This window comes from Gracilinanus agilis, chromosome 3 (genome assembly GCF_016433145.1).
Source record: "Gracilinanus agilis isolate LMUSP501 chromosome 3, AgileGrace, whole genome shotgun sequence".
Taxonomy (NCBI): domain Eukaryota; kingdom Metazoa; phylum Chordata; class Mammalia; order Didelphimorphia; family Didelphidae; genus Gracilinanus; species Gracilinanus agilis.
This window is the reverse complement of record NC_058132.1, coordinates 203,618,307-203,682,083: the sequence shown is the minus strand read 5'-3', so window position 1 is coordinate 203,682,083 and position 63,777 is coordinate 203,618,307. Positions and strand designations below refer to the sequence as shown.

The window sequence follows — 63,777 nt, the reverse complement described above, 5'->3', positions numbered from 1 at the left end:
GGGGGCGCTGGGGCGGAGCGCGGCGCCGAGGCCCAAGGGGACGTGGTTGAGGGGGCCCTGGCGGCCCTGGGGTTGGACTAAGCCGGGCCGAGCCGGGCCGGGGAGGGCAGGGCCGGGGGGCGGGCGGGCGGAGGGTTTCGGGGAGGAAGGAGCCGCCGCCATCTTGGGAGCTACGAGTCAACAATAAAGGAGCCGGGGAGCCGGGCGGCGGCGGCGGCGGCGGCGGCGGCGGCGGCCTTGGCGCCGCGACACAGGCCCTAGCCGCGGCCAGTGGGGTGAGGCGCCGGGCTTGGCCGCTGGCGAGGCGCCGGGGCTGCGGGAAGCGGACTGGGCCCATGGAGTGGGGGGGCGCTCTAGGGCGGAGGCTTGAGGCCTGATTCAGGCCTTGGGGTAGCCCAGGAGGCGGTGGGCTATGTGAGGGGCAGAATCCGGGGGCGAGGACGGAGAGGGTCCTGGGACTGAAGGCCGAGAGAGGGCGAGCAGCGGCCCCGCGCCGGTGACAGCTTTCTAGGGACTGGGAGATGTGGGGGCCGCAGGGCTGAGGGACGTGGCGCCCCCACACACATACTGGGGGCAGGGGGGGCAGATTGCGGCTCACCGTGGACATCCCCCCTCCCCCCTAACACTTCCTCCGTGCGTGGACTGTCGGGGGTGCTGGAGTGCCCCCAGTAGGTTGAGGGGGGAAGGGGCTTGCTCGGGTCGGGGGTGACTCTTTGGGGCCCCGAGGGGGAGGGGGAATCCCCATTGTTTCCCGCTGGCTGAGCTGGCGGGGCCGCGGCTGCTCTCTGCCAGTGTTGCGCAGATCCCATTGCAGGGCCCCAGCCTCTTTTGTTTTTAAGGCCAAAGGAAGCGGCTTTGGGATGGAAAATAACCAAGAAATTACTGGCACACAGATTGAGGCGGGGAGAGGGGGTCCTCCAACTCATTGTGCTCTTTTTCTTTTGATTTGTCCCACACTTATTTCTCTTGTCCGTCCTTCCAGAGCCACCTCCCTCAGAATTAAAGCCCCCACCCCAACTCTCTTCCCGAGCTTTTGGGAAACTGGGCTGCACTTGCAAACAAAAGCTCGTGGTGGTGAGGAGTTTTGGGGTGTGAAACTGTCATTTGCGAGCTCTAATCTAGGAAACGCTGTAATTAACTCAACAAGAGGAGCTTCCTTACTTGTCTGCGTTTCAATCTTATTTTTGAAAATGTAGGCATACAACTTTCAGACAGAAATTGGGTTGCTGAGGAAAAGGGTGGGAGGAATATCATTTCCTCCTGTGAAACTGCCGTATATGTTCTTTTCTCTGTTAAAAAAAAGTGGGGTCGTTGTTCCAAGGTCCCAAATGGGTAGCACAATTTGATTGTAGGAAGAATGTGGTGCAAGTGTGAGCTTAGAGTGTCACATTATTAAAAGCAGCAGCAATACTATTGAGCCATATAGGTTGCCCTTTTCATCCTCTAAGTACTTTGCTAACAATTAATCCTCACAATCTCCTTGTGTGAAGGGTGGTGGTAATGTTGATCATCATAGTTTAAACCTATCAAGACCAAAAGCCATTTATTGCAAAAATGGTTATGAAAATTGGGTAGCTCTTAACCAAAGTCTACTTAGGTAACCAGAGCCAGAATGAGGTTTAAAATTTTCTTTTCAATTGATTTTTACAAAATTCTAACTTTGTTAATGAGGAAACCAGTGTTCAATTAAAACTACACAACAATTCCTTTTAGAAGATGAGTTTGAGTTAGGAAGCAATTTGTGATTTAATTGTATTTCCAGAATTTGAGAAACTGCCTTGAACATTTAAATCATCTTTGTTTTTTTTGTTACACATTCCTTTTGTTTGCAAGAAATGTAGTAGCAGAGTAAAAGCAGTGAGCCTTTGTATTTTTCTTGGTGGACCAAGTGTCATTCACTGTATTTTTCAAAAGTGTAAATTAATCTTTTTGATAGTGGACATTAGTTTTAGGAATGTAGTAGAATTGGATTAATAATTTGATTTTTCTGACATTTTAAAAGTTTACTTGTTGAGTTGTTCATTGAACAACAATTTGATTGTTTTTGTAAAAGGGGAATAGTTTTGTTTCTTAGGTGTTTTATAATGTAGATATGGTACTTTATGTTTTTTTTTAACTTGTAATTTAAATTATTTAGATAGCTAAAAGTTTTCTGGTCAGTTTCTAAGTAACAGTCTTCATTTTGATTTTGAATTCTTAGAGATAGTACAGACATTTAAGTTAACGTTTGGTTTCCTCTTTTACTACTTGAAAGGACAACCCCCCTCAACCCAGTAAATATGAACATGAAAATGTCTTTTTTGCCATATAGTTTCAAATTGAAACCTGATGCTTGTTTAACTCTTCAAGACCCAGTTTAGCTTGTTATCTGAAATAGAACACAAAACAAATGAATTGTCCAGCCATATTGGTAGATGACCTTCCATCATGTAACTCTTGTTAGAGTATATTTTGTTTTGAAGTTTTTAAAGTTTTTAGGTAAAATAACTGATTTAATTACTAGTTTCCTAATAATCACTAATAATAGCTAGCACTTATGTAGTGCTTCAGGGTTCACAAAGTACTTTACAGATATTCTCACTTTATCTTAGAACAACTCTGGGAAGTAGGTGTTTTTATTATCCCCATTTTACAGATGAAGAAACCTAGACAAACAGAGGTTAAGTGATTTACCCAAGGTTACACAACCATTAAGATTTGAACTTCTGTCTTCCTGACTTCAGGTTCAGTACTCTTGTCACTGTAAATTTAGTTTTACTTAAGAAATGTGAGATTGACATCTGCTTATTTTACCTGGATGTTACTTTGATTTAGGGGCTGTATTCACAACTATTTTCTTTGCCCTAGAAGGTTTGATGTATATATAAATTTATGCTGTCTTGTTAAATGGTAAAGACTATAGAAATCTTGGTATGGGGGTCCCTTAAGAGGACTTGATTTAAAAAAGGAAAAGCATGCTATTATTCCAAATATTGATTATTTTTTTTTCTTCATTTCAGATTGAAGTGATTAAATTCAGATATAACTAAACTTTGTTAGAGGGCTTTTTTTAAAAAAGTTGTTTCAGTGCATCAGAGCAAGTTACTACTGCTTTACCGTTCAGAGACTTACAGGTGCTTGCCTGCATTGCAATAAAGGACTCATATATTGAGCAAGACTTATATTTATCTCTTCGTTTTGGAGAGTCTAATAAACTGTTATTACAGTTTCTCTACTGACTTTCAAAAGTTTTGAAGTCTAAAAGAGACACCTTTACAAATAACAAAGCATGAGCACGGCCAGAACAGAGAACCCTGTTATAATGGGTCTATCCAGTCAAAATGGGCAGCTGAGGGGCCCTGTGAAGCCCAGTGGTGGCCCTGGAGGAGGGGGCACACAAACACAGCAACAGATGAACCAGCTGAAAAATACCAACACAATCAATAATGGCACTCAACAGCAAGCACAGAGTATGACCACCACTATTAAGTAAGTATTACTATTAAAGCTTTAAATATCATAGAGGCTCTTTTTTATTGTTATTTTGATGTTGACTTGTTTTGTATATATATTGGTTTTTCTTTTTTATAATTAAATAATTCTGGCTACAAATGGAGGATAAAAGAAAGATAAATCCATCCACAAATTACCTCTTCTCCTCCCCACAATAAATGTGTATATTTTTGCTGTCGTTTGTAAACTAATCAAGCAGTCATAGATGCCAGAATTGTTTGTTATAATATCTTTATATTTGAAACAACCAAAACATCTGACTTTTATAATTAGAACAAATTGGAATAGAAGGTTAGAAATAGGACACTGAGTTCCTTTACTAAATATTAAAAGTACTATGTTCTAGTATTGGTTTTGCCAATATAACTTTTTGTTTAGTTCTGTTAATCTTTATTTCAGTTTATGCATTAAAACTAATCATAATTTTAACTTTTTTTTAATTTAGAGGTCACAAATATTTGTAGTTATCTGTGACCTGTAGACATGATGACCCATAGAACTATAAAATTTTACTATATAATTTCAGTATGTGGAACTTTTGGTTTCATCTTTCAACATCCCTTTTTTAAAAAATTAATTTGTATTGATATATTTTTATATTGCCTAAATTTTTCTCTATCATCACCCCCCCTCGGATATCTCTTATAAGATTTTTTTTAAAGAAAAGGAAAAGAAATCAGCAATATCAATTTTCTGATAAAATAAGCAATGTTCTACATCCAAGGGATTCCCCTTTTCCCCATCTCTGTTCCCCTCTCTTCCCTTTTTCCCCATCTCTGCAAAAAACAAAAAAACGAAAAAAACCAGAGGGAGTTGTTTTCTCATATCTCTTCTTTGGGACCAAGATTGTTCTTTGTAATTTTGAAACGATAGTTTTTGATTGTTTTGCCACAATTGTTCTTTTCGTTATAGTAATCATTGTGTGCATTGTTTTCTTTGCTCTGCTTCATGTTATACCAGATCTTGTAAGCATTTCCATGCTTCTCTTTAATATTCCTTCTTGCACATAAAAATAAGGATTAAAAAAACAACTATGAGTAATTTAGGATTTAGAACTTTTAGAGGAAAGGAATGGATTTTAAACATTCCCAATTCTCTTTGTTTGCAAGTTAGAAAGACCTAAGTTTCAATGCAGCCTCAGATACTAACTTTATGGCCCTGGGCAAACCAATAACTTCTGTCTGCCTTAGTTTACTCATCTGCCAAATGGGTATAATGACCCCTACCTGCTAGGATTGTGAAGAATGGGCTGTGCAACTCTTTAAGTGCTATGTAAATGCTCTCTTCTCATTTCTAGAAAACCACCTTATAGAGACTTTTTAAAAAAGACTTTTCCTTAAAGGCATATTAAGTGATGTTTGTCATTTAAAGAGCATATTTTAATGAAAGTAATATTTCAATTCATTTAGTTTTACTCTGATGTATCTTCATCTAAGTGACCCTTCTTTTTTGGAGAAATGGTGGGGCTTACATGCTAGACTTGGTGTCAAAAGCCCGAGTTTAAATCCTTGCCTTGACACTTATTAGCTTTATACCACAGACAAGTCTTGACACTTCTCTGAACCTCAGTTTCTTCTTCTGCAAAGTGGAAATAGTATCTATAGTAGCTACCTTATGGGATTATGAGGATCAAATGAGCTAATGTATTTCAAGTACTTTAGTGTTAGTTTTTATCATTTTTGTTTGAAGACTAAGGCAACAGAATTTGAACTACTGCTCATCCTACCAAGTTTGATAGGTGTCCGAGTATAGACCAAGAATTGACTGTAAATACGGGGTGGCCTATAACTCTGAGCTTGACCACTGAGTGATTGCAGTCTACATGGGTGTAGGGAAGACCACACTAGTGAAAGCACATGTTAAAAATATTGAAATAGTAACTTAGTCCAGTGGAACACTATGACAATACTGACAATAAAGATCAATGGTCTTTAACCTAACATTTGTTTTTTTTTTTCAAATGTTGGAATTGGATTCATCTGACAGATTTTTTTCAGATAAGACTTTGGTTTTGTGCTTGATATATGTTTTTTAAAAAAGTTTTTTTTTCTATTGCTTTTGAAGCACTTTCAGAGGTATATGGTAACTTTTTAGAAAGTTAACGTTAGGGGGCAGCTGGGTTGCTCAGTGGATATAGAGAGCCAGGCCTAGAGACCGGAGGTTCTAGATTCAAATATGGTCTCAGACACCTCCTAGCTGTGTGACCCTGGGCAAGTCACTTAATCCCCCCATTGCCTAGCCCTTACTGATCTTCTATCTTGGAACCAATACACAGCATTGATTGATTCTAAGATGGAAGGTAAGAGCTTAAATAAATAAGTAAACAAATAAAAGAGAAAGTTAACATTACTGGGCCTCATACCTATAAAAATTAAAAGTTTCTTCCAAAGTCAGTCACTTATGAAGAATAATCTGGTCAAATTTTAGGTGAATTTCCCAGAATTAGCAATATAAATTTATTTTGCTTCCAGTATGCTTCTTGGGGGAGGATAGATTATTAAAAGCAGAGGCTAATAAGTTTCCAGTGATTCTTTGCAAAACTGTATGAGAAATATCTTTATGTAGATATACATAGGCACATACATTTTAGGTGTGTATGGTCTTTGAAGATATGTAACTAACAATAACTCACATTACTGTTGCACCTTTAAATTGTAATAATACCCCTTACACATGAGGAAATTTCTTCTCCCACTTAGAGCTTGCCATTTACTATCTATAATTAGGCTAGTGAGACCTAGAATTCAAGTCTGCTGATTCCAAGTTCACTATTCTTTCCATTCTGCTTTCTTACTAAATTGACCAAGTGCTCTGAAAATTCTTAAAGTAATTAATTATTAGATTTGAATATTATAGCTTCTATAATTTTGCTCCTTCAAGAATAAGTAGCGGCTGTCTAAATTGTTTTAATTACTTCAAATTCCATTCTAATATAAAGTCTTCTCAGATGATTCTAGCTCATGTTTGCCCCTTTTCAAATTCTTTCTTTTATCTACCTTTTGACTTGACCATATGCGATCTTATTTGAATGGTTTATGTGTTTCACTTTTTCAGTCATATTGTAAATTCCTTGTGAAGGTGAATCACAATGCCTTATATGATGCCATGTGTATAATGATTGAGGATTTATTTAATTAGATCATAAGGTCTTAGTGTCTGCCTTACTATTTAATTTGGGATCTTTTTACAAAACCTTTGGGGATCCTGGGTGAGGTGAACATTTGTGGACCACTTGATTAGCATGAAAAAAATATAGAGAGATTGGGATATATGTTAACAGTAGTTTTGGTCATTCAATATTAAACTTTGGGTACTTTATTTTTTTCCATAGAGAATAGCACAAATAGAATGTTATAAGAAAAGTCAACTGCAGTGAATTGAAACAAAGCAACATCCTCATAAATAAGACTCGAAAGAGAATATTATTGGTTATATCTATATTATATCTATCTACAAATGTTACTTTTTTTCTTCACATTGTATTTTCCCTCTCTGATTTTTCTTTTTCTATAGGTATAAGCAACTTTAGGGAATTAAAAGGGTTGCCTTCTTCCTCTTTCAACACATGACTGATGGGTTGCATTATTTCTCATTAGGGGAGCACTTTTTTCAGTTTACTTAGCACTTTGGTATTACTGAACAACTGAGTAGAAATCTGTTCCTAACAACCAATCTTAGAGGGAATGGCATAGGACAGTTATTGTAGTTGTTTAAAGTTTATTCATAAAAATAAATTATTGTTCTGCAATATGCTGATGAATAGTATTGTTCATCAAAAAAATTTCTTTTACTTTTCTTTTTTAGACCTGGTGATGACTGGAAAAAGACTTTAAAACTCCCTCCAAAGGATTTGAGAATCAAAACTTCGGTGAGTTTCTTTTAAATAGAAAAATGGAAATAAACTGTAATAGTTGAGGTATTACAGCTGTTTAATTTGGGAAGAACTTTTGAGATTTGAAGTGGGGTCGGAAAGACTTGTAATCAAAATTGATCAGCAGGCTCAGAGATGTATAGCTGGAAGAGGTGTTAGAGATATTTTAGTCTAGCTCCTCTCGTTTTACAAATGATTTAATCATTGAAACCCAGAAAGATTGTGATTTGCAGATAGTCACATCCTTTGATCACAAGAATGCTTTAATTTCACTGGGTGGGCTTTAACTTCTTTCAGAATGCTATACTTGTTTATTACTTAATAATACTATTACTATGTGAGTCATATATTTTTGGTACTGATTACAATGCCACCAGGTGATATGTTTTGGAAAGGCTTATATAAACTTCAAAGATAGTTGGATTGATAATTGGTGCAGAGGTAGTCTGTTTGAATTTATGTTTGAAATACAGAGGACTAAGAGCTCTCAGTCTAGATTTACATTAAAAAATAGTTATGATTCTCTGGTAGCTTGCATAAACTTGGCTTATTCTTGGCTAGGATGTGACCTCCACAAAAGGAAATGAGTTTGAAGATTACTGTTTGAAACGGGAGTTACTGATGGGAATTTTTGAAATGGGCTGGGAAAAACCATCTCCTATTCAGGTATGTTTGAAAACATGAATATCTTGCCTTTTTCTTACCTCCTCTTCCTGTATATGTTTGTAGATATGTTTGTTAGGAGAACATGTAATAGGTTTTTTTGTTTGTTTTAATTGTGGTGATAGAAGTTAGAGAAGAGGGAGTTAGTTTCCTTCTATACTAGTCAGCCAAATGACCTGTGCTTCCAAGTTTGAGCAGGCATTGATTACCCAGTAATTTTTTTCTTTTCTTTTCTTTTATCTTTTTAAACCTTTACCTTCCATCTTGGAGTCAACACTGTGTATTGGCTCTAAGGCAGAAGAGTGTTAAGGGCTAGGCTGTGGTGGTGACTTGCCCAGGATCACATAGCCTAGGAAGTGTCTGAGGCCAGATTGAACCTAGGACCTCTGGTCTCTAGGCCTGGCTCTCAAGCCACTGAGCTAGGTATCCTAACCTTAGAAATTGTAAGAGACTATGATGTGGTCACGGAATTAGATGTAGAAGGGTGTCCAGAGGTCACCTATTCCATCCCACATCTAACTAATAATCTTATCTCCAATATCCCAGCAATTGGTTGTTCAACCTCTGCTAAAAGATCTTCAGTGAGGGGAAACTGCTGCCACCTGAGGTACATGTTGCACTTTGGCACGACCCTGATTGTTGGGAGGTTTTTCCTTACACTAAACTTAAATCTTAGTTTTATCTGTAAATTTCCCCCTTTGCTTTTAGTTCTGCCTTCTAGAGATAAGCCAAATAAGTCTAAACCCTCTTCCATGTAACAGTACTTCAAATACTCAATGACAATAATCCTGCCCCACTAATTCTTTTATTCTTCAGGTAAATTACCCAAGTTCTTTCTGTTGATTGTCATGTGGCATAAACAGTTTTCTCTGGACACAATCTATTTTGTCCTAATGTTGTGTCTAGAACTGAACATTTTACTCCAAATGTAATCTTAGCAGGACTATTCTTGTCCTTGATACTATGTCTCTCAATGTAGCCCAATATCCCATTAGCTTTTTTGGCTACCAAATCAGTGTGTTAAGTACTTTTGAGCTTATAGTACATAAAGCCCCAGATTTTTTTTTAGCCAAGCCTCCCCATATTTGTATCTGTGAAATTAACTTCTTGAACCCAAATAAAAGACTTTGTACTTATCCTTATTGAATTTCATCTTAATAGATTTTGACCAATATTCTAGCTTGTTGAGATCTTTCTAGATTCTGCTTCTTTCAGCCTTATTTTCATGTCCCCCTTAGCTTTGTGTCACCTTCAAATTGGTTAAGTATGCCATCTATGCCTTTATCCAAGTCATTGGGGGGAAACTTTAATAACACAGGGCTAAGAACAGTTTCTTGGGGCCATTCCATTAGAGATTCCCTTCCAAGTTGACATCTAACCATTAATGATGACTCTTTGAATCTATTCATTCAGCCAGTTCTGAGTCCATTTAACTTCATTCTTAGCCCATATCCCTCCATCTTGTCCAGTAGAGATAACTCAAGAGACTTAGTCAAATATTTTGCTTAGATCTAACTGAACTAGGTTTACAACATTCCTCTGAGCTATCAAAATAATACTGTCCAAAAAAGAGGTTAGTCTAGCATGACCTGTTCTGGATGAACCTATGTTTTATATTCACTTTTTCCTTTTCTACATGCACTAACCATCCCTTTAATAATGTGCTAATGTTCTAAACATTGCCAAGAACCTAAATTAAACTCAGTGTTTTGTTTTGTTTTTAGCCTACATTTCCTACCATTTTTAGAAAATTAGATATAGTTTGCCCTTCTCCAGGACTGTAGCATTTTTTCCTATTCTGGACAGTATTCCAGAGATTAGTAACAGTGGTTTAGTAATTATATTTGCCAATCTTTTTATGCCATGCCTTGGAATGTTCTAGGCCTGAAACTGCATTCCTATCTTGGGTTTCAAGTTATTATCTACTTTTGTCTTTTCCAGACATTCTTTTCCTTGATAGAGAAAACAAGCAAAAGTAAGAGGAATTTTCCCTCCCCTCTGTTGTTTATTGTCATCCTATCTCCTGAGCTTCCTTTTCCCAAAATGGTGGTTCCTTATATTTTTTTTTTCTTTGTGGCTTATTTTCCTAGCATAACTTTTTTTGAAGAAAAATTGTTTTTTCTTGGAACTCCTAGCCAAACATTATCTCATTTTGATTTTATCTACTCCTGACACTAGTCTTATGAGATTGTTTACTTCTTTATTCATCTTTTATTACCTACCTTTTTTAAACTTGGGTGTGATGGTACATTCCATTACATTTGCTGGGGAGGGTGAATTTGGTTAATTGTTTGAGTTTGGGAGTTCTGGACTACACATAAAATCCAGTCCCAATATGGTAAGCCCCCAATGTTAGAAGGCCCAGGCCTCTAAAGAAGAGTGAACCATCCCAGGTCAGAAAATTGGAGTAGATCAAAGCTTTTCTGCTAGATGAAATCAGTATGGAACCAGGACCATGAGTAGCTTAGGTAAGATAGGAAAACCCTCTTGTCTTTTCTAGACATCTAGCTCTAGAATAGAAATGTGCATATGTCTGCATAATATGAAGCCTAGTCTCATCTTTATATATCTATCTAGTTTACACACACACACACACACACACACACACACACACACACACACACGGGTGGGGGGGCAGAATTTGAGAGAGTGTGAGAGTGAGTGTCAATCTAGCTATATTGATAAGAATGAGTCTCAGAGATAGTTCTAGTTAGAGGTCTTATATGTATTGATATGATTAGGTCTCATAGGTATAGTAGGGCCCATATCTGCAGGGTATACATTCCAAGACTGAGAATGGTTATAACTGCAGATATAAGCAAATACTACTGACACCAAATATATGTGTTCTCCTTCATCTTGTGAGTTAGAAACAGAAGAGACTGCCACTGGGGCAGACTACTATTGCAAGGCAGACTTCCAGAACTTTGTGGGCAGTCTTCAAGCACTTTGGGTTGACCGAAGATAACGGAAACTGCAGAAAGAGAAACCAAGGATACGGGAACCTTATTGTATATATGTGCATTTTGTTGTTCATTTATTCAGTTACTCTGACCTTTGACTTTTATAGATGAGGAAACTGAGGCAAAAAAGATTAAGTGACTTGTCTAGGAAACAGCTAGTTAAGTGTCTGAGGCCTTATTTGAACTCAGGAAGATGAGTTTTCTTGCCTTCAGGCACAGCATTCTATCTACTATACCACTTACCTATCCCATATATATATATGTATTTTTTTTTTAGCATCATAGCATTTAAAAATAGAAGGGACTTTGTTGTTCTGTCATTTTCAGTTGTGTGATCCCTTTTGAGGTTTTCTTGGCAAAGATACTTTCTGCTCACTTTACAGATGAGGAAACTGAGGTAAAAAGGGTTATGTGACTTGCCTAGGGTCACACAGCTACTAAGTGTCTGAGGTTAGATTTGACCTCAGGAAAATGAGCTTTCCTGACAGCCTGGTGCTCTACCTGCCCACTGCCCCACCTAGGGATTTGCTTGGAGGAGAGGGAACAAACCCCTCTTTCAGCTCCCTTACATTAGAATATAAATTTCTTAAGGGCAAGGACTTCCTTTTGTTTATATTCTTATTTCCTGTGTTTATCAATATCAATTTGATTCTTCAAATTTTCACTTCTCCTAGGCTAACTTCCTTTGTAAAACATTAGTCCAGTGGTTCTTAACTGCTTTCTCTGACTCCTTTGAAATAGGACTTTCCAGAGTCTAGGATGTATATCAGCTAACCTTTGCTTGCTTTCCTCTATTATACATTGAGTGATGGTATACTCACTTCTTCCCAAAGTTTTCATCATTCCTCCTTTCAGCAGCCAATTTCTCTTTGTTCTCTCAGTTTCCTATAGTAATGTGGAAATAACATATATATGATACAATTAGAAAATTATAGAAAGTAATATATAATCAGATGTTAAAACTTATAATAGAGATAGGAAATGGAAATTCAAAAAGGAGAGAAGTCCTTGGGGGTTTAAGTTGATAGGAAAGACTTCTAGAGGAGGTTTGGTGGTGAGACGAGTTGAACCTTGAAAGCTAGGTAGTTCAGGAGATTGGCAGAGCATTTTCAGTAGAGTGAATAGGAGGAACAAAGGGGGCAAGTGTGGGATTTTTTAAAATAGTAGAGATGACCTGGCTAGAGTAGAATAGAGGCCGTTATTGGGAATTAATGGAAGTCTGATCATGTCATAAACACTCAACACCCAGTGGCTGTTGCTTCAGGAGCAAATACAAAATGTTTGGCATTGAAAGCATTTCACAACTTAACCCCCGCCTCCTACCTTTCCAGTCTTCTTATACCTTACTCTCTCCAATACATACTCTTAAATCCAGTGATGCTGGCTTCTTGGCTGTTTCTTCAAACAACACATTCTTATCTCTTGGTTCTAGGCATTTTCTTTGTCCCCTATGCCTGGATGTCCCCCATTTCTAGAATGCTCTCTCTCCTTCCTCTGCTCTGACTACTGGCCTCTTTGGCTTCCCTTGTCTATCAGTTAAAATCTCATCTTATATAGGAAGCTTTCCCTAACTCCTTAATTTCAGTGCCTTCCCACTATTAATGACTTCCTATTTATCCTGTATATATCTTGCCTTGTATATTTTTGACCACATGTTGTCCTTCCCCTTAGATTATAAGCTCCTTGAGGGCAAGGTCTATCTTGCTTTTTTTCATATTCCAAGTGCTTGGCACAGGGCCTATCTGTTAGATAGCTATCTGTTGGACCTTTTAAACTGAATATACTTCAGGCATATGAAACTCAACAGATCCAAAACTGAACTCTTCCCAAATCTACCCCTCTTCTGAACTTGCCAATCCCAATGGGGCATCACCATCCTTCCAACACCGAGGTTTATAACCTCAGTGTCATCTTTGATTCCTATTCTTATTCTTCATCCCACATATTGACTCAGTTGTCAAATCTCATCATTTATTTTTCTACATTTTTTCTTAATTCTGACCCTTGCTACCTTTCACCTGAACTAGCCTCCTGTTTGATCTCTCTGCTTCAAGTCTTTACCCATTTTAAATCTTCCTCTACCCAGTTGCCAAAATAATTTTCCTGAAGCGCATGATAGATCCTTTAGGATTCAATATGAACTCCTCTGTTTGATTTTTAAAAGTTCTTCACATCACTATCCTCCACGTACTCCATGGTCCTGCTGTTGCTATCACTCTCTATCTTTAATGTTTGAAGTGTGTACTCATTTCAATTTCTTGGCATCCTTTGCTTTTTTCAAGACTCTTCTTCAATACCACCAGCTACTAGAACCTTTCCCCCTAAAGACTTGAATAACTGCTTTCTATTCTTGTCATCTATTGGTTATACATAATGGTTTGCTAACTTTTTTATTTTTAAAAACCTTGCCTTCTGCCTAAGAATCAGAATATCAGTTCCAAGGCAGATGAGGAGTAAGTGCTAAACAATAGGAGTTAAGTGACTTGCCCAGGGTTATACAGCTAAGAAGTGTCTGAGGCCAGAGGACCTCTCCTCTTCTGGGTCTGACTTTCTGCCCACTGAGCTTCCTCTAGTTCAATGGTAGGCAACCTTTTTGGCCGTAAGAGCCATAAACGCCTGCGGAAGGAGGAGGATGGAGAAGGAAGGCGCTGGAATATGGGGCTCTTCCTGGACTGGCCGGTCAGGAGGTGGAACCAGATATGGCTCGAGAGCCATTCGTTGCCGACCCCTGCTCCAGTTTGTTAACTTTCTTTGCTAGATACAAAGGGAAAGGTAATGATAAGTAAGACTTAATCCCTGACTGCCTGGCCTTTATCGTTTATCTTTGTGGTTGTGAAAATGCTTAAGAGAAGTGTTCTGCCTATAGTGTTTAGCAAATGATTATAAGCCTTTAGAAGTACAAATAAAGGACTAAGCAGGTCTACGGAAGGAAAAATAATTTTTGATCTTGAAGGGAAAGGGTCAGAAATCACTTAAGAACTGGTCTCTGGGAATCTTTTTACCTACACCAGTCCTCCAGTTCCTGTTTTGTAGCAGATATTAGACATCTCCCTTCAGTAAGACACCGACACCCTACCTTCATTCCTACAGTTGCCTTGTATATAAAATAGTAATAATAATAATACTTCTATTATCTCTTTCAAAGGGCTGTTGTAGGAAAAGTGTTATTTTTTGTTTGTTTGTTTGTTTGTTTTTTATATTTTTTAAACCCTTAACTTCTGTGTATACTTGGTGGAAGAGTGGTAAGGGTAGGCAATGGGGGTCAAGTGACTTGCCCAGGGTCACACAGCTGGGAAGTGTCTGAGGCCAGACTCAAACCTAGGACCTCCCGTCTCAAAAGTGTTATGTTTTAATAGAACCATAGAAATTATTTGGCATTATTATAATAATAAAGTTCGTGTAAACTTTATTATCCCTTTTTACAGATGGGAAAACAGGCTCAGGAAGTTTAAATGAGTTGATACAATTAGTCACACAACGAATAAATAGCACATTGAGGCAGATAAATTTCATGATCTAAACTATAGAGAATATTGAGTACATGCACTCTTACGTAGTCTTCTGCCTCATTTTAAGGATGAGAAAACTGAGGGAAAAAAAGGAAATTGGATAACTTGCTGAGAATCAATAAATTTGAGTTTTTTAGGTATCTAGCATTAAGCAAGAGGGAAGATGATCTATGTTCACGACATTTAAGAATAGAACCATAAGCTGGCATCAAGGAAAAAAAAATCTTTAAATCCTGTCTCTTCTCTCTTAGGATTTTGTCTTCTAATGAATCTATTCTGCTAAAACTGCTATAGACTTAGTAGTTCTCAATGCCATCTATTCCATCTTGCCCTGCAGTTTGGATATTTTAACAGAATATCATGCAAGAACCCACTGAAAACAGCTGTCTTAGTAGACCGCAAATACATGTTCACTCACACCTATTCTACCCCATGTCTCCCCACTAATTACCCAAAACAAAACTAGGACTTAGAATAGATAGCTCTCAAGACAGACAACCTAATAGAAAGAGTGGGATTTTATTTGTATTTTGTCACTGTCAGAAAGATAATTGTGGCTTTATACTTTAGGGAAGAGCAGGGAAAAAAAATTCTCAGATTTTGAGTTGGCTTAGTAGAGAAAGACCCTTTTAAAGCCAAGGGCTCTAATTCATAATCTGGAGACCTTTTCTGTTGTCATATGTATTGAATATGAAAATCAACTTTAAGCTGACATGTCTTTTTCCCCACTTATTGGAAGAGCACTTGGCATATTTAAACAATGAACTGAATCATGCATGTAATGTGCTATGCTTCATAAATGGATATAGTACTGATCCATCATCACTATTAAGACAAATGTTTGAGGTTATTTTCTGGAGGATGCTAGAAAAAAAATTACAGACATTTTCCATTTTTTTGCCAGGAATGGAAATTTTGCTAAAATATGAAATATATGTAATTTAAAGTTCTTAGGCATCCTTTACAAATCTAAATCACTTTTTTATAAAACTCTTACCTTCTGTCTTAGAAAATCAATACTAGTATTGGTTCTAAGGCAGAAGAGAACAGTATGGGCTAGGCAGTAGGGGTCAAATGAATTGCCTGGGGTCAAGCAGCTAAGATGTATCTGATGTTAGATTTGACTGTAAGATGTTCCATCTCTAGGTCTGGCTCTATCCACTGAGATAACTAGCTTCCCCCAATCACAATGTATTTTAATATTTTGGTTTGCTCATAGACAAGTAAGGAAGGCATACACTCAGCTCTTATGAATACAAATTTCTGCTTTCTTTTTCATGAGTCTTTTTAGTAATTAAGAGTGTGCTGGTTAAAGTTCTTATTTCTTGTCCTTGCATAATAAATTAATGCCACTTTCAATGTCTATAATATAACTAGACCTATGAGGCCCAACATAGGAAGGGAGTAATATATTCACCAAAATTAAGATTGAAAATTCTCAACCAGACACCCACAACCTAGAAAAAAAAGCACCAATTCTATATTTTCATGCGAAAATAATAGTGCCCCCTGGAGGCATAATCGGATCTTTCTTTATCATTGAAAAGTTCTACTGCTATTGCCTGTGGTTGAATAGATTTCTATAATCTACAGATCGAGAAACTATCAACAGCTTTACATAAAGAAATTCCCATTACATATATGATTTGGTGTTTTGGCTTTAAAAGATTGCTCTATACCAGTGATAGGCAAACTAGGGCCTGTGGGCCAGATGCAGCCCCCTGCAATGTTCTATCCAGCTACATGACATTATTCCTAATCTGACGAATACAATGAGTAGGTTACAATACACTGACACTTCGAAAGAGTTGCCTTAGAAACAGACTGACAGATGAGCATTTCCTTTCCTTTGACCTCTTTAAAAAATTTGCCCATCACTGCTCTATAGTAAAAATGAATTATATGGAAATGGGACAGGGGAAGAAATTCTCATTACATATTTTAAATAAATAATTTTGAGGGAATAGAGAGACAGGATAACAGTATATGAATAACTGTTATTCATCATTCTTTTTTTAATAATAATTTAAAAATTGAAAAAATTTAAGTTTTAAGAGCTTGCACCCTACCTCCCTATCCCCATACCTAAATTTGAGGTTCCGTGCCTCCTTCCCTTTTTATTTATTTATTTTTTGTGAGAGGTTGCACTAAATTTTCCTTGGTGGTCTGCCCTTTCTGTCCAAGGCATAAATACATAAAATGTCAGTTTAGATTCACATATATTTGAATATAAAAGAGCTATTCTCCATACAAAAGCTTAAAAACCCATGCATTGACCATATTGGAGCCTAGAGCTTTATTCATCCCATTCTCTAATGAACTGAACCAAATAATTTTTTTAAATTTTATTGTTATAAACCCTTTTCCTTCTGACTTAGTATTAATCCTGATTCAGAATAGCAGCAAGGGTTAGGCAGTGGGATTAAGTGACTTCCAGGTCACATAACTAGAAAGTATCTGAGACTAGATTTGAACCCAGGTTCTCCTGACTCCAAGCCTGCCACTCTGGCTAGTGAGCCACTTAACTCACCCCCAAACTAATCAGTTTTACTCTGTAAAAGTATGAAAGTTATTGTTCTCCATCTAAATAATGTGACTTAAAGGTGTGCCTCAGCAACTGTGGAGCAGCTGCATGGGATAACTAAATAAAAGTTTTGAATAAGTAAAGAAGCAGATTGTCTGAGGCTGAATGTAGGGAGGCAGTGTATAATTCTTGTGCTCCAGAACACTGGCCTAGGAATCTGAGAATTGGAAACAGATCTTACAATCTAATCTGTATGTATAGTAATATCCTCCACAGCATCCTTCAGTTGTCTAGGCTTTACTCGAAGCCCTACAATGAAGAGAAGACTGTTCCCTCTAAATCAGCTTCCCGTGGCTTACACTCATTTGCTTTTTGGAGCCACGTAGAATCAAAAGGCCCATCCTCTAGATCTGTCTTTGCTGCTTATTTGCCAAGTTGTTGGATCTCTTTGGATCTTGAGTTTCCTCCCCTGCCAAATGAAAGAGTTGAACAGCATGATCTCTATGCTCTCTTACAAATCAAATATTGGAAGTCTACTTTAATTGACATTCAACTAAGGTATCAGATATTGCCCCAATTTCTACACAAAGGAACTTTATTGGCGTAAGTCAGGTTGCTTCATAGGCTTTTTCTTTTTTAGCTTTGTGTTGTGAAAAACTATTTTATGGCCAAATTTGGAATGCTTACCTAAATAGTCATTTTAGCTCCTCATTCCTTGGTTGGGAGGGATGAGAGAATTTTGAGAATTTTTGAAGTTTCACTGGGTTGGACCTTTGTCTAATGCTTTTCAAGATGTTTGTTTTGTTTGTTTTCCAGGATATTAAATACTTTGTCAGGCTTTGGGCTAATAACTGTCATGATGGTGACTTAGTTCAACATCAGGGTACCCATCCCATGAGAATTTCCCAACAGGAGATAGAACTGCTATTATTATAGAGTTTGTCCAGCTTTCTGAGTTGTATGAATATCCTCTCTCTTTCCTTTGTACTTTAACTTCCTTTAATTGCTTAATCTAATTCTAAATAATCTGTTATGACTCTGTGATTTTCTGAGGGAATTATTCCCATCATCTATGTTCTTCTGAAAAGTTCTTGTGAATAGTAGAATGCCAGTTAACTGAAATCTGGAATTGAGAGCTAATGTTAATAGTGTCTGTGTTAATCAGATTGTAGCAGACTCAGATCTATTATAGAAATAGCGGACAATTGAGTATGTTCTAGCTAAGTATATTGCTTGAGTTGGATTTGATTAGCTATTGGTTGTAGGGATATTGTAAGGATTCCCTTATCTTGGTACTGAAGGGACTTATTAGATACACTCTTTTTGGGCAGTAGGGAGGCGGTTGTTTTTTAAACCCATGCCTTCTGTCTTAGAATCTATATGAAATAATTGGTTCTGAGGCAGAAGAGCAGTAGGAGCTAGGCAGTTGAGGTTAAGTGACTTGCTGTGGGTCACACAGCTAGGAGATACCTGAAGTCAGATTTGAACCCAGGACCTCACACTTCTAAGCTTGATGCTATCCACTGAGCAACCTACCTGCCCCCAGTTACTCTTTTTTTATTATTGTTTTTTTAAAACCCTTAACTTCTGTGTATTGTCTCCTAGGTGGAAGAGTGGTAAGGGTGGGCGATGGGCATCAAGTGACTTGCCCAGGGTCACACAGCTGGGAAGTGTCTGAGGCCAGATTTTAACCTAGGACTTCCCATCTCTAGGCCTGGCTCTCAATCCACTGAGCTACCCAGCTGCGCCCCCACCCCCACCCCCACCCCAGTTACTCTTAAAGACTGTCAGTGAAATAAAATTTGGAAAGCTTTTGAATATGACCTGGTGATAGATTGATCTGTCACCCATGACTAGCCTAATTCATTTTGCTTAGATTTATTCACTAGATCATCCTCCAGAATCTGATGATAAATTTGCACCTTATGAAACCTTTTGCCATGGAGTGGAAGTAGTTGTAAAGGGTATACACACAGAAGAAAGTATAGATTATTGAAGTATTGAAGACCATGGTTGCAAAATCTGAGTACTTCTGGTACCAGTGAACATGCATACATTTCCCACTCTTTACACCTTTCATATATAATACCCTTATCTAGTCCGTCTTAGAACTGTTCTATACATTTTACTTCCCATCTCTTTTGGGCCTGTTAACAGGCAGTGCTCTCCTTCCTCAACTCTTGTTGTACTAGCTATTAATTAACTTTAGCATTCATTTGGTATTTAGCACATGCTGCCTTGTATTTATTTTATCTTTTATTATGGAGAACCTGCAGTACAAAGATCCAGGATACTTCTGAAGGACTTAGGACAAAGAATGCTATCTGCCTCCAGAGAAAGAAGTATTGGAGTCAGAATGCAGATGAAAGCATATGATTTTTCAATTGTTTATTTGGGTTTATTTTTGGAGATTTTGGTTTTATAAGATTACTTACAAAAATGAACAATATAGGAAAAATAATAAAATTTTAAATATATATATAGAGAACCTATTTCTTCAATTAGATTTTAAGTTTCATAAATATAGAAAACCAAAGTTTTATCATTTTGTATCCTCAGCACATAATACATTACATGTAATATACACACACTAAATTCCTATTTCTTGCACTGGATTTTAAGCTACTACATTGTCATATAATTTTATGACAATAAGGACATATTAGTCAGTGATGATAATTTAAATGTGTACTGATACATTTGAATGTGCAGTGTCAGACACTTGAAAGTGAACTTACATTTATGACAAAAATGAATCATACGTCTTCAGTAGACTAGTGTGAAATATGCTCTAATGTTACTTTAACATGATTTTGCATTGTTTTGACTGTTTTTTTTTATAGGAGGAGAGCATTCCCATTGCTTTATCTGGTAGGGATATCTTAGCTAGGGCTAAAAATGGAACTGGCAAGAGCGGTGCCTACCTCATTCCCTTACTTGAACGGCTAGACCTGAAGAAGGACAATATACAAGGTCAGTTGGAGAGGGATTTTCATATGGTAACACCAGAGAGGCTTTCTTTAAAAAATTATAGTGTTTTTTTTTTATCAAACTGTTTAGGTAAAGTGAAAAGCAATTGTAATTTGTATTGAGTTTGGCTAATTTTTTAAGAATTAACATCTTTTTCAAGTAAGGTACCTTGGCAAATAAAACAAAGTTATCTTGATAGGCTGAGATAATAAGGCATTTTTAAAAATCAACCTTAAATTTGTCATTCTAATTTACTTTCATAGAATGACTTAAATATATTTGTAAGTAAACATTTATTCATAATAAGGCTATTCTTAGTGTTTGTAAAATGCAAGAATTTGGTTATTTAAGTATTTTTTTGTTTTGTTTTGTTTTGTTTTGTTTTTAAACCCTTAACTTCTGTGTATTAGCTCATAGGTGGAAGAGTGGTAAGGGTGGGCAATGGGGGTCAAGTGACTTGCCCAGGGTCACACAGCTGGGAAGTATCTGAGGCCGGATTTGAACCTAGGACCTCCCGTCTCTAGGCCTGGCTCTCAATCCACTGAGCTACCCAGCTGCCCCCTATTTAAGTATTTTTAAGATGGTAATAATGTTAGTACCTTAATAGTCAAGGGAACCACTAGTCTAGAGCAGAGGAGGAAGAGAGTTATCAGATCCTACTTCACCATGGAAAACTAAATAAAGAGAAATTAAGAGGAAATTTATGGAGAAACCTTAAAAAAAACACACAACTTTCCTAAATATTCTTAATCTACAATTAGCAAGTAATTAGCAAATAATCTACAATTATTATTAAAAGAAATAAAATTTTTTCCTTCTTTATCTCTGTTCTCTCAATTTCCCCATGGTATAGTTTAGAGCCTCACAGTCTCAAGCTTGAGCAAGGTTAGATGTCATTAAGAGAACAGATGATATAACTGAAAAAAAATATTGGACTAATACTCAGAAGACTTAAGTTCTAGTTCTGATTCAGCCACTCCTTAGTTTTATTACCTTAAGTAAGTCATTTAATCTCTATGTCCATATCTATAAATTCAGGATAATAATACTTGCCCCTGTCTACCTTAAGGAATTGATATGAAAAGCAAATAAGATAATAAAGCACTTGAACTGTAAAGTATTCTATGTTGTGTGGTTATAGTGATGATGATGTCAGCTCAGTTGAGAAGGACATGAAGATATTCCTGAGTTTAGCTGTAATAGTAATTATGTGATATGGTAGTACTTAGTTTCTGAAAAACCCCAGTCCTGAATGCTTGAACTTTTCAGGGGATTAGGGAAGGGTATATGTGTGTGTAAGTTTTGAGAAACCGCACATTTATATCATAAAGACTTTTTTTGCTAAAAGGCTATATTTCCATTAGCATATAGAAGATACTTGTTGTTTCTGATACTTCCACATGGAACTTTCTAAACATTTATTGAACATACAAAGATTTAGTTCAGACTTTTGTGAGGTCTAAGAATCCAAGCTCTAAAGACATTTTTCTCATAGATCCTTTAATACTTTTGAGGTAGTAATTTACCATAAAAGCTAATGTGCTCTTTTTTATCTATTCTTTCTCTTTCCTGGTCAGCAATGGTGATTGTTCCTACTAGAGAACTAGCCCTACAGGTCAGTCAAATCTGCATCCAGGTCAGCAAACACATGGGAGGAGCCAAAGTGATGGCAACCACAGGAGGAACCAACTTACGTGATGATATAATGAGGCTTGATGACACAGGTAAGAAATTAGAATAAGGTGGTGAATTTTCAGTGTCTGTGAAAGTCTCCCAGGTATTCTTCTGCTTTCTCTCTTTAAAAAGGACAGTGTATGGAGTAAATGGAAGATATTGATCATGCCTTATATGTGACGTTGTCTAACATCACTGTGATAATAGGTACCTCAATGAACAAATTCCCTGGAAATAAAGTTTCTATTAGCAAAGTTTGCATGGGCTTAGAGAGGATTGGGGCAAATCTCAGAAATTCCTCAGTGCTGATTTGGAAGCAGTGAGGATGCTTGCTCAGGTGTAAGCATTTTGAGGATAGGCCAAGGCCTGATTAACAGCAGGGTTCCAGTAACTTGGTCATTTGAGATTAGGGAAAACATTGCATGGCCTACAGCCAAATGTAACCTCTGGCCATACAGATAATTATCTGAAGGCATCCTCCATCTTCATTTATCCTCCCTCTGAAGAGAAATAGAAGTATATTCTTTGAGAAAGTTAGGGATAGAGAAACTGCTCTAATAAATAAATTGAGAATCTACTCCTAGAAGGTATCCTCTTCTTTAATAGACTTATTCAATATGTATTATTTACCCAAGACAAAGTTCACATAAGTGATATGTATTTTTAAAATCTTGTGCAGTACATGTGGTGATTGCTACCCCTGGAAGAATTCTGGATCTCATCAAGAAAGGAGTAGCGAAGGTCGATCATGTCCAGATGATAGTATTGGATGAGGTAATTTCTCTTATTTGGGAAAAGTACTATTCCAGGAATAATAGTAGCTGGCATTTATGTATTTCTTTAAAGCTTATAAAAATATTCTGATTTGATCCATTTAACTGTTAATGCATTGAATAATAGTTAATGCATATTTCTCAGAGCTGTCACACTACTCACCTGTTCAGACCAACCTGATTTCCTTGTAAAACTTATTTACTCTTAGAAAGCAGTGGTTGATAAAAGTTTGGCTATGTTTATTTTTCAGCAAAAATGCCAATAGTTTAGTGTTGTTATTTTCCTACCAATCAATAAGGTCGAAGAGGAATCTTTGTCTTAGAAAGTAACTTCTTCATTAATAAAGTGGTTACTACACTAACACCAAACAATTGATTACTTTTACCACCTTTTCCAATGAAATATTTATGAAGAAACTCAACACACACAATTATCTTTCTCATAAGGGTGACACTGAAGTTCAAGAATTTATCCTATTTGATACCATTGGATTTTAGGATTAGTAACATAAAGAGCTTATGTCTAGAACTAGGAGAACTTTAAAAAGGGTGTTGCTTCATATTAACACAAACTGGAAATGGCTTTGGGTTTTGTTTTTACTTTTTTGTCCATTTCTATTACAGGCAGATAAGTTGCTGTCACAGGATTTTGTGCAGATAATGGAGGACATTATTCTCACGCTACCTAAAAACAGGCAGATTTTACTATATTCAGCCACTTTCCCTCTTAGTGTTCAGAAGTTCATGGTGAGTATAAATTGGTTTATTTGGTAGCATTGCTGTAATGACTTACCTATGGAGAATTTTTTTTCTCACTACCCATGAGACATCTTTTTCCCTTAAATACTCTTTATATCTTATTAGTACATTATATTTTTTTCCACTTCTAAGACTTGTCTATTTGGCTAATTTAGTATATTCAGCAAATAAGATTGCTTGGTTCAACATTATGCTGCTAAAAGACAGCCAAAGAATTGACAAAAATTTTTGAGTTATTGGAAAGGCCTATCATGAACTGATATGGAATGAAATAAGTAGAACAAGGAGAATATTATACACAGTAATTGAAACATTGTGGGATGATCAAATGTAATAGACTGCTACTAAAAGCATTGCAGTGATCCAGGACAACTCTGAGAGACTTATTAGAAAGAATGCTATCCACATTCAGAGAAGGAACTATGGGAGTAGAAATCCAGATGAAAACATGATTTATCATTTGTTTATATGAGTATATGATTTGTGGTTTTGGTTTTAAAAGATTATTGCAAAAATGAATAATATGGAAATAGGATTTGAGTGATAATATATGTATAACTCAGTGAAATTGCTTGTCAGCTCTGGGAGGAGGGAGAGAAGAGGGAGACCACAAGAATCATGTAACCATGGAAAAATTTTTTTAAATTAGAAAAATTTTCATTTTGTCCTTTGGCATCTTATAGTTATAGCTTTAAGTGTTAGATTTGATTGTACAATAAGTAACACAAGACATGTTGATTTGCACAATAATTCCTATATTAAAGTTAACGGAAAACAAGATTAAGAATAGTTAATATTTTTGTGTCTACATCTTTAAAATATTCATTCCCTTTTAGCATGTATTCTTAGGCTAATGAATTATCTTCCTCTTTGAATTTCTTCTAGGGGTTTATTAATCCTTCAGTTATAATTTGTTATTACTTAGTCATTTCAGTTTTGTCCAACTCTTCATGATTCCATTTTGGGTTTTCTTGGCAAAGATATTGGAGTGATTTGCCTTTTCTTTCTCTAGTTCATTTTACAGAGGAGGAAACTGAAGGAAACAAGGATAAATGACTTGATCAGGGTTATACAGCTAGCAAGTGTCTGAGGCTAGATTTGAACTCATGTCTTCTAATTCCAGGCCTAGAACTCTTTCCACTGCACTACATAGCTGCCTTTCATTAGGGATACACTAGAATCTTTATCACAAAGATAATTGTTAAAGGACTTTAAGGAATTTATCATGTATCTTTATTATAAAGAACATGTTGTATTATCCCCAATGAGTTGTTTTTTTAAATCTAGTAATAGATAATATGGTTTTGTGTTCATTGATTATGCTCTGCTTTTATTCATTTCACTGTGGAAGTCTTCCTCTATTTTCTTCTCAGAATTCCCATTTGCAAAAACCCTATGAGATTAACCTGATGGAGGAACTAACTCTGAAGGGAGTAACCCAGTACTACGCATATGTAACTGAGCGCCAGAAAGTACACTGCCTCAACACACTTTTCTCAAGGGTAAGAAATAACCTTCAACTGTTAAACATCATATTTCAGTAAATTCCAACAACAAAATGTAGATGACTTGTATCAACAAGCAGCCATTTTCACACATTTCCACTGTATCAAGTTCCTAGCTTTTCTAGATTCTGTTGTAAAGGTACAGTCTCAGTTACCAATCTTAACTTGATGTGATACAATGTTGTTTAATGAGTCTAATCCCTTCTTAGCTTGATTCTAAAACGAAATTGGCTTCTTATTTCATCTCAAACCTAGTAGTTTCATTTATGGCAGTTGTGAAAGATAATCTGATATTAAGATAAAATTCTGAAAGGAAATATGAATTTTTTCTTTGATTTAAATTCTTTTCTGCCCACTAGAAGGTAAAGAAAAAAACACCCACACTCCTGGTTAGAATTATTGCACTCTTGTGCATTTTGTGGAGGCAAGTTTCAGATAATGTACAATGGAAAGATTTTCTGTTTGCCAGTCCAGAACTCAAAACCTCTAGCAAATTAAATGAAGATTTTGCCCTTATTGCCAATATCTCTTTCCTGTGTTTAGCTCCAGATAAACCAGTCAATAATTTTCTGCAACTCCTCTCAACGTGTTGAACTATTAGCTAAGAAGATTTCCCAACTGGGCTATTCTTGCTTCTATATCCATGCTAAGATGAGGCAGGTGAGTATGAAACTATATGATACTAAAGTTCACAGTATTTATTTTACTTTTAGAAGTATGTTGTTTCCTAAATAGGTAGTTTTATTACAACTTTAATTGTTATATTAATTTGGGGCATTTTTATTTTCCCCTTTAATGGATTCACTAGGCTTTTTTTTTTTTTTCTCCCCACTGTAATCCTTCTCAGGTCAGTTGGTAATGTATTTTCTCATTTTTTCCTTCTTGAACCCATTAGAAAAAAGGATCCAATCTGGACTTACCTGAGTTCTTCCCTGTAACAGAGCAACTGAATCTTAAAACTTTAAATTATAATTCTTTTGTTTATGACAACATTCTGAAAGTTCACATGATGAAATGTTATCCCAAACAACTGTTCATTTGTTTAGTTCTTATGTACAAACTAGGATCAAGTACTCAAAAAGAGACCTAAACTTTCTTTGGAATTTAGAAGTGTGTCCAGATCATCAGTCACATATGCCATGAACCAAGCATTAAAATCTCTCACTGGAAACACATGTTTTAATTTTGAAGCAGATATTTCAGAATGGGAAGAAAAATGGTCTAGAAACAGTCCATTAGGGTAACATTGCTTCTGAACATCACTTTGTCCTATAAGCACCAGAAATGTCACTAAAATATACTTCCTCTTATGAAAAATAACTGTTTTGGAATGCTCTCCATAAGGTCTTAGATTTCAAGCAAGTAGAGAACAAAAAGGCAGACTATTCTGTCCCTCATAGCAATGAGGAGACTAATACCCAAAGAGAGTAAGTAATTTGCCCAAGACCACCCATTTAGTGAATGGCATAGCTCAAATTTGAACCCAGGTCATCTGAATCTAGCACTCCTTCCACTGCACCACATTTTCTCAAGTTTATAAACTTATTTTAATTCACTGAATGTAACCGAGAACTTAAATATTTGAAACTGAAAATGCAGAATATGAGATTTTAATGTTAGCTTGATTCTTTCACATACTCTATTCATACCAATAAAAGTACCCAGCAAAGATAGTATAGTAGATGTTTAATAATTTACTTGAAAGCAGTTGGAGTGGTGGATCGAAAACTGGCTTTGGAGCCAGGAAGATCTGAGTTCAAGTCCTGCCTCTGTCATGTACTGGCTCTGTGACCTGGACAAGTCACTTTACTATTTTCACTGCTGTGGGCTTCTCTTTAGATTAGAGAGAAGGTTAATATTAGTAGGGAGAGTTGCCTCATCTTGGAGTTACCCATATCAATAAAATAACAGATCCAATCCCTTTCCTCTCCCTGTTGGTTTCAGTGGGTTATAAAAGCTACATTTAGAACTAGAACTTTAGCCTTTAGATAAAAGAGAAACCATACTAATTTAGAAAGCATATATTTGGCCACTAAAAAAATTTGAGCAGATTTTTAAAAGAACCTAAAAATATAATTTTGTATGAAAACCAAATGAAGTTTTTAAAGTTGAGAACAAAATCTCAAGTTTGCTTTAGTATTTATAAATTTGCTTATGATTCTCTTGTGTGCTTTAAGATTTATGGGGGAGAATTCTGTTCCTTATGTGATTTCATTTAACTTTTTAAACAAGTTGACTTATTTATGTATCTCCAGGAACACCGAAATCGTGTATTCCATGATTTCCGAAATGGCTTATGCCGTAATCTTGTTTGCACTGGTAAGAATTTTGTACCTCCTTTGCTTCTTATTTATCCTGTTCTGCTTTGATTTGCTTTTACTGTCCTGTCCCTTTTCTTTCCACCACTAGCACTGCCAGAAAAATAACTAACATTGAGATTAAATACCATTTACTCTTAAAATTGTATTCTTTATGTGAAATTGCAAGAAAATTGTCCTAGCATTGAGACCTTAACCTTGCCTGTAAAACTTGTGTGGTTGTTTTGGTTTTGTTGATTTGCTTGTTTTTGTCTTTCCAAAGCTGAATTGGCACACAACACAAATTGAATTGTATTAGGGATCTACTTATATTTTTGCAATTTTGTTGTTTTTCATACATAAATTTTAGGGGAGAACATAGTCTTGCTATATTGATATAAAATTGGTGACTTGAACCCAATTTATAAGATAGAGAAGAAAATCTGGATTTTCAAAAATGTTGGTGGGTATATCAGCATGATGCAATGGAAAGAGCACTAATTCTGGAGGCAGAGGATCTGTTTTCAAATCCTGCCTCTTGTGCTTATCATTTATGTGACCTTAGTCAGGACACTTAACCATTTCTATTCCTCATTTTCTTATTTGTAAAATTGGGGATTGGACTAGATCGAGGGGTTCTTCACTAGGAGTTTGTGAATGTTTTTTATATATTTGATAACTATTTAAAACCTTATTCTGAGAAGGAATCTTATTGGTTTAATTACTACATTGCCAATGAGGTCCATAACATAAAAAAGTTTAAAACCCCTTGATAATAGATGGATTCCTGAAGTTCCCTCCAGCTTTCAACTCAATGATTCTTTAATCTCAAAAACTTCTCCACAATTCTAGAAGAGTACTTAAATCAGTTCAGATATAGATGTCTATGTACAAGGCTATTAAATCCTGCGTCTTATTTATGGTTAAACATTTTATTTCTTTGTCTTTTTTAAAGTAAATTTTTTTTCTTTAACGTGTGCACTTTTATTTGAACTGGTCTTAAGTCAGTGTACAAGTAAAGCTCCTCCCCTCCCCCAAGTACTGGCACCAATCTCATTAAACTCCCAGGGAGACTGTTAAAGTCTTCATTCACATCTATGTTGGGGGCAGGGAGAGAATTTAGGGAGCCATTCGTTATGGCTGACAATTAAAAAAAAAAAGGAACAAGTATTAAGGCGGAAGATACAAAAAGTTTTTTTTTTAAGGATTACATAATTTACACGTAAAGCAATACTACTGCCACCCCCCACCCCCACCCCCTGGTCTGGATTTTAAGTTGCTCTCTGCCCCTGTGGGGATAGAGCAAGACGACCTTCCTAGAGGCAAGTAACTCTCTGTAACAATGCATTATATAATATTTGGAATGACTTATTAAAAAAAATGTCTTTTTAAAGTAAATTTACTTTGAGTTTCCAGCTTTGATTTAGCTGTCTAGTTATCACTAGATGTCAAAGAAGAGGAGACTGAAATATAAATTCATGCCTGTTATAAGTCAGTCCTTTTTTTCCCTATTGTTTAGGGATAATAAATGACAAAAATAATTTAAAAAAAATTTTTTTTTAAGCTCTTGCCTTACATCTTAGAATTGCTACTAAATATTGTTTCCAAGGCAGAAGAATGGTAAGGGCCTGGCAGTAGGGGTCAAGTGACTTGCCCAGTGTCACCCAGCTGGGAAGTGTCTGAGGCCGGATTTGAACCTAGGACCTCCCATCTCTAGGCCTGGCTCTCAATCCACTGAGCTATCCAGCTGCCCCCAAGTTTCTGAGACTGAATTTGAATCTGGGATCTCCCTCCCATCTCTTAGCCTAGCTCTCCACTGAGCCACCGTGTTGCCCCTAGAATATAACAATTTTTTCTCAGTCTTCATATTTCTTTACTTCTGTAGCGTTCGGTACTATTGATCATCCTTTCCTTTTATGTGCGCTGTCCTCTGGAATTTTTTGTTCCTCCTCTGTCTTGGTTCTCCTTTCTGAATCAGTCCCCTTTGCTGGATTATTCATTATGATATATAGTTGTCCTAGGCTCATATTATATACTCTCATTTGGTGACCTTGTTGACTCTCATAAGTTTAATTATTATTTCCATCTAGGTGACCCCCAGATATATGTCTAGACCTTGCTTCTCCTGAGCTCCAGTTCAGTTTCACTAGTTGTCTTTTTGGACATTTTAAATTGCATTTCCCAGAGGCATTTCAACTTCATCAGATCCAAAACAGAACTCGTTCCTATCTTTTCCTCCAAATCTCTTCTTAACTACTAAGCACCAACCATCCTTCTAGTAACTCAGGTTCACAACCTCAGTGTCATTTTTTAATTTTTCCACACAGTTTATCTGATCACTTTACAAATTTTGTTAATCCTACAGCTATATGTCTTACATGCATCCCCTTCTTGCTAGTTATATGACCACCATACTAGTTTAGACTCTTCAACACCTTGCCTCCTAATTGTTTCCCTGCTTCCAGTCTTTATCCATTCAAATCTATCTTCCCCATAGTTGCTGAAGTAATTTTCCTAAAGTAACAGGTTTGACTATGTCATTTCCCTAGTCAAATAAATTTTATTGGTTCCCTTTCACTCTAGGAGCACATGTAAACTATTGCATATTTAAAGCTCTTGGCAAACTTGTCCCATACCCTTCCAATGCTATTACACATCACTCTCCCCATATTTTGTAGTCCTTATCTAGTGGCCTACTTGCTGTTTATCACACATAGCACTCAATTTCCTAGACTTGCACCTTTGCACTGGGCATCTTCAATGGCTGAAATGCCTTCCTTTTTTTTACCTCCACCTCTTGAAATGCCTAATTTCCTTCAGGACTTGGCTCAGATAGTACTATTATCATAGGTCGTTTTCATGGATTCCTTGGTTTCTGTGGCCTTCCTCTCCAAGATTACTTATAGCATCTTGATGTGTTTTTTCCTTATATGTACCTATATGTGATGTGTCATCACCCTAATAAGTTCTTTGAGAGTAAGCATTGTTCAGGTTTTGTATTTATGTTTGCAGTGCCTAGGTAGGACCTGGCTTTATTGTACATCCTTATTAAATGCTTATCAGTTGGTCAAATTCAATTTAACAAGCATTTGTTCAGTGCTTACTACATAAAATCACTGCTCTTGGTACAGGTGATATAAAAAGGAAAATAGTTCTTGTTCTCAAACAGTTTACATTCTAATGGGAGAAGGGAGAGTTGAGGTTGGCTATAATGTATACACAGATAAATAAATACAATGTATTTCTAGTGGGGTGGGGAGACACTAAATTGGGGTAGATGGATAGAAAACACCTGATATAGAAGGTGTTATGATTAAAAATAATAAAGACTGATATAAATATAGAAATTAGTAGTTTAATTAAAGCCGTGGCCATGCTGGTAAAATCATTAGACCACGCGCCGGTAAGAATTCAAAACTGCCGCCCCAGCCATTATTGTTACCTCCGCGCGCTCAGATAGCTAAAGAGGGCTTACTTTCGATTCTCCTCCCATTTAAACTGTCCTCTGCGTGGTGACGCAGGCATTCCCACGCCCAAAGAACTGGAACCGGAAACCCGTTGGACCATGGGAAATGTAGTTTGATAGTTCCAACGTGTCCATAGAAAATATATATATACTTTTAAATGGCATTTCCCAAATTTCAATTAACAAAGGTGGCCTCTGAATTGACCCTTGAAGGGAACTAGGAATTCCAAGAGGTAAGGAGAGAATACATTTCAGGCTTAGCTATAGCCTGTGCTTAGCTATATAAATTAACAAATTTAAATATGCAATAGTTTACATGTGTTCCTAGAGTAAAAGGGAACCAATAAAATAGTCTGAGGTAGAATAATGTCATTTACAGGATATAGCGAGTTTTCGGGTTTGGCTGGAGCATCTTATAGTACATGACAAAGAAAAATGTGAAGTAACTCCAGGAAGATAAGCCAAAGCTAGATTTGACTTTTAAGTGCAAAACAGTGGCGTTTGTATTTGATCCTAGAGATTTTTAAGTAGATTGATATAGACCAGTAGTTCCCAAACTTTTTTGGCCTACCGCCCCTTTTCCAGAAAAAATATTACTTAGCACCCCCTGTCACATACTATCATCACCCACTTAAAGTTATTCACTGCCCTCAAATGCACCTGTGGCCATCACCGCCCCCCTGGATTGCTACAGCACCCACTTTGGGAATCACTGATATAGACAAACCTAATATTTTAAGGCTTGATATGGACAGACCTGAAAATTTCAATTTGACAAGAACATAAATTGTAGAGGGGACAGTGTGAAATGGGAACCATTATAAGATCATGATGTAAAGTTGGAAGGGACCTCATGAGTCATGTCCAACACCTTCATTTTATAGATGAATCTGAGAACCAGAAAGTTAAATTTCTTGTCCAAGGTTATATGGCTAGTAAATGTCTATGGCATGGTTTGGACCCATTTCTTCTTGACTCCCAATCTAGTGCTCTGCCTTTTCTCTTATGCTGAGTCAATTAGGAACCTACTACACTTGACTGGGCTAGTGGGAACTAAGCACAGCAGTAGTCCAGATGAACTTGTGTATGAGAAAGGAAGATTGACAAAAAGAAGTGTGGTATAGTGGATAAAGTGCTGAAATTATTAGGAACACATGAATTATAACCTTCCTTCAGATGTATGCTAGCTGTGTGACTGGGCAAGTCACTCTATGAATCTCAAATAAGAGAATTGGATTGAATGGCTTTTGAGTTCTCTTCTCAGCCTCTTTGTGATCTGATAAGGGGAGAAATGATGGAGATTTTGTGAAGGCAGTTGGTCGTCAAGCCATGGCAACTGATTGGATGTGGAGAATAAAAGAGAGGGAAGTTAGAAGATAACAAAATTGAAAACATTAGTAACTGAAAGGATGGAAACGGAAATTAGGAAGAAGAATGAGTTATGTTTTGTACATTTTTAAATATGGGCCAATTAGAAGTTGGTTTGGATATATATATATAGAGAGAGAGATCCGCATGTCATTTTCTCAGATATGATACCTGAACCTATAGGATTTAATGCTATATGATGATGATTCAGCAAAGGGGACTGAGAAAGCTGTTATGGAGGTAGGATGAGAACCAGAAGAAAGCACTGGGAAGAAAACCAGGGAGTCTATGAGGTTTAGTTAAATTTTTTTTCTTTTTTTAATTCTTTGTTACAAGAGATGATCATTCACTGGATAGGGAAGGAATATCTTTAGAAATGAAGGTGATATAAAAACAAAAGATACCAACTTTTAAAAATTTTAACCCAAGGAGTCCTCAGAGAAAAGAAAGGATAAGGATATATGTACAAAAATATTGCAGCTCTTTTTTGTAGAAGCATAAAGAGTGCCCATAAATTTGCGGATGGTTTAGCAAATTATGGTATATGAATATAATAGAATATTGTGCCACAAGAAATAATAAAAAAACCAAACCTGAGAGATCCTGTATGAACTGATGCCATGTCAAGTGAGGAGAACCCAGTGAATTAAACAATAACCATATTGTAATGAAAAATAACTAAGACTTAAAAACTTTGATCAATTTAAAAATTAGTGGTCACAGTTCTAAAAAAAATGATAAAATATGTTCTTCACCTGATAGTGAAGTGATGAACTGAAGGTGCAGAACTGTAGGATGACATGTTTTTGGACAGGTATTATGGAGATATGTTCTGTTTGACTGCATATTTGATTCAAAGAGTCATACTTTTATTTAACTTGGGGTAGGGAATGAGATAAGGAAGTTTGCCAAGAGGTGCCAAAATAGAAAAAAGAAATTAAGAAAAGAGGGTTATTGAGACATTTAGAATGCACAGAAGAGAACAAAAGAAAAGTCAGTAGAAAAAAACAGACAAGCAAGACAGCTTTGAAAAGCATGTGTTGAAATTGTATATTTGACAGGCAAGGTATACATAATGCAGATTCATGGCTCCATGTTCAGTCCTTCTATTTTACTTTGTTTACGGAATTATTTATTTGGTGTTAGGTTCAAAACAGAAATAAAATAAAGGGAAAAGAAAAGCATAGGAAAAATAGCTCTAATAAGTTTGAAGTGATTATATGATCTAGTGAATCATTTGGGGGGATGAGGGAGATCTGGGAATGCATATAGGCATTAAGGATCCCAGTGGGATTAAAGATGAGAGAGAAGAAATGATAAAAAGGGAATGACTTCTGAAAGAAAAAAAAGAGAATGGGTTCAAGGGCACAATTTGAGGATACAACCTTCTTGGCAAAATTCAAGCAAGGCAAAGAGGCCATGTTCCTGGTCTTCTGGGAGACCTTATCACAAGGGAGAGAATGTGGGGTTATCATTGAGGAGATTTGAGGAGGGAGTTCATTTTTCACACAAAGACAGATCTGAACAATTGGAGAAATATGAATTGCTTATGAGTAGGCCAAATCAATATAATAATAAAAACGACTGTTTCCTGTTAATTTATTCATTGCCATACCAAATTACCAAAGAATTATTTTTTTGGAGCTAGAAAAGATAGTAACAAAATTCATCCAGGAGATCTAAGAAGTCAAGAATATCAAAGGAATCGATGTAGGAAAAATAGGAGGAAGGCACCCTAGCTATGCCAGATTTCAAACTATGTTACAAGGTGGTAATACAAACAGTCTGGTGCTGGTTACAGAATAGAGTGGTGGAAGAATAGATTAGGTACATAATACACAGTAGTAAATAACCATAACTGTGTAGTGATTAGGATAAGAACTCACTGACAAAAAAAAAATGCTGGGAAAACAGTTTGGAATAATGTAGAAATAGAACATTTCACACTATATATATATGCCAACGTAAGGTAAAATTGATAAATGATTTCATCATGAAAAGTAATATAAGTAAATTGGAGGAGCATGGGGGCAGCTAGATGGCTCAATGGCTAGTCAGGCCTGGAGATGGGAGGTCCTAGGTTCAAGTTTGGTCTTAAGGCATATCCTACCTTGGAACTAATACTTAGTATTGAGTCTAAGATAGAAAGTAAGAGATTTAAAAAAAAAAAATAAGGGAGTATCAAAAAGTTTACCTTTCAGATCTATGAATAATGGAAGAATTTATGTCCAAACAAGAAATAGGATCATGGGAAGTAAAATAGATTATTTTGAAATTAAAAAACTTTTCTACAAACAAAACTGTTGTAGCCAAAATTTGAGGGAAAGGAGGAGGGAAAAAATTATATCAAGTTTCTCTGATAAAGCACTCATTTCTCAAATCTACATAGTAACTGAATCAAGTTTTTTTTTAGTCATTACCCAACTTATAAATGGTCAAACTGTTTCAAAATAGTCTTCAGAAGAAAAATTCAAAGCTATCAAATAAAAAAAAGTCAAAGTTATCAAATCAACAAGCCTTGTGAAAAAATGTTCTGAATCACTATTGATTAGAGATACACAATTTAAAGCAACCATTTCACACTTATTATTAGATTGGCTGGCGAGGCAGAAAAGAAAAAGGACATGCTAGAGGGATGTGGGAAAATTGGGAAACTAATGAACTATTGGTGGAGTTTTTAATTAGTCCAACCATTCTCTAGAACAATTTGAAACTACTCAAAAGGTTATAAAACTTTGATGCCCTTTGATTCAGCAATGGTACTGCCAGGTGTTTATCCCAGAGGGATTAAAGAAAAAGAAAAAGGACCTATTTGCACAAAAATACTAATAGCAGCTCATTTGTGGTGTCAAAGAATTGGAAATTGAGAAGATGCGGGAAAGGCTAAACAAGTTTGATATATGATTGTGATGGAATACTTTTTGTGATCTAAGAAATGACAAGCAGGAAGGTTTCCAAAAAATCTGGGAAGACTTAAATGAACTGATGCAAAACAGAGAGCAGAATAGGAAACCATTGTACATAATAACAACAGTATTTATTGTAAGGATGATCAGTTGTGAAAGACTTGGCTACAAGTGACCTGAGAAAATTCCAAAGGACTTGTGATTAGAAAAGTACTGTCTTCTTGCAGAGAGACAGCTGATGAACTCTTGAGTGCAAATTGAAGCATGCTTTTCAAACTATTTTTCGGGGGGGGGGGGGTGTTTTTGCAACACAGCTAATATAGAATTTATGTTTTGTATGACTTTGTATGTATAATTCATTTATTTCTTGCCTTCTAAAGGGGGTGTGTGAGGGGCAGGAGGCAAGGAGAGAATTTGGAACTCAGAATTCTAAAATATGAATGAGATTTTTTATTCCCTTTTTTGTTTTTAATATTTTACTTTTTCCAATTACTTGGTAAAAATTTTAACATTTGTTTTTTGAAATTTTCTGTTCTAAGTTCCCTCCCCTCTTATCAAAAAGGCAAGCAATTTCATATAGGTTATATATGTGGCCATGCAAAATATATTTCCGTATTAGTCATATTGTGAAAAAAAACAGACCAAAAGAAAAAACAAACCATGGAAGAAATAAAGTAAAAAGTAGTATGCTTTGATCTGCCTTTAGATTCCATAAGTCCTTTGGAATTGTCTTGGATCCTTGTATTACTGAGAATTGCTAAGTCATTCATAGTTGACCATCATACAATTTTGTTGTTACTGTGTATAATGTTCTGGTTTGGTTCACTTCATTTTGCATCAGTTCATGTAAGTCCAGGTTTTAAAAAAAAAAAAAGTCAAAAACATTTTTATACACAATTGGGAAATATTTAATAAAATAAAATTATTAAGAAAAGGAATAGATAGATGACAGATATTGCAAAGGAAAAATTATTAGGACTTGGTGACTAGTACGTTTTGGAGGAAAAGACAGAAAGATGAAATTTTAAAGTTTTTTATGCCTGGGAGAATGCTGTTGTCATTCCTATTAGAAGGAGATTGGAGTCAAGTTTAAGAGAGAAGATATATTTTAGATGCATTAGGATCAGCTAATTAGGATTAGCTGACAAGCAATTCAATCTGGGTTCTACATGTATTATGCAAAACATTTCCGTATTCATTTTTGTAAGTGAATAATCTTATAAAACTAAAACCCCAAAACATATGTCCAAATAAACAAGTGATAAATCATATACTTTCATCTTCATTTCTACTCCAACAGTTCTTTCCCTGGAGGTGGATAGCTGCCTTTTTCTTAAGTCCCTCAGAATTGTATTGCTGTTAGTAGCAAAGTCTATTGCTTTTGGTCATTTCACAATATTGCAGTTACTGTGTATGATATATTCCTGGTTCTGCTTATTTCACTCTGCATCATTTCATGTGGGTCTTTCCAGCTCTTTCTGAAAACATTCTGTAATAATAGTATTCCATCACCATCATATACCACAGTTTGTTCAGCCATTCCCCAATTGAGGGATGTCCCTTTAGTTTCCAATTCTTTTGACACCACAAAAAGAGAGGCTATAGATATTTTTGTACAAGTAGGTCCTTTTCCCTTTTTTCTTAATCTCTTTAGGACACAGACCTAGTAGTTGGTATTACATTGGACATAATTCCTAATTGTCCTCTGAGAGAGAAAATATTCTGAGAGAAAAATAATGGCCCAAAGGTTGACTTTTAAGGAACACTCAGATTTAGGAGTTAAGAAAAAGAGGGACTATCAAGTGAATGGGAAATCAGCAAGGGAGAAGGGAATTTTAAGAAGGTTGGGAATAATCACCAGCATCTGTTGCTACAGAGCACAAATGCATGAATGACTGAGGGAAAAAGAATAATTGTTGTCATTAGGCAGCATTAATAGTGGCCTTAGAGTATGTCATCACAGTTTAAAACCTTTTCAGTTTCATTTCTGAGCCCAGAGATCACTAATCCTTAGGGTATTCATACTTTCACAGTTGCCTTAAACTGTCATTTCTCTTGTTTTCAAAAGTCTAGAAAATGAAAGTGCATAAACAGTAGGTTTTTCCTATTAGGTGAATGCTAACTTAGAATCATGTTATTTTTGTTCAGGTGTATTTGTGTAAATTTAAATGGAATAAGACCACATAAAAGATGTTTAAAAGTGTTAGTGAAAAGAGTAATATTTGAACAATAGCTTAAGGAAACTCTTGTGTTTTCAGATCTGTTTACCCGAGGTATTGATATCCAAGCTGTGAATGTGGTGATAAACTTCGACTTTCCAAAGCTGGCAGAGACCTATCTCCATCGTATTGGCAGATCAGGTAAGGAAATGGAAGAAAGATGTTCTTTAGTAAAGTTGTGTTTGCCTGTGTATGATATGAATTTCTGGTTCTTTTGAACATGTAAAAGGTTATCTGAAGAGTTAATGGGAAAAGTGTTAAAAGTTTCTAATTTTGAAAGATAATTATATAACTTAATCCTGCTTGGTATTAAATACCAGGATTTTAATCAGTTATTCATTTTTCTGGACCTCTTAACCAAGTTTTCTACTGTCTCACAATTATTTAGCCATATGCTTACTTGAGATAAAAATTTAACCTGTGTGAAACACGAATATTAAGCAGATAATCTCTGTACTATTTAAAGCTATATATTTTGGTCATTTTCAATTGTGCATCCATTTTGTCATGTGAAATACTAAAATAGAACTTACTTGATATGAAATTTGTTGGGGGGTTTTTTGTTTTTAGATTTAAATATTTTATTTTTTTAGAAAAATTTTCCATGGTTATATGATTCATATTTTTCCTTTTCCCTTCACCCCCTCCCCCCATATCCAATGCACATTTCCACTGGTGAAACCTGAAATTTGAGAAGAGCCAACAAGTAGTTTCATATACTCAAAATGATGTCAAATTGAAATGTTCATTCCCTGTACACTAGTTTAAAATTTATCCTTTTCTCTCTTAACAGGTCGCTTTGGTCACCTTGGTTTGGCCATCAATTTGATCACATATGATGATCGATTCAATCTAAAAAGTATTGAGGAGCAACTGGGAACTGAAATTAAACCCATCCCAAGTAACATTGACAAGAGTCTGTATGTGGCAGAATACCACAGTGAGCCTGTAGAAGATGAGAAACCTTAACAAGCATGTGAGTATTTGACTATATTTCTGAATCGAGAGAAGAAGAAATAGAAATAAGGCATTATCCTTTCATTTCACCCCCTGGGAAAGTGTTCTGTCCAATTTATGATATGTTAATAGAACAAAAGGGTGAAACTCTAGTAGTAAACTCCTCCAGTTGTAGAGGTTCAGTAAGCATACACATATATCTCTAGTGAGACTCTGCTCTCATTAGGGATCAATGTCTTGCATTTAGCCTATTCAGTGCAATAATAGTTTGTATCAAAATCAAATTGTACATTGGTTGAGAGGAGTATTTTAAAATAATACCCAACAAATATAGTTACATGAAATAGCTTTGGAGTTTGTCATGACAGAACTTAATTTGATTTTTTAAATATACATTTATGAGAAGATACCTGTTATTAAAGCTAATAATGAAGGGAACATACAGTGTTGCTTAATAATTCTATGTGAAAGGCACACATCTACCCTTTTACCTTGATCACTTCTGGGTATATGCCTCCTAGCATTCACTCTGGCTACTGATGTTTGCACTAACAAATTAGATAAAAGCAGTTATTACTGTATCACAAGAAAATTAAATGAATAATTAAGAGCTTATCATAACTACCTAATGCCTCTTTCACATTCTCACCTTTTTACTTAGAGGGATGAAGTCCTTATAGCCATTACTGATTTTAAAGAGTTAACTTATTTAAATTTTTTTTCTCCCAAATTAGCTGTCAAGATTTTAAAATCTTATTTCTTTGCCACTGTGGAGTTGTAAGCAGGCCCAATTCAGATCTTTAAGATATCTTTCTCTTAGTCTAATCGCTATAGATTGCCTGTGATAGTGAGAAAGATCTTTGAAAAACAATGCCAAAAGAATGTGAATACAATCATGCTCATCTAGTTTCTTTTTGAGGTACCTAGCAGAAACTTCTCCTTTTTCTAAAAGAAGAGATGCCCTAAAGGGATAGAAATTCATTGGGACCCCTAGAGAAAAGGCCTTCTCTAAATCACAAAGAGCTAGAGAAAACTTGGGGTGTCCCATTTAAAAGGATAGATATTTTTTTTTTAAGTCCTGGTTTACATTTCTTTCATTAACATTAATTTCTTGTTTCTCCACTTTCCTTAGGCTTTGACAAACTACAGAAGCCCATCTGGATCTGTGACACATCGTTTCTTTGGGAATGCTCTTCTCTTTGTGGGTTTTTCGTCTTCTTTTCGTTTTGGAACTATGAAGACTTAAAAAGAGCTCAGACTTTTTTTTTCTTTTTAATCTGGCGGAGAGGAGAAAAAAGCTGAAAAGAAGGAATATACCTTTTTTGTTCCACTTGTTTGCACTGTGTGCTGACTGAACATTAGTTGCACTAACTGCTGGTTTTAAAAAATTTCTTCTGGGAGGCAGGGGAAGGAGGAGAAAAAAAAAAAAGGAAGAGGAGGGGAGAAACCCTGAAAAGAGAAGAATCTTGATAAACACAAGCTTGTCTACTATTTCAAAATTCTCCAACAGTTGACTAGGAGTGCATTTCAACTTCTCCCTGGTTCTCATCCGTTTTTAAGCCTAAAGAGCTTGTTACTTATTTGTGCGAAGTGCCTTATGCTATGAGACCATTCAGAATATCATCTTTCAGACACAGCCCAAGGAATCAACAATGGCAATTCTTTCTTTTTTTTTTTTCCCTCTCCCCATCCCTTTTTGTTTTCAGGTCAGTCTCCTTACCTTCCCCTCCTCATTCACCCAAATACTCAAGCCCAGGGCTGGGAAATGAAACATATTGGTAATGTTAAACACTTTGTTTTTTGTTTGGTTTTTCATCGGAGGAGTTGATATGCAACAGCAGTTCACCCGCACTGTAAATACATGTATTTAAAAAAACCCAAGTAAAAAAATCTGGGCTGAGTAGGTGCAACATCATCGCTCCCGAAGGAAAGAGCAGTCTATCATTGCAGGAGCCATATGACAAGCCTTTGTGCTCTTTAGCAGAACACTAAAGACTGGTTTACATAAGCCTCCATTAGTAGTTATGGCACTTGATGTGTAGACATGTCAGAGCCTTGACCCTCTTTCCTCTGTGGCAAAGCGTGTCCCATAGAAAATTGGATGTGTATACTTGTATAAACTTTGTAAATACGTTTTTTTCTGGGTTCATATATAACTTTTTTTTTATGAAGGTTGCTGGGATTAAGGGGATTAGACTGATTATGGGAGCAGCTAAAAATGAGAGGGGCTCAGTTTTTCGCAACACTAAACTCTAAAAAGTGCTCCGGCCTCTTACTGTAGAAAGCAGGCCTCTATGGGGAAATCCAAGAGTTGAGAAAGGGACTTTAGGGTGGGTGATAAGGGGTATTCATTTATACTTGCTGCCACACTGCTCTACCCAATACTGTGGAGGAGTCCTAGAGAGAGAACAAAGAAACTTAAAAAATGTATAGCTCAAAATGTTTTTGAGATGTTTTCTGACATTCCTCCTTCCCCCTCTTCAAAAACAGAAACAAAAAAACTTCATAAACTACATGCTTTGAAAAAGGGGGTAAAGATGAATCTACCTTACAGAGTAAACATTCTAGCAGGTAGTAGTATTGTTGAGCAGCATATATAAAGCACAGATCTGAGTTTCAGAATATTAGAAGATACCAGTTTATATAAACTGACTTCTGGAGCTTTTTTTTTCTGTGGATTATTTCTTCTAGTGTATGCATTTGTTGCCCCCAAACACCTTGATAAACAGATTTTGTGCAGGGATGGGCAAACCCTGAGACCTGTTAACTAAAAAGCTACAGAAAGCTGCTTGCCATCCTCTATGTTTTGGCATGAGTTGCTGTCTGTCATTCTGCATTGTATATTGCTGGCAAACGCTTTATGGTCAATAGTGTTGCTTTAAATTGTGCCCCTCCCAATATGCTTGATGTTTGGCCTGATCTCCAGGCAAAAGGAGTGAGAAGAATCAAAACCAGTAAACTTTTTTGTTGTTTTTTTTGTTGTTGTTGTTGTTGGGGTTTTTGTTTTTTTTTCTTTTCTTTAATTCCCTTTTTAGCCCAGTGTACTGTAGTCGGTCAGGAGGCATCTTCAAACCACAACCTCACTTCCCCAACTCCAAGATAGTTTTTCTGGATCCGTTTTTTTAAAAAGCCCTAATATAATCAGATCCTATGTATTCTTCCATGTTTGTTACCTGGACAAAAGAATTGATCTTATAAGTTATGGTTTATTGTTTTTTTTTAAACCACTCTTTTTACTTTATTCTAAACAAAATTGTCTATAGACCGATCAGAAACCTGACCGATGCCTCCTGATCAGACTTAACAATGATTCTTTTCCAACTGTAGCAAGAGCTGCATTGCACAGTACAAACTCAGACAGTAATTAGAGCTGTATGAGCCATATACTGTCTATCCAACCAATGTTAGGTACTAAATGTAAACAATAATTTAGGAAATAACTTTTTTTGAGGGGGGAGGGAACATATGGGTAACAAATTTTGACCAAATTTTAAATTTTACCCTCGTACTGAAGCAGCTCATTTTTTTTTTTTCTGGCGAGACAAGAGGGATCATTTAATACAACAAAGATGGAGAAGCAAATGTAAATATAATTTTGTATCTCGCAACAGAGTTTGTGTGTGAGTGAACAAGCAGATCAGTCCCACTCTGCCAGTCATGGACTGCTCTGCCTGGTCCAAGATAGGTAAGCTTGATGCCATGCGCCATTGGATCCCTCTTGAAGCACAGACTTAAAATTGAAAGTATTACTAAAGCTCAGCCTCTGATGAGGAGTGGCACTTAAAATGTCTGGAGCACCATTATTGGACAGCTTTCTGTTAAAGACTGTTGTCCAATTCTGGTTCTTGACTCGAATAGGAATTGCAAATGGAAAGATGCTCTAAAGAGCTAGGTAAAAACCTGGTCTTTTGTTTTTGTTTTTATTTTAATCCCCTTGCAATAAGGAACATTGTAACTTTTGGGGGATGTTCTCAGATTCCAATTTTGGGGTGTTTTGTTTTGGGGTTTTTATTTAATGTCAACATTTTCCATTGGTTCATTTGGGTTAGAACAAGTCCTTATTTTTAATATTCAAACCATGGGTCTAGCATGTAGTTCGGCCTGTGGTGGTGCAGTTGGTGTAACAGAAAATATAACACACTCTGCTGCCTCTCAGCCCATATTTTCTCCCTTACTCCCTCCTCAATCCCCATTGAAAAAAATCAATCTTCCTCTTCCCTTTTGAAATGGAATAAATTTTGTCTAAATTGATCTTCCTGGGGAGGGAGAAGAAAGGGACAGAGACTTGTTTCTCAATTATCTCCAATTTGGTCCCAAGTTCAATATGGGTTGGCCCCAAAGGGTTGGTGGGTGGGTTGGTCATCAATATTTGTGTTCAGAATGAGATGGGAGCATCTTTCCTTTGCTGTGTGCTTTGTGCTTGTTTGTCACCATCAAGTGTGGGTAAGAACCAGACTGCTCAGCACAAAGCTCCTTTGTAACTGTTGGTATCAAAACATCTCATTCTGGTCACTTTTTTTGTTCATTTATTTTTGTTTTAATAGGGGTGGGAGGGAGGGTGTCTACACAAAGGATTTAGAGACACTTCAGAAGCTTGTAGCCTCACCATCAACTTCTCTCAACCACACTCTTGACCTCACAGATGAGTAGCAGCACAAAGGTGAAATGATTAAATTTTCCTTGTGATTTGAGCCTTGTTAGTTTAATTTGCCATTCGTTGTCATCCTAAATGTCTCTTTCCCCCTTTACTGCTGTGTATCAATTTTCTGGCAGTGTCTGGCCAGCATTGAATTCAACCAGCAACCAAACCACCAGCTCCACAGAGCAGTATTGGTTCATGGGAGCTAAAGCAATTTACTTTAGTAAACTAGAACTAAAGGCTCATCTGTTAGATTGAGGGTGTGTTTATGAAGAAGTGATGATTTATGAGGCTGAAAAGAACAAGTCTGGCACCTAGATTCTGCCCCATGTGTAGCTAGCAGATTCTAGAAGAAGTGTATCTAAATTCACCTGTGGACAATATGGGGTAGGGAAAGGGTGGGAGGGAGGGGTGGGGTTATTAAGATACAGGCTACTGTATTTTAACCAATGATTGTGGGGGAGGGGTATCTGGAGAAAACAGTCACTATTCCCTTTATTGAAACAAAACTGGAACATGATTTTTTTTTTCTTAAAGAAACAGAAGCTATTATTTTTTGTTCAATTCAAATGGGAGACTTTAAATCCAGTGTCCCTAGCCACAAGGGACCAGTTCCTTCCACTGAGAAGTAAACAGTGGGAACTCAAATTTGAAAACATTTGGGCAAGGGTTGAATTGGCTTTCTGTTAATTGGCTAATATAATAGTCCAGTGGGGCTGTGTTTTTGTTGGGATGTGGTATATTCTATGTAAATGGATATGGAGCCAAGAGTCTCCACTCAGTTCATAAAGTTCAGAAAAGATGGTTGGCAAAATCTTGATTTTGTTCATTTATCTCAATAAAAGCCCACTGGAACTCCAGCCCTCTGTGTGGTATTCATTCATAGAAGTGTGTCAAGTTTTGATTCTTACCAACACAGAATCTGTTTTTACTGAAATGACCACTTGAAAAAAGCATTTTTGTAGATTCCTAATGAACACGGCAGCTGATGAAGACACTATGTCGACATTTCTCTGAAGGAAAGAATGTGTTTCTTCCTTTGGTTCCCCCGCTACTCTGTTTATTTTGCCTAAGTCAAACTTCATAACCAAAATGAAGAATCAAAGCAACAAACAGACTGATTTAGAATGAGGGAGCCCAGACCCAAATTATAAACCAGTAGGAACCTTGAGCTGGCTTCCATTTCAAGAAGGATTGCACTCCAATAAAATAAGAATGTCTTGTTTAAAGGAGCTTTCTGAGAAGATTGCCAGTAAACACTGAACATTTGTTGTGCAAAAATCCTATTATACTAAGTGATACGAGAAATAGAATTTTAGAAAAGAAACAATGATCATCTTGCTCAATACCCTTATTTTACCGTTAAATAAGTAAATATGGTACACAGCTGATTAGCAACAGCTTTTTTTTTTAAATATTTAATAAGTTCTGTCAGTAACTTTAAGATTCAGGTGAAAGTTATACCTAACAGTATGGCACAGACATCAAAAACTAACTTTAAAAAAATTTTTATATAAAACAAGTTCAGGTTTTAATGCAAACATTCGAGGAAACTTTAATTTTCTAAAATAATTTTTAGTTAATTTGTTAATTAGTTAATACTGACCTTCCTAAAAGCTGATTCAGCCCAATAAATCAGGGACACTTCAATTTCTTCATAGCTGCTAACAGAAACTACTTGATTTTTTCCCTTAAGTTTTTTGTCTGCATTTGTATTAATTGCTCACAATTTGGTGTTCATATTTTAATTCAGAAAAGTTGTGACTTTGCCTGAATTATCCTAATCATCTTACACCAAATCCAGTCTTTGGGGAAATAGTATATCACATGTTAAAGCAAGGAAGAAAAGAATCATTTTATTCTAGCCCCTTTATAACCCATTATGTTCCTGAAATGGTATCTTTAGTTAACTTTAACATAGCTTTAAGGACTCCTTTTCTGTAGTTTAAGATATTTAGTATTTTCTATGTTCAGTAATACCTTTTCCCTTAAGGTTCTTAAACTCGGGCTATGGCCTTGAAATATATGATCAATACATCCAACTGTAAAATCATCAAAATTACTAGTAGTATACTCTTATCATCATATATTAGGGTAGAAAACCACATTTCCCTTTTAACACTCATGAGGCTCTTAGACTACAAAATGCCACTGCTGCATGGATTTGCCATAGATTAAGAACTTTAGGATTAATCCAGTCTAATTTCTTAACCTATGTAGGAATCTTTCCACAGTGTCCTTGAAAGATAAGGAACTTTGAACCTACGTGAAGTGATCTTGCCAGTTGCACTGATGAAATCCAGATCCACTTAGTCTATACCATTTCCCTGACTAGTAATCCTATCAAACTCAAATTTTGCATGGTTCTAGGTGATTCCTTGCTGACCCTTTCAGATAACTCCTTCCCAAGGTACTTAAGTGTATAAACATATATAAATTGTTTAGCAGTCTCCAGAATATTGTCAACAATTGGTATCAAGTTATCAGTATTGAGGTTATAGAATCTATTACCCTACCTTTAAAAAAAAAGTTTATGATTAATCTGGGTGTATCATTCTCCATGATTCCTCAAATTACCACTAATGCTGGTTTTCTTATTAGGATTTATCTAAAAACTGTCAAAATTGACAGTTAATATAGATAATAATTCAAATAATGATTAGAAATTAAAATGAATTTAACAGTGATAATTGTCAAATACTACCTCTAATTCAATGTTCTTTTCACTAAGTGTCTGCAGTTTTCAGCATGGAAGAGATAAGGATGCAACTTAGAAACAAAGCAACATAGGCAAATATGTGTCTTTGTTTTGGTGAATGCATTTGTTTTTCTGCCCTTTGGAGAATGTTTTTTTTTTTTTCACTCTGTTACCTTCCATTTTTTATTCCCAGTTAAATTCAAGTTATAGGAAATTTGGGGCTACAGTTACCCATGCTAACAAGCCCTGGCTCTCTGTAGCAACAGGCATTTCAGATCCCCAAATAGGCAGTTCTGGGGACAAAATGTATATGCATGCTCTGGAAAACTAAAACTTGTGAAATTAAATTCAATTTCTGTTGCTCTCATTTTGTGTCTCAGTTTCTTACTCTATAAATTGATGAAATTAGAATAGTTTAGAGATTTTTAACCTTTTTTTTGTCATGGACCCTTTCTGAGAAAAAAATTCATAATTGACAGAAATGCTACATATTTCAATTTGATATTAATGAGAGTAAAGGTGTTAGCTTTTTTCATATCAGAGTTAATCGCCTGAATTCTCTCTGGACGCCAGGGTAACAGCCCCTAGACTTAACTGATCCCAAGGACTCTTCCAGTTCTTAAGATGGCATGATTCCCTGAGTTTTCAGCTCCCACTCTTTTTGGCAGATCAGGTTCTCCATTCAGAAGACAACTGGCTACTCTCCTCAAAGTCCTAGTGGTAATCTCAGTTGGGATTTCTCGTATTCTTGCTCATGAGATCTTAGCTGGCATGCTACCATTTACTGTCAGCCAGTTAGTAAGCTTTTAAAAGATAGGGTATTTTTTACCAAGCAAATATAGCAAGAATAGTGGTTAGAGAAACCACCTCCCCCCATCCCTCAAACAACAAGCACACCCTCTTTCCATATACAAAAGATTGGCTGGAGTTGAGTCAAATATGGCACTTTGTGGCCAAAGGGTGTAGTACAGAGAGAGAGGGTCATGATAGTTTTTTCAAGCTTTGGCTGAGTTCTGTAATCAGTTAGGGGTTTGGAATCTTGAGGGAGAAAAGTGAGTTGGTTTGTGAATCTCGTGGGGAGAGTTTCAGACCTGCTGAGCTGCTTCCTTACCTATCTGTAGAATTGAAATTTAGCCTGGCTTTGAAATATTTATTTAAGAATTGTTATTTTAGATAAACCCTTTGTATCTTCATTTCCTTTATTATTTCCTACCTTCCTTCCCTTACCTAATATGTCTGTGGAGTTAATAAGGAGAGTAAATTAGAGAGGAGTTCAAATCTGTGAAGGGTTTAACTATAATTTGACAGTATTATACATAAAGAAATTAGGCAGTCATCATTTATTCCCTTTAGATATCAAGAACACCTTGTAAGCTGAGTTAAGGCAGGTCCTTGCTCAGACTCCATCTCTGCCTCCCTTCCCCCACCTGAGGTTCCTGAGACAACTGTTAGGGCTTCCTCAATCCACTTTCCTGACAAATCATCCTTTAAAGATAATAAATCCTTTTGTGTTTCAACAGACCTATTAGTATAATTTGTCAGTTAGTTATTAAGAGAGGGAAGAAGAGGGAAAGAACTAACATACTCTGGGCTTGAAGGGAAGCCAGGGTGTCCATCTTGAAGGAAGGTGTAACTTCAAAACAAGTCCCTTCCTGTGAAATTAACTAAAGCCTGTAGTTAATTTCAGTTCAGTCTATTTCCCTCAGTTTGTGTTTAAGTCTGAGTCCTGGTCTATAAGCCCTGCTGTCTTTGCCTGTTTAGATTAATTCCTCCTCTCCCTGAAGATCTTGTTCCCTTCAGCCCATATATCCTGAATCTCCTTATTCCAGCCTACCTGTAACCTAGATTACCTACCTAGCAAGTCCTTGACAACCTCCTTTCAAAATCTCCTTTTACCACACACCTTTCCTCAAATTATCCCCATTACAAGGGTAAACTCAGTTCTTCGTTCCTGGGAGTCTTTTTCTCCCTTTCTGGAATTCTCATGAAGTTCCCCTTTAAGTATAGTTCTCAGCTAGTTTCTGAGGTAGCTACACCTTCCTTCTCTATCTCTCAGCTCTGCTATTGGAAGACAACTACTTTCTCTGATGAACTTTCCCAAACAGTCTCGTTATTGGAATACCCTATTAACAGCTAGGCCCCAAAATGTAGCTAATTCAGCCAATCACATGACATTTACAGTGTTTTCTTCCAAGATATATTAAGAACTTATTTGCCTCCTCTTTTTTCAGTTTCCTTTTGTGTGTTATCTTTCCCATCCCACCCCCTTTCCCACTACCTTCCACAGCATTTTCTACCAGCTATACTGCTTTAGGACTCCACTGGAACTTTCCAACATGCCTTCCTTCCCCAGGAAACTAACTCAAAGTTTTTCTCTGGGTTCTGCTCATTTCTTGCTTCATCAGTTTATAATAGTCTCTAAAATTGTTTTTATAACATTGATGTCACAGTGTAAATTATTTTCCTGGTTGTGCTCAGTTTATCCTGCATCAGTATATGTAATTTTCCCCATGTCTACTGAAAGCAACTATTGCTTCATTTCTTATAACAAAATAGTATTCCATTATATTCTTTAGGATTAAGTTATTTAAGTCTCTAGTTGATTTTTAACACTTTTTTTAAAGCAGGTCTTTATTATAACTTTTTGTTATATCATCATCAGAAATAGATATGTACAATATTTCCACTTTTCTGCATTTGTTTGTGTGATGTTTATGTCCTAAGACATAAGTCGGCTTTTGTAAAGGTGCATACATATTCCTATTCCCATTTGCTAATCACCAGATAGCTATTATATCTAATTTTTTTCCTCATCAGGTCCCTAACTTCTTTTTTGATTTAGATTTATCTAGGGCCAAAAGGGGCAAATTAAAGTTTCCCTTTCATATTCATTTTCTCCTGGTAATTAATTAAGTTTTCTCTTTAAATATTTAAAAGCTTTATTATTCAGTACATATATGCTAACTATTGACATCAATTATCTATACGACCTTCCAGCAAAATGTAGTTTCCCTCATCTCTTTCAATTAAGTTTTTTTTGCTGTTAACATCTGAAATCATAATGGCTATCTCTACATTTTTGGGTGTCCAGCTAAAACTTGGTATTTTACTCCAAACCATTATTTTAATTCTGTATTAGTCTTTAAGTTTCAAGTATGTTTCTTGTAAACAGTATGTTGTTAGGGGCAGCTGATTAGTTCAGTGGATTGAGAACCAGGCCTAGAGACAGGAGGTCCTAGGTTCAAATCTGACCTCAGACACTTCCCAGCTGTATGACCCTGGGCAAGTCACTTGACCCCCCATTGCCTACCCCTACCACTCTTCTGCCTTGGAGCCAATACACAGTATTGACTCTAAGACGGAAGGTAAGGGTTTAAAAAAACAAAAATAAAAACAAAACCAATATGTTGTTCAATGTTTTCCTTTCTAATCGATTCTGTGAACATCTTCCATTTTATAAGTGAATTCATCCCATTCATATTCATAGTTACGATAGTTAATTATTTCCTTGTATCTCATTCTCTTATTTTTTTCACATATTTTTTCTTCATTATGTTCTTCATGCTCTGTTTATTGCAAGTTGCTACCCTTTACTTTTTTTCTTTTATTTATCTTTTCACTATCCCCCCTACAGGCTTAAAGTTTTTTAACTTGTCATTAATACCTTCCTGAATCTACCCTTCCTTTTACATTCCTTTCCCCCTTTTCCTATTGCTATCTGTATCCTTATTGACAGTATTCTTAAACCAAAATCTGTGTGTGTGTGTGTGTGTGTGTGTGTGTGTGTGTGTTCATTCTCTGCCAAGCTTCTCTCTGCTACAATTTGCTGGTACTTCAGGACCAGCTGCTCCCAGACAACTATATGACTAGGTGTGAGAAAATTTATTTTAATTACTGTTAAACCTTTGGTTCTGATTCTTTGTCCTTGAAACTTTCAGGGACTGAAGCCAAAGAAACCTCATAGCTCTGCATAGGGCCTGCAATAATGAGGCCCCCTTCTTCCCATTGAATACTTAGATTTGCATACAAAATGGAACTAGAGTAAAGAACAAAAGCTGGCAGGGCCATGGCTCTTTACTTCTACTCCATGTTTCTGCCTTTATTAACAATATGTACCAGCAAGAAATGTACCAGTTCTTTTGTGCTGCATTAAGGCTTACACAGACCCTACAAGTGGAAAGCACCCCTTCCTCTTCAACTCTCAAAATCTTTAGCTTCCTCCAAAGTTTTACTCAGGTGTCATGTCTTCTGTGATCCTCCATGGTAGTTCTTTCCCTCTTCTGATCTCCTTGATTCTGTTTATCTGTGTACAAATCAAGTCCTACCCACTTCTACCACCACTTTCAGCACCCTGACCTTGGTAGAATATAAGCTTTTTTTTTTAACCCTTTCCTTTTGTCTTAGAATCAATACTAAATATTAGTTCCAAGGCAGAAGAGAGGTAAGGGCCAGTTTGGGGGGTTAAGTGACTTGTCCAGGGTCACAGCTAGAAAGTGTCTGTCAGATTCAAACCCAGGACCTCCCATCTTTAAACCTGGTTCTTTGTCCACTGAGCCACCTGGCTTCCTCTTGTATTGAGATGTGGGACCCCAGAAAAATCTTGGGGATCCCTGAGCCTTATAAAGGACAATAAACAGCCAGGTCTCTGAATTCAGGAATGCGGAGTGGCTGGAAAGAGCCTGAGTGCAATCAAGATGGCAGCTGTGAAAACACTAAGGTCTACAAGGATGATCTGTTCATACACATTTATGATCTGAGCCCCTCCAGAAATGTGTACCTTTGGCTCATCCTCCTGACATGTTAACTCCTCACAGCAATGTATAATAACTCACCTCACTGATACATGCCTTCTGTTTGCACGTCAGACATCGATAGATTGATAGATTCTCTGGGATGTTATGTACCTCTGCTTGAACCCCAGACACGGAGTAACACACTTTCCCCTCCTTGTTCATCCCCCTCCTCACCTCTCTTTTTGGACATGGAGTCTCTTTTTCTAAGGTATAAAAATCCTGAACCCCCGCAGTTTTACACCTTCACTCTGCCTCCTGGCCATTTAAACCTTTCTTTTAATAAATTTATCTGTTTTATAAGATTTGTTCAGAGGAGGGGGCAGCTGAATGGCTCAGTGGATTGAGAGCCAGACCTAGAGATAGGAGATCCAAGATTCAAATCTGGCCTCAGACACTTCCTAGCTGTGTAATCCTGGGCAAGTCATTGCCTAACCCTTACTGCTCTACTACCTTGGAACCAATACAAAGTATTGATTCTGAGATGGAAGGTAAGGGTTTAAAGGAAAAAAAAGAATTTTTAAAGCCCATAATTCTTCAAATAAGCATCCTACACAAACCAGACAGGACAATCCCCCCACAACACCCTGAATGTAAGCTTCTTTCCTCCCCATATTATATTCACTTTTGTTATAGAGTAATCTTTTAAAATCCAAATCCCAAATCCTATACCCATATAAACAAGTGATAAATCATATATTTTCCTTCTGCATTACTGCTCCCACAGTTCTTTCTCTAGCTGTGGACAGCCTTCTTTCTCATAAGTCCCTTGGGATCGTCCTGGATCATTGCATTGCTACTAGTAGAAAAGTCGATCACATTTGATCAGCCCACAATGTTTCACTTTCTGTGTACAATGTTCTCTTGGTTCTGCTTATTTCATTCCACATCAGTTCATAGAGGTCTTTCTAGTTCTTCTAGAAATCCATTGATTCCTCTGAATGTGAGCTTCTTGAAAGCAAGGACCATCTCTTATTTTTGTCTTTGAGTCACTATTGCCTAGCACAAAGCCTGACTTAGAATAGATGATTTAAAAATGCTTATTGAATTGAATTCGATTGGATTAAATTAGACTGAATTAAAATATCCAGTCTCCTGAACTACCTTACTGATTGGGCCTGGAAGAAGGGGAGGGGAGGGAAGAGGAGAGAGGGGAGCAGTTTTAACTGAGTATAATAAAAACCATACATTTCTGTAGCACTCTCATGTTGAGAAAGTGTTCTTCCCATAATAATCTTTGATGAGAAGCCAAATTGCTCCCCATGGAAATATTGACATCTCATTTTATAGATGTAGACACTGAGACCCAAACAAGTTAACTAGGTTGGCCTAACTCATTGCTAGTAAATAAAAGAGCTGGGGTTCTTTTCCCAGCATCTCCAGTTGCCTCTTACCCAGGACCCTGGATTGATCTGAATTTTCCAGAATAATCTAGAAGTCCTTTACTTTGCAGGGTTTAGACCCCTAGGCCTAATGACCTTCTCTCTCAAGTGGAAAGGAAGGGAGGGTTCTGGGATGGTCAGCTGTTATAAGGAAATCATAGAGAGGAAGCAGGAAGGGCAAAGCAGAGGCAGAAGGAGAATCCCAGAACTCTGGAGACAGTGACTCTGAGAGGACAGTTGGTGTTGGCTCTCTCTGGAGGAAGACACCCTGTCTATGTGGACTTATTCTTCAAGCTTTTCACCTGTCAGGAAGAGGTTGAGTTTGGGTTAAGCTACATGGGTGGACTGTGCTAGTAAGATCCTTACTCCCCTTCCCTTACCTGTCCCAGTTTTATAATAAACCCTGTTTAACAACTTAGTGTTAATTGGTCAGTTTCTCCCTGAATCCTTCCCAAATCTAAAAGGCTTCTGAATAACTGGCCCAAAGGATTATTACATCAAGAACCTAGAAAACCACCTAAACCCCTCTAACCATTATACCACCTTCTAATATTTATTATTTACTTATTTCGCCGCTCATAGTGCAGATCTATGTTGGCTCCTGGAGGTTGGGGAGACTGGGTGGGTGGGGCAGATTTTGTGGAAAGCAGCAGGCCAAGGCTGGCAGGTGCTCCTGCTCTCAGATGCACCCTGTAGAGCCACCCACAGCTTGGTGGCAGCTGCTGCTAAAAATGCTTACAAAACCCTGCAAACTCTAAAGGAGCCACAGGTACAGCCCGAGTCTTGCTTGGCCCCCTCAGTTTTCAGTTCTCTGCACAGAGCTGCAGAAGAGATGTGGTTTGGGGAAGGAAAGAGAGTGAGATGCTTTAGATAAACAACTGCTTAGGTAGTTTGAGGTTTAGAGGGGAAAGAGTCTATGATAAACGAGAAAGGAACAGGGAACTGAATTCTGGGTCACTAACTAATATTTTCTGTTCAATCAGTAATTATCTTCCCTCCCTCGAGAAAACTCAACCTCCATGTATGATTGTAATGGGATACTCTTGTGCCCTAAGAAATGATGCCTAGAAGACTTTCAGAAAAACCTGGAAAATTTTATATGAACTGATGCAGAGTGAAGTGAGCAGAACCAGGAGAACATTGTACATGGTAATAGCAATATTAAACAATAATGTTAAAGGGATTTTTCTTATCTCCCTCTGTCTAGCTTAAGAGGGGGAGAGAGCAGGGTTTCTTGGTAGATCAGAGAACTGACAGGTGATGTGTAAATGGAATTAACTCTAGCCATTCATAGTTAAATTTGTACTTAACCTAGGCATAGAAATGATGTAATTCCTCACCTTCCTTAGTGGGGAGGGGAGACGAGTTACCCACATGTGACAATAAGTAACAAATCAAGAACAAGGGACTGCCTTTTGGGCAGTCCAAAATCAGTGTAGAGACTGCCATTTGTCCATTTGAATTAGAGGTGGACCCACGGGAAGTGATGAAAGACACTATCTCTTCAAGTAAGTTGGTTACTTCCTATGGAGGCAGTTCCCGCTCTGAACTTGGTGCTGAAGGAGCTCCTGAGACCACAGACAGCTTCTACTCTGTATTGTCATGTGGGTAAGTTAGGCTGACTTCTTTGGCCTACCTTGGCCGCTTCCAAACTCTGCCTTAAGCAGGGTTGCTGGGCCTTGTGGCTTGCAGCTTCATTTATTTAGCCTTTTAACCTTCTCTCTCGTCCAGGCCTGACTAGGCCTGGACTAGCCTCTCCCTTTCTCTTATTTCTATACTTTTACCTTCCTAGTTGTAAATAAACTTGCCTCAATCCGATGCTGACTTGGGTCTGATTTAATTACAGAATTAATCTGAACTATTGATTCCTGGTGGCCACGTTTTAAATATATATCTATAAAATACCTAAATTTCCCTCTTACAGTGAGCAGTGAGCTACAGACAAAGATCCCATTACCAAGGAGACCAGGACACTGAGGAGAGGAAGTAGGAACTACTTCCTGGCAAGAAGATGGTTAAACGGGAGTTTGTCAGTGAGGAAATAAAAGGGAAGAGGTCTCTAGGATTTCTAGAGAGCAGGAGGTCTGGCTCTCAGGCAAAGGGCTGCTGGTAGTTGGCTGGTGACCGTTGGCTGTCCATTGTTTTATGGAGTTAGTTAGTTAATAATTTACAGATAGAGTAGAGTAGATTAGGCCTGGTGTGCTAGGCAGAAGAACCTGTCCTGAGAAGACAGTTAAGAGATGTGTAAATGGAATTAGCTCATCCTCATTCATTGTTAGACTCCAGCCATCAGAAATAATGTCGCCCCACCCAACTTAGAATTAAGTGGAGAGGGGAAGATCAGTTACCCACACGTGACAATAAGTAACAAATCAAGAACAAGGGACTTCCCTTTGGGCAGTCCAAAACAGTGGTTGAGGCTGCCATTTGTCCACTTGAAATTGAAGGTGGATGCAGGAAGTGACAAAAGCTGCTATCTTTTGAATATGATGGTCACTTCCTGTGGAGGGGTTGGCGCTTTGAACTTGGTGTAGAAGGATCTCTGGTGAGACCTCAGATGGCTTCCCTCTGAATTGTCACTTGGGTAAGTAAGGCTGACTTCCTTTCTCCTCCCTTGGAGTTTCTCAAGGCTCTACCCTCAAGGAGGCCTCTCTTGCCTCTCTAATTGTAAAAGGCCTTGTGGCTAGAAGCCTTGTTTAATTAACCTCTGTGCCCCTCTGCTGGGACCTCTAAATTCTTATCTGGTCCAGGCCTCTGGTCTGGGCCAGAGTTTCTCTCTCTCTATTTCCCTACCTTCAACCTTCCTAATTGTAAATAAACTTCCATAAAAGTCAATTTTAACTTGAGATTATTCTTAATTGAGGACTGATAATAGTTCAATCCTCTGGCGACCACTCTTTAATACAGGGGTTGGCAACATATGGCTCTCGAGCCATATCTGGCTCTTTTGAGGGCCAGATATGGCTCTTTCTGCAGGAGCCATAAAGTCAATTTTTTTTCAGGCTCTGTTACAGGAGCATGCACTGTGAGCACTGTACGGCTCTCACGAAATTACATTTTAAAAAATGTGGCATTTATGGCTCTCACAGCCAAGAAGGTTGCCAACCCCTGCTTTAATATATTGAACCCATAAAACTCCTTTTTTCCCCCTTACAGAAATAGTATTAGAAAATTTTAGGTAGTTAGTAGGAATTATTTATTAGTGAGACTTAGTTTAGGTAGATTTATAGGGTATAAGAATAATCTCTCTTGTTCTCTTTTCTATCTTTCCATCTGTACCTCTTTCTAAACAAAACAAAGTTTTTATTAAAATTGCTCTCCTCACTTTGTCAGACTCCTACATTCAACCCTTACAATACTTGGTGAGCCAGCTAGGAGTTTGACTAACCTGTTAATCTTCTGTTCTTCATTTTTTACTATACTCTCCCTACAAAGGCAAAAAGTAGAAGTGCAGGAAATTTTTATAGGCAGTTCAATATGGTGCTAGAAATTATGGCACACAGCCTACTTCAAACAACTCCCGTTCCCTGAGATCATTGATGAGTTGGCGCAGCTCACAGTTTCTGATTTTCTCAGGCTATTATTATTTTTAGAAGTATCTTTTCTGATAGGATTACTTCAAATATACCAAATAATTTACCTAGTTCTCTCTAAGAAGAAACAATGGAAAGATAGCTTAATTGAGACTCGAGTTGCATAACTTGAAGATTGTATATCTAAAATTATTTCTCAACCTACTGATCAACCTATCTCTCTTGCTGTTCCTACTATTCCTCCTTTCACCAACTCCATGGTAGCTCAAGCAGAAACCCAAGAAACCCAAAAAACAAGAAATAATTAAGTTACAAGCCTATTCCCCTTAAGAGCAGTACCAACCTTTAATCCTAAAGAAGAGTTAGTTACCATAAGACATCAAAAACCTCAGGATATTGAGGGATTTAAGGGGAGCACCTCTTCTTTTGAAGATGAGCCCATAGCTGTTAACAAAAAAGCTGGAAAACATATGTCAAAATTTTGATCCAACCTGGATTGATTTTGAACACTTGTTAGAGGAGTTGTTAATGAAAAGGGAGAAAGATAAGGTTATCTTGTTTGCTAATGAGGCTTGGGGAAGGAGAGCAGTTCACTGGTTGCTAAAAGACCCCAAATGGGATTTTAACAATGAAGCTGATTACACTAGATTGTGTCAGGCTAGGGAGTCAGTACTCAAATCCATGAAAGCATGTTCTGACAGACTGGGTACATGGAAGAAGTTTGACAAACTCAGACAAGAAATTGGTGAAAATCTTTCCCAGTTCAAGGACAGATTTATAAAACTAGGAGGAAGATATATAGATCTAGATTTGACCAGAGAAATGGATGTCAGACAATTGAGAAGGCAGTGTGCAAAAAACTGTTACAGGGTGGTCAAGGGCTATTTCAAAACCAGCTGTCTTAACTGGCTGAATGTGGACCTTGATGGATTAAAAAGAGTGGATGTATATGTGTATAATGGGCATGAAAAGAAAGATGAAGATGATAGTGATTTAGTGGGGCATTAAGAAAGAATATATAAGTATTAAAGGGAAAACTTGGAAATAAAGATACAAATTATGAGGTAGCTATGGCCCCTTTGCAAGAATCAACTGTTGTGAGGGAGATTAGGTAGTAATTAATTAAGAATTAAGGTTCATCTAGCAGGCTGGAGCTGGTGCATTCTAGGATAGAATGAAGGGGCAAGAAGTGTGTGTGCCCTGAGAGAGAGACTCCATTAGTGGTGGGCAAACTGTTGCCAGCCCAGGGAGATCTCAGACCCTGCTTCCTGATTTCCTTGGGATCCTGAGTGGAGGTGGATTTCCAGCAAGAGAAGACCTACAGAGCAGAACCAAGCAGAGGAGGAGTTTGAGACCTGGTGGATAGCACCTCAAGTTCACTCACTCTACTTGGTATCTTGGACCACCTAGGATTTTGGCATCCTGTGAACCTCTTTGGAAACTGTGAGAACTTTCAAAGCCACCACTCTGATCCATAGCTGTGTTGTTCAAGGCTGGCTGGTACCAGGCTTGAATCAGCTCCCAGAGACTGCACTACTTCTTGGGCCCTGCCTGTTAGATCACTTAGATTAGTGTAGAAATAAGTCCTCCTCTTGCCCTGTGGTTTTGCCCTTTAGATTTTAAGTATAGAAATCATTTTCCCACCTTTTAGTTAAACATAATTAAAGCTGTTAAACCCTTTTTACTTTGCCTGCTTGTTTCTAGGCTCTGGTCTAGGGAGAGAAGGGTGACAGTTAAGACTAACTGCTATTCCTGTGATAAATCCAGAGAACTCCTTGTCCTGGTCCAGTCTCTCCTACAACCCAGTGTGTGTACCCACAACTATTTAGATTTATTATAATATCCCTGGTGCCCTCCATTACCTATATTTTCCACACTACAAACCAAATACCAACATGTTACTTATGCGGAAAAAGGGGGCACTTAATGCTAAATTGCAGAAGCTGGCTCAAGTATTCAATAATTTTAGAAATAATGGAAACTTTAGAAACAACTATTCTAGGAACAAAAACTATTCTAGAAATAACAACAGAAACAATTACAGAAATAACAATTATAGAAATTATGATAATTATGGAACCAATAATCAAAATGAGATAAATGACATGTTACAACATATCCGAAATGGGGCTCTTCATGCAATCACCAAAATGTAAATCCTCCTCAACAAGAAGAATCTCAGAGAAGTGCACACGGGCCTTTACAAAGGTCTGAGAATGAAGAAAGTACTCTGGAATCAAAGACTGAAGCATTTGATTTTCCAGACACTGATATAATTACACCAGTCATCTCAGTGCATTCTCCCCTGAATAGTAATGAACCATATATGACATGAAAAGGATAAATGTGTTATATGATAATCTTCTAGATACTGGGGAATCAATATCTGTGCTGATGAGTATACCTAATTCTAATTGTAATTCTATTGGCTCTATCAATGTTGTGGGGATGTCAGGAGCACCTCTGAAAGTCCCAAAGCTTTTACCATGAATGGTGTCTGGGGGACCTTTTTCCAGGGAACATTAGTTCCTTTTAATGCCTAGCTCCACTGTGTTGTGAGGAGGATTACTTAGTTATTATTTAGGAGACCTAGCAGGAAGGGCTTGAGAATTCTAAATGGAATGGGGAAGCAGGGAGTGTGGCTCTCTCTCCTTGAGACGGACTTCATGGTGGTTGGGACAAGTTGTAACTGACCCTGGGAGACCTCAGAGGAAGTGGAGTTTGTACCCAGATTCCCTGGGATCCTGAAGGAAGACTGCCATCTACTTGTGGGAGATTTTAGTAGAGACTATGAATCCCAACCTGAGTTGCAGGTTACCTTGGGTTGGGTTAGCACCTAGAATCTACCCACCTGAAAGAGTACAGCTAGTGGTCCTGGAAGAGTTGCAACATCGCTGGAGTGTGTCAGGACTCTGCTGTGAGGATTCCCACTTCAATCCTTCTATCCTTGGGCCCTGTCCTGCTTTAGGTCTCAGTTCAGTGTAGATAAGTCCCTCCCCTGACCCTGTGGTTTGCCCTTAGTCTGGAAGTGTAGAAACCCCTATTCCCATCCTTTACCATAGTTCTCTTAATTAAATTTGTTACAAACTCTTGTCATTTGCTTGCTAGTTTCCACAGGCCCCTTGTCTAGATGGTGCAGGGTGACAGTTAGGCCTAACTGCCACTTCTGTCAACAGACATTTTCCTTAACAGTTAAACCCAGTCTCCCTAACTTGTTAAGTCCCCATCTTTTGTCATTCCTGTCTCCTACATACCCTTCTGGACCCACATATAATATTTAAGTTAACTCCCCTGGTTTTCCCCATAAGACCTGTGAATTTATTGGGGAGAGATCTTTTGTGTAAATTAAGAACCACAATAATATGCACTCAAGATGGCAATATTACATTAAAACTACCTGAGGAATCTCTAAATTTGTTCCCCTTACTCTTTCTAGATAGTCAGGAGGTGGATTAAAACTTCCACCTTTGAAATACCAATTTCTTCTTCTGATGTAGGCCCACTTAAATCTGCTGTTCCAGTTCAAATTAGAACAAAAGGTGGCCCACCTCCTTCTATTCCTCAGTATCCATTATCAAAAGAGGCAATTGAGGGAATTACCCCAGTGATAAATTCTTTAATTGAACACAAAATAATAATCCCATCCAAATCAGAATATAATACACTTATTTTGCCTATTAAAAAAACAAAATTAGATGAAAATAGAAAACCTGTTTATCGATTTCTTCAAGATTTGAGGGCTGTTAATAATCATGTCATCAAAAGACACCCTGTTGTTCCAAGTCCATCCACCATTATTTCAATATTGAACAATAATCAACTTTGAATGATTTGCCTATTCTCATCAACACATTGATTCAAGACAATCCCAAAGGACTCATCTATGAAAAATGCCATCCACCTCTACAGAAATATCTGATGGAGTCTGAATGCAGATTGAAGCAGAACATTTTGCACTTTATTTTCATCATGTTTTATTTTATCTTTGCCAATTACATGTAATGGCAAATTTCTACATAAGTTTTCCAAAATCATTTGATCCAAATTGTCTCTCTCCCTTCTTCCCTCCCCACGTCCAGAGCTGGCAAGAAATTCATTCTGGGTTATATATGTATTATCCTGCAAAACATATTTCTATAATGTTCTTTTTTTTTCTCAAACCCTTACCTTCCATCTTAGAATCAATATGGGAGTTAAGGGAATGGATCATGGTCATACAACTAGGAAGTGTCTGAGGTCAAATTTGGACCCAGGACCTCCCATCTCTAGACCTGGCTTTCTAACCACTGAGTCACCTAGCTGCCCCCAGTATCGTTCATTTTTGTAAGTGAATAATCTTATAAAACCCAAACAAACAAGTGATAAATCGTATGTTTTCATCTGCATTCTGACTCCAACAATTCTTTCTCTGGAGGTAGAGATTGTCCTAAACCCCTCAGAATTGTCCTGGATATTTGTATTGCTGAGAGTAGCTAAGTCTCTCACAATTAATTATTCCACAGCATTGCTATTGTGGTATACAGTGTTCTCCTGGTTCTGCTTATTTCACTCTGCATCAGTTCACATGATGGTTTTTTTAAAATATGTGTCTTCTTCCACAACCTGACTAATATGGAAAAATATTTTGTATGAAAACACATGCATGCCACATTGCTTACTGTCTTAGGGAGGAGCGCAAGGAAGGGGAGAGGAAAAGAATTTGGAACTCAAAATGTTAGAAAATGAATTCCAAAAATTATTGGAATTATTAACCCTCAGCATCACATCCCTCTCCCCAGTCTCTGATGGAGGGCTATCTCTGCTGACCATAGAAAAGATGTACTGGAACAGGAGATGTGGAAATAGGGAGCTGTGATGAAAAAGGCCTCAATTATTGCATATCTTCCTTTAACAGGGTTTCATAAAAATGAATAAAGTTCTCCTCCCCCAAAGTACTAATGTCTCCCTGCCAGCTCCTTCCCTCACTCTCAAAGTTTCCTTCCTTCATTTAGACTACTAGAACATGCATCTGCTTACCCAAGCTTGGTAGACTGATAGAGTGACTAGTGAGAATAAATAGAAAGGACTTTGACAATCTGGAGCAAGTCTTCAGGAGGATAAGCAAAATGGTGAACAGATTGGAGACTTTGCCACACTGGATTGTAGTCCAGTGGCCAGGCACTGCTCCCCATGGCCAGAGGAGTTGGCAACCTGTGCTAAATGTTCTCCTTACCCACCATCATGACTTTCCCTGGGTTCATTGCTCTAGGGTTGCAGGACTTCTACAGAGGAGAAACAGACTCCCCAAGTCTCTTATTCATTGGCTCTTCATCCCTGTCCTGGATACTCCTGGGAAAATTGCTGCTTGTAGAGTTGGTAATTATGGAAAAGATTATGGTTTTCAAGTCTAAAGGTTCTCTCTAAAATACAGAAGAAAAAACAACTGCTTGAATACATGGGCTGATGGGAATATTATTGGGGATGAAGACACTAAATGATAACTTTAGTCCAACTACGAATAATGTGGAATTAGGTCTTAATCAATGATACATGTAAAACCCAGTGGAATTGTGCGCTGACTAAGGGGAGTTAGGGGTGATTGGGGGAGAGGGAAAGAATATGAAACATGTAAATACGGGAAAATATTCAAAATAAAAATTAAAAAAAATAAAATAAAATAAAGGTTCTCTCTAGCAAAGAAGAGAGTAAAGAAAGGAGCCCAATCTACAAATAAGAATCAGGTAAGAGATGAGTAATTTATTCCCACTTAGAAAAGGGATTACAAAGCAATACAAACTATGGATTAAATAAAAATTCAGTGGCTTATCCCTACTAGTAGAACCAGTTGGGATTCAAACCTCATTGGGGAGTCACCATTTTGTGTAAGATGACTAAGCAGTTCATATCTTACTACCAGTAAATGCTGCCCTATCAAAACACCTGTTGAATAGGTTGATACAGACATGGTTAGGGATTTAGACTCAAAACGACCACCCCAATGCAATTATCAATAATATGGAAATAGGTCTTGATCGATGACACATGTTAAAACCAGTGGAAATGTGTGTCGGTTGGGGGGAGGTTTGGTGGGGTGAAGGGGAAAGTAAGAACATGAATCATGTAACCATGGAAAATTTTTCTAAAAAAATTAAAATTTAAAAAAAACAAAAAACACCCGTTGAGATCTCCCTTCTAAAAGGGTCTACCTCCTTCCCTATTACTGGCAATGTTTTCGCTACCGCAACCACAGCCACCCCAGTAGATGCAGCCCTTATTGCCAGCACTCAGAGTCTTTCTTTCTTTTTTTTTTTTAACCCTTTGCCTTAGAGTGATTGGGGATGTAGACTCTAAACAATCACTCTAAGGCAAATATTAATAATATGGAAATAAGGCTTGATCAATGACACATGCAAAACCCAGTGGAATTGCTTATTGGCTACAGGAGCGGGGTGGGAGGAGGGGAAGGAAAGAACATGAATCATGTAACCATGGGTAAATATTCTAAATTAATTACTTAGATAAAAATTTTTGAATAAAAAAGAAAAGGAAGGAGGAGGAGAAGGAGAAGGAAGAGGAGGAGAAGAAGAAGGAGGAGGAGGAGGAGGAGCAGAAGAAGAAGGAGAAGGAGGAGGAGGAGGAGAAGGAGAAGAGGAAGAAGAGGAAGGAGAAGAGGAAGAAGAGGAAGGAGAAGAGGAAGAAGAGGAAGAAGAAGAAGGAGGAGGAGGAGGAGAGGAAGGAGAAGAGGAAGGAGAAGAGGAAGAAGAGGAAGGAGAAGGAGAAGGAGGAGAAGAAGAAGAAGAAGAAGGAGGAGGAGGAGGAGAAGGAGGAGGAGAAGGAGGAGGAGGAGGAGGAGGAGGAGGAGGGCAAGGGCAAGGGCTAGGTAATTGAGGTTTAGTAACTTGTCCATGGTCACACAGTTAGGAAATATCTAAAGCCAGGCTTGAACCCAGGTTCTCCCCACCCCAGGCCTGGTACTCTATACACTGTGCTACCTAGCTGCCCCCAGCACTCACAATCTTTCTAGGACCTTGGGATAATCACAAGTCAGATGCCAAAGGAAAATAAATACTAAAGGAGAGAATAGACAGCTAAGGACCTCCTGACTAGTTAGATCCACACTATATGAAGGGAGAAGAGGCCAAGAGGTCCAGCCCACTCTCCTGAGATGGAGAAAGACCTTTCCACCAGCTCCATTCCCAACTGAAGTCACATCTTGTCTTCTCAAGAGCTGCCTTCAAGAGATCTCTCCTTTTGCCAGATGTGACACTTCCTTCCTCATCAGTCTTTCCAGCTCAGGAGAAGCAGAAGGAGAAGAATCAACCCAGAAGTGTATTTATCCCTGAAATAGGCACAAGCTCAAGATTCTACCAGCAGAGAACATCTATGCATGTTCCAAGGGAGGAACTTTCTTCTTTGCTGGAGGGAACCTTTTGACTTGGAAGCCATCATCTTTTCCACAATTACCAACTCTACAAGGAAGGGCTATAGGGGGACCTATTATACAAGGATCATTGGAAGAGACTTGGGAATGTGTAGACTGGAAAAGAGAAGACTTGTGGGAGCATGGCAGCTATCTTCTAATTATTTGAAGGACTATCTTATAGTCTTTTTTGATCCGAAAGAGCAGGATAGGGAACAATAGATGGAAATTTTGTTGTTGTTGCTCAGTCATTTGAGTCATGTATGACTCTTTGTGACTCCATTTGGGGTTTTCTTGGCAAAAATACTGGAGTAGTTTGTCATTTCCTTGTCCATCTCATTTGATAGATGAAGAAACTGAGGTTAAATGACTTGTCTAGGATTGTGTATGTAAGTAAGTACATGAGGCCAGATTTGAATTCAAGATGAGTCTTCCTATCTCCAGGCCTGGTGCTCTATCCACTGTGCCGCCTAGCTGCCCCTAGATGGAGGTTACAGAGAGCTAAATTTTGGCTCCCTCTCAGGGAAAACTTCCTAACAATCATGTTTGTCCCAAAGTGGCACGGGTCACTTCTGGGGGTAGTCAGGGGGATTCTCCTCACAGGTGGCCTTCAAAGAAAGACTACAAAACCACTTGTCAAGGATAGTATAGAATAGTGATGGTGAATCTATGGCACAGGTGCCAAAGATGGCACACAGAGCACTCTCTGTGGGCATGCGCCCCCCCTTCCCCAAGTGTGTTCCTAGAAAAGCAGAGGGATTCAGTTAGGGCTGCTCCCCTCCCCCTCTCCACTCTGCCTGGAAATTGTTTCCCATCCCCCGTCCCTCTACCCAGCAACCCGATGGGAGTGCATAGGGAGTCATGGGGGCAGCTCACAGGCAGCAGAGCTGGAGGGGAGCAGAGCTTTTGGGCCACTCCCCTCCCCTTCTCTATACTCACTGAATAGAGCAGAGCTTGGCACTCGGTGTGGGGAGGGGCATGGCACGTGGTCTCTGGGGTGGGAGCAGGCCTGGCATTCCATCTCTAAAAGGTTCACCATCACTGGTATGGGGGAATCCCTGTTCAGGCGCAGTTGTACTTCTCTAAGAAGGCACCGATTCCTGGGGTTGGCCCAGGGGAGCTCTCTCCTTTTCCTATGACATTTTCTGGGTCCTGCCCTAGCTGCTCCATGCTTTTCTGGGTTTACCTTGCCCAAAGACACATTCTGTGCCCCTTTAGGTCCGAGTTGGCCTAGCTGTAGAGTGGTCAGGGATAGAAACGCTAACTCAAACTCTCTTCATGTCCAGTGTCTGCGTTGGAGGGATCAGCAGGCAGAGGAAAACATGGAAAGAATCTGGAAGGGGAAGATCATAGTCAGGAAAGGGAGCCCTCAGGAACCATTTGTGGCTGGTATATCTGGGCAAGCAGAGGTTGAACCAGC

General features: G+C 37.6%; 1 protein-coding gene across 1 annotated transcript; it reads left to right on the top strand.

The window, feature by feature from the left end:
* Nucleotides 1-3,268: 3,268 nt before the first annotated feature.
* Nucleotides 3,269-41,114, top strand: DDX6 (DEAD-box helicase 6). The gene is made up of 13 exons (XM_044669613.1): nt 3,269-3,468; nt 7,297-7,360; nt 7,925-8,029; nt 19,866-19,995; nt 21,570-21,716; nt 22,346-22,440; nt 23,064-23,186; nt 24,572-24,700; nt 25,247-25,363; nt 26,959-27,022; nt 36,999-37,100; nt 37,753-37,935; nt 39,049-41,114. The coding sequence occupies exons 1-12, from the start codon at nt 3,269-3,271 to the stop codon at nt 37,926-37,928; spliced, it is 1,452 nt and encodes a 483-aa protein (XP_044525548.1). The 3' UTR covers nt 37,929-37,935; nt 39,049-41,114.
* The last annotated feature ends 22,663 nt before the right edge of the window (nt 41,115-63,777 follow it).

Excerpts from the sequence above, each read along its gene's own strand:
- DDX6 (XM_044669613.1), top strand. The coding sequence starts at position 3,269 with ATGAGCACGGCCAGAACAGAGAACCCTGTTATAATGGGTCTATCCAGT. Across the intron at positions 7,361-7,924 it reads ATTTGAGAATCAAAACTTCG|GATGTGACCTCCACAAAAGG; the intron begins GTGAGTTTCTTT and ends ATTCTTGGCTAG. Across the intron at positions 19,996-21,569 it reads GAAGAAGGACAATATACAAG|CAATGGTGATTGTTCCTACT; the intron begins GTCAGTTGGAGA and ends TTTCCTGGTCAG.